Raw genomic sequence first — 61,599 nt, 5'->3', positions numbered from 1 at the left:
TGCTACCGTATAGAAAGGTTCAGACAAGGAATGAGAGATTTGCACGAGGGATATATAATCCTTATCTAAAATGATTTCCAACTTTTAATCAAACAATACCCGTATGTTCATGCATGTTCGTTTTCCTCTGGGGAAAATCGAAAATATAAAAGAGAGGCGAAAGAGACGAAAGGGCATTAAAACGTTATGGCTGCATCGTCTACTTCGGTAACTTATAACTTATATTGCCTTTCAGGGCGTTTTTATTTGACTATTTGACAAAAGTATAATATGTTTTTTATCCGGACATTGTCGCCGGGGTGATAGTCAACTGATATGCATCAAATCAAATTGAAAAGAAAAATTTTAAAACATTTCAGATCACAAATCCAATTCTCTCAAGCGTAATAGTCAAAATGTCGAAGGTCAACTGTGTATGGTTGAGTTATAACATTATGTTTATCACAATAACATAATTTCATAATTTGTGAGTTTGAATGTCCCTTTGATATATTCGCCTCTCTTCATATGTGAAGAAGGATCTGATAACTCACGAGGAGCACACTATAGCATCCCCGTCTTTAAGTTTGGTTGGTGGCGCCCAGTTTTTGATTTTCTGTGTACTATATGATATGCTGTTGTTTTCTTTTATATCGTGGTTCGTGTTTTGCATCGTGGTTTAAATAATCTGATATGTCTGTTTTTTTCTTCTGCCTTATTTTGTTACGATTTGAACATTTTCAGACAAAATGTACCAATTGAATCAAACCAATAGTTACGAAAAAGAAAATAATTAGTGTATGGTTTCCGCGTTGACCAATTGTTCACTAGAGATAGTTCGACTTAGTCATCTTAAAGAACATAACAACAAACATAATGTCTTTTCATGAATTATAACTTGAAGTAGTCCGTCTGTGTTAGTTAAATAGATATGATCAAAAAATTAATCAGGGCTTCTAGTTTCTGAACAATCATACATTGAATATAGGCATTGTCGAATGTATTTTTGCGTTTATCATGTTTATGTTAAACAACAGTGATTTTTATTTCTACCTTGTTAAAATGTTCCAATATATATATATATTTGATACCAAGTCGGACTTTAGATCTTGGCTATCATTGATAACTTCACATTCGACAACTGAAGTTTATGTTAAAGACTGAAGTGCTACTTTAACGTAAATCATTATCTAGTCAAAGTAAATCTACATATTATGACATAAGAGACTAGATAATTGTACCCGATTGACATTAAAATCGTCGTAAAACATTTGGTGAAGGTGTACAGATATCTATTGATAACTATGTAAGTTTTATCAGATATAGTTACAATTTTATCAAATTTCAGTTTGTTGACGATTTAAGTACATAATTATGCATGTCAACAATTTAATTTCTTAACAGATGTAGAGAAACTGCGCATAAGAATATGGCTATTTGGCTATAGCATGATAAATACTTATCAAAGGTACCAGGCTTATAACTTTATAATAAAGTCAGAAGCGTGTTTCGTCTACATAAGACTCATCATTGACGCTCAGATCAAATTAATCAGAGAGTAAAACAAGTTTAAAATTGTAGAGCATTAATGACCAAAAATTTTAAAATGTTCTGCCAAATACGGATAAGTTAATCTTTATCTGGGATAAGAAAATCTTAAGTATTTCGAATAACACTTTTTTGCGAAATGTTTAAATCGAAGGGCCAAAATCTCTTGAAAAAGAAATTTTAATAAAATATTGAATTCAATAGGGGTTGAAGTTAGACAATAAGCTTAACGTGACAACTTTTGGCGTACATAAAAATCAGTATCATAAAACATTTTTATTTAAAAATAAACACATTCCCGTCTTATATCAAATAACAAAAAAGCTGTAATAAATGAACACATTACGGAATTTTGTAAAGATAAAACATACAAACATTATAATCTACTATTTGAACACATTGTTGGATTCTTGGTGCAGATATTAAGAGCTCATATTGGAAAATATATGATTGTTGTAAGAAAGACAAGTAACAAAAACATAACAATAACAACTTTGATCTCCCCTCTCAATAAAACATAATCGATTTATATATAGAATTTAACCTTTATCCTCAGTGTATGACGTGAACACAGCAATAAGCCAATTGGTAGAATTCTGGTAAAATAGTGACCCCATAATTATAGTCATTATTTTTGGTACAAAGTATATATAATGTCATTAAATAAAGATAATGAAACAGTATATAGAAAGTAAACACAAATTTGAATATGTGTCTGGAAATTTGTAAAATTTACGATTTAGAATGATATTTTTTCATCTCAGAAAACCCAAATTGTTAAAATATATGGGTAATCATTGCACTGTTCGACAGAAGTCAACGACATGAACTTAAACATTTATCCCTAAAAAAGCAAAAACAAGTACAATTATTTCTTATTTTTGAAATGCATATTTACAATAAATAATCATTTTAGTGACAAGTAAAATGCCATTAGAGAGTCATACGCATGGAGATTTTTCGCCCCAAAAATCACTCTAAGATATAGCGTTTGGGAAAAAAAAACCTAAATATACATGGTTGATAAGTGTTTTTCGTTTCACGTGTTTTATATAGATGCGACCGTTGGTTTTCCTGTTTGAATTGCTGTAAACTAGTCTAATTGGGGCCTTTATAACTTGCTGTTCGGTGTGAGCCAGGGTTCTGTGTTGGAGGCCGTACTTTGACCTATAACTGTAAACTTTTTACATATTGTGACTTGCATGGATAGTTGTCTCGTTGGCATTCATACCACATCTTTTTTTTTATATGTAAACAATAGATGTACTTGAAAATATATTTCAATCTCATCAACTTATTTGTAACTGACATCTTATCGCAAAGTATCTCCGTGAGAATGGATCGCGTCTAAATATTGATAAAACGATATCTATTTATTATCATTATTTGTTTTAAAACAAAAACATCAGTTTGAAAACAACCAACAGAAAATTTGATTTTTTTTAAATATCTTGCTTGTCGTACATTCTTCCTTTCGTCTAAATGGACTTTAATGGTAGAGTTAATTTCAAAAGAAATCATGAGGACTTGTGCACTTGAGGTTTACTTTAACAAACAAGTTAATGAAAAACTGTGCATAAAAGACATCAATGTTAGACACTAAGGTCGTCGTACTGCCTTCAACATAGAATAAAACACATACCGAATAGCAACGATGAAAGGCCTGACATGAAAAAATGTACAATTAGACAAACGTGTACAAAAACAAACGACCTTATTTATGTACAAAAAAAACAACAAAACAGTTTGAACAACAAGCTTGGAACAGACACAAACGTAATGCGGATAAACATCTAGGCCGGCGAACCACTGCCAACCCCATAAAATGGTCAGTATTTTTACACCGCAACATACAATAAATCTTGTTAATAGCAGTTGATATCGACAAAAATACACAAATCAAATATCAAACACACAGTTAACATATTCTCTCCATTTAGGCAAAGGACAAAAACAATTCTACTACTAAGACATTAAACTTTAAACAATAGCTAAAGATCATTAACCATGAAATTACAAATAAAATACAAATCTGTTTATAACTTCATAAAAACATGATTGTCGTATTTATTTTAATTTGAAACAAACTATTGAAAAATCCCTCTTTCTTCTTCATATGGTTGATGAATCAGTATGTATAAATAAAACAAAATTTAATTTACCAAGCATTGTTCATATTGATACTTCTTATGAAGATAAAGTGCTACATGTTTAAAACGTATTCAAAGAAAAATATCCGACATTTTGTCTTCAATGTTCGGTTGTTGTCAATAGTGATTAATTTTTCTGCGTGGATAACATTGTAGCTCAGATTTTCGTCAAATTTCATACCTCCTGAAGAAGTCACTTTGATCTTATATTTTATGTAAATCATTTAAACAAAGGAACATTTTTCACATGCATAAGTTTTACTTAAAATCAAATTCTGATTTAAAATGAAGAGAACTATATCACTTTGACAACTAAATTGCAAATCTGTCTCTAAATTTACAGTTTTGGGCATATAACTAAACCGATTTTGTACTGGGATTGTATACCATGAATCTACCTTAAATGCTCATGACAAATATCACAATTATGGACACATCCCCACAATATCTCAGTAATTTTAGTATAAGGATCTTCCACCCAAATAATGTTTGTTTCATCAGTAGAAACAAACTGATCTAAAATTACATCTATGTTATCTAATTGTTTAAGCAAGGCTGAGGTAAATGATATCATGCAAATGTTGTCCTCACTTTCTCGCAGGAGCCCTGATACATCTTCAAACGAAATTGGAAGATTGTACTGAAGAAAACAGTTACAAAACTGTTTAAAGGTAAGCGAACATTTGATTGTCTGGTCAATGCAAATTTTAACTTCTCTAAAGAGAAGCTCGATTTCTTCTTTTGCAAATTGTGCATAATGATGTAATCTTCTGCACCCCCTTTTACAAAACAGTTTTTTGTCGGTATATTTCATTAACCAGTGCTTTGCATAACCATTCAGATCATTTTTACATTTCCGTCTTATTAGTCCAATTTGAACCTCTTGCATAACCTTTGCTTTGCTAAAATTAAAACAATGTTTAATTATATAGGTCTGAACTTTTAGAGGCATAAGTCCTTTTACGAATTCTGTTGTTCTTTTCGCAATTATATCATAGACCACTGTTGCCAAAAAATTACCATTTTTAATTTCATCATAGTTTATGTTGAAAGATAGTCTTTTGGATGTTTTTAATTCACGCTCCCGCTTAAATTGTACTGTAGAAAATTTTTCTGTAAATAAGGTTTTTAACTTGACACTATTCGCTTTGATGGATTTTTCTATCGATTCTGACTTTTCTCGATTTGTATGGCGTTTTTTAACATCCTTTCGAAATTTCTTCACAATTATTTTGGTTTGTTTATCAACATACGTTTCCATTTCTTTTTTTAAGGATGTAATTTGTGTCTGTATCTCGTCTCTGGATGAGCATTTCATGATTTTACATACAAATAACCTGTTTATTTCATTTTCGTAGAACTGATACATATCATATTGATTTATTTCAACTTCAAATAACAGATCATTTATTTCTTCGTGCATCTTAGCATTTTCCTCTGAACCTGAAAGAACAAAATAAATTTGCTATACATATGTATAATCAAACCCACTTTCGTACATATTTACAAACTGACCTCACACGCTCACTAAAAGAGGGACGAAAGATACCAAAGGGACAGTCAAACTCATAAATCTAAAATAAACTGACAACGCCATGGCTAAAAATGAAAAAGACAAACAATAGTACACATGACACAACATAGAAAACTAAAGAATAAACAACACGAACCCCACCAAAAGCTAGGGGTGATCTCAGGTGATCTGGAAGGGTAAGCAGATCCTGCTCCACATGTGGCATCCGTCGTGTTGCTTATGTGATAACAAAGCTGGTAAATAGTCTAATTCGGTAGGTCACATTCATGAAAGGGAAGGGGATTGTAGTTACGACGTAAGGAACATATCCGATATCATTTGTGAAACGGTTATTCCATAACGGTCAACCAACTCGTGATGGCGTCCGTAAAATTTACGAAGGGATGATTTCAACTTCACCATTTGGAACTCTTGGTTTAATAGCTTCCTTGTGAGCAGCAACCCTCTATCAAGAAAATCATGATAGGAAATGCAAGCACGGGAATATTGTATCAATTCACTAATCCTCAATCTGAAGAAAAAAAAGTATTATTACATTTTTTGGTTTCAGGTTGGCTTTTCGTGTAATTAAGTCATGTGCGAGATGTCCAATTAGGAGCGCTGTGATTGGATGTAAGGGTATGCTATATCATTTCTTTATTCACTTATGTGTAGTGTGTATACTTACAATATAAATTATAAAACACATTGACATATTTTCTTCCAAATTATCGAAAAGGCTTGCAAATGTTCACAAGGTTGATGTAAAAAAGACGGTGGGCATAAATACCATAACCAAGGGTATCGAGTCCGTTCGCTCCGAATGCACGTTTGCTCCTTTGAGCTCGTATTTTTATTCAAATTCTAGTTGAATCATTTAATATTTTAAAATGAATTTATCAAAATATTTAAATTTTGATTAATCGAAATTTTGGAACTTTTAAATCAAATACTGTTTTTGTCATTTGATGATTATTCATTATTACAAACTTAGAACAACACCCTTCCCTTTTCACGAATTTGACCTACCTAATTAAACTATTTACCGGTTTTTTAATAACATGATCAACACGAAGGGTGCAAACTGTGGAGTAGGATCTGCTTACCCTTCCGGAGCTTTTTTTTTGGGGTATGTGTTTTGCTAAGTCTTTATTTTTCCATGTTGTGTTTTGTGTACTATTGTTTGTCTGTTCGTCTTTTTTTTAAGCCATGGCGTTGTCAGTTCATTGTCGACTTATGAAGATGAATGTCCCTTTGTTGTCTTTTGCCTCTCTTTTTTTTTTAGTTGTTTGACGAAATGAATCATGAATAAAAGATCGTCATGAAGAATAAGGCAGACAGCATTCATCTAAAACTTGTATGGAAAGAGGCGTAATATTGATAACAAGCTAACTACACGTTATATTTACAAATCAAAGCTAGTGAGCCTATACCAAAAATCATTATTTTCGAACACAGAACAATAATACCAGATTTGGCTCTGTAAATACCAATCAACAGTACTCATACCTTATTAACACTTAATACAAGAGGGACAAAATATATAATAGGGATAGTCAAACTCATTGATCGGAAATATACTGACAACGCAATGGCTAACAAAGAAAAAGAAAACAGACAAATAATAGAACACACAACACAACGTTGAAAACAATAGACTAAGCAACACTGAAGAGAGTTCAAGTGCTACCATATGTCAAACATAATGTATTCGGAATGGGCGTGACTTTAATCAATCAATAGATGGCGCAACATTATTATTATTACAAATGTTGGCTTAATGTGCCAAGGGTGGATAGGAGGGGAGTGAATCGCAATCATTGGCTAGCGAAGATGAATTTTCCCCAAATGTTTCACTTAGGTATTTCTCAAGACAAAATCTATTACAATTGGAAATTGTCTAGATAAATATGTACTGCTTCTGAAGTAAGGCAATATTTTGGCAAAAAAAAGCACTTTCAGTGTTAAAGTTGACCATATAAGGAAAAAAAAGAGGCCCACTTTTGGCTATTTTGTCTTGTTGTTGTTGGATTATACAAGTTCCCGGCCACCTTCACTCGGTGTAGTATGTCTGTGTGTATCCATCTGATGAGTTTAACCTCTTTCACCGGATTTTTAAAGTTTATTTTTATGTTGTACTGCTACACCACTGTTCCATATTTGTTTTTTATTACATAAATTAAGCCGTTAGTTTTCTCGTTTGAATTGTTTTACATTTGTTATTTCGGGGCCTTTTATAGCTGACTATGCTGCACGGGCTTTGCTCATTGTTGAAGGCCGTACGATGACATATAATGTATAATTTCTGTGTCATTTGGTCTTTTGTGGAGAGTTTTATCTTTGGCAATCATTCCCTATCTTCTTTTTTATATATGTTTAGATAAAATTTATTCTCTTCTGTGTAAACAAATGTTAACATTCTTTGAACAAATACATTAAAAATGCTTAATTTTAAAGATCCTACCTTTAATTATATCAATCATATCAATTTTGCATTTTCTACTTCTTGAATGGACTATTTCTGGAAATGCATACTCTCAAGGGACTTAATTATTTTTTTTATACTGCTTAATGCTGTGTATTTTGCATAGTTAATGTTTTGATTGTTTAACATCTGTGTCTTTATCATCTTAAAACATATTAGTGCATTAGTACAAGGTTTGAATTTTTTAACTAAAATATGCCATACACTAAATAGTTATCAAAGGTACCAGGATTATAATTTAATACGACAGAAGCGCGTTTCGTCTACATAAGACTCATCAGTAACGCTCAGATCATAATAGTTATAATGCCAAACAAGTACAAAGTATAAAGCATGGAATGTAAATAATTATAAATAATCTTGATTATGTGTTTATGCTGTAAATTTGGGATAAAATGAATACAAATTGACTTGAATTTTTTTCAATATGTTAAAATGGTATTGTAAACTATATTTTTTTAATAAGGTGAGATTGGATACAAGTTGTGTATCTGAAAGAATTACAAAGAGAGACAAACCAGCATATAGGGGTTAGTACATAACATGATCCATTTGTCTATAAGTAATTGGGACAGAGTACTTCTTAATTAAATATTTTCACTTCAACTCAGTATGGCATTGATGGTATCAAATGGATTCATTTAATCTTTATGTCACAGTATAGAAAAACAGTAGTATTTCATTTTCTGGGTTTATGTTTGCTTTCGGTGTACCAAAGGCATGCATAGTAAGTAAAATAATTGGCACTGTGATTGAATGTAAGATATAATAGATTCTTAATTTATTTATGAAAAACTGCATTATATATATATTTACAATATAAATATTTAAACACATTGAACATTTCTTGAGAAGTATTCAAAAAGGTGTTTTTATTTCGCTGGACACACTATAAATCATTTATCATGTGTTTTTTTTTGTTCATTTGAAAACAAAATTTTATTTTTAAAATCTTAATTACCCGAAGATTGATTGCTCTCTTCTTCACTGTTTCGGTTGTATATAAGTTGAAAATGGTCATCACCTTCATTTACAATTATGTTGCCATTACCAATTTGTACCTGAATATTAACTGGTTTATTAGCATTGCTATCCTGAAATTAATAATAATCTAAATTATTCCAAGTTTATCATTATATCAATCGTAGGAAAATAACATCAGATCTACCTAAAAAATCGTAAAACAACATGTTATGAATTTCATGCGTCCGAAGTGTTTCGGGATTTCAGGAACGATCAAAACCGAAAAAGTTGCATAACTAGTTATCAAAGATACCTTGCTAATAATTTGATACGCCGATCGCGCGTTTCGTGTACATTAGACTCATCAGTGACGCTAGATCAAAACAGTTTTAAAAAAAGACAAACAAGTATAAAGTTGAAAAGCATTGAAGACCAAGAATTCTAAAAAGTTGTGCCAAGTACGGCTCAGGTAATTGATGCCTTGGATATTCGAATCAAAACATTGTTTGAGGGTGCTGAAACCTTGGTTTCTTGATGATTTCAAAATTTATAAAAGACAGAGTTAAAAATGTTTGTTATAAATCATGTCAGTACCGAAGTTCCGACTACTGAGTTGATAATATCCCCGGTGATTCAAAGTCCACCAGCAGAGGTATATTCGCTTTTAATTTCATACGTCCGAAGCGTGTTTCAGAATTTACCTTCAATAGGAACACTCAAAGTCGAACATTTAAAATACAATGTATTAAAGATAACAGGTCACCAATTAATCCACTCCAATTTAGAAAGTATGTAATAGTTCTATGCCAAAAATAGTGTTTCTGATGTCATTGTTCACTTAAACTAACAAATAAATTTGTAGAAATGAAACTTCGGGTGAAAGAAAAATATATTTAGACCATTTTGACCCAAAATTTACTTGTTCATGAGCTTCCATTGTATACTTTTTTTTTAAGATTTCTTGTTAACAGGGGGTCATTTTTAGTAAAACGTGACTTCCAAATGGTCATCCAAAACTTAAGATATTGGTTGAGAATTGTAGAAATGAATACATGTACAATTCATGATATAACTGGTTTCTATGAAGTTTAACTGATGTGAATTGGACATGCTTTGATACTATATCTGCCCTTGAATTTTTACTAGATTTACCATTTGTGTTCGCTTTGGAGATTCCGTATATCGTCAGGCTATCAGAATTCCAATGGGGAATAACTGTGCACCACTTATTGCGACCTGTTTTTGTATTACTATGAGTTACAATTTATGACAAAAATCAGCAAAGACCCATCGAAACTACATCTGATACAAAAATTTAGTAATAATTTTAGATATTTGGATGATATATTGGCTCTCAATAATGACCACTTCAGTGTGTATACTAAAGAAATTTATCCTGTTGAACTTACTTTAAATAAAGCTAATACTAACAATGACCACTGCCCTTTCCTCGATCTTGATATCTATATCATTAACGAGAAGCTTAATACTACAATTTATGATAAAAGAGATGATTTTTCATTTCCATTCGTAAATTATCCATTTTTAGATGGTGACCTTCCCTTGTCACCATCTAACGGCGTGTATGTGTCCTAACATGAACGATTCGCTCGTGTATGTAACAACGTTTTAGATTCTAACGAGAGAAATTTAAGTATTACTGAAATATTATTAGACCTGGGTTTTCGAAATCACAAACTAGTCAAAACATTTACTAAATTTTATCATCGGTACAAGGACATCATTCGTAAATATAACTCAACATGCAGACTTCTTATACGTTCAGGTATTTCACATCCAATATTTTATTGTAATATTCGTTATAAAGCACACAAATGTCAGTATTCACCTCCGAAGCTAACAAAACCTTTAAATAGACTTATTAAGAAGGGATATAGTTACGATACTGTTGCCAGGTCATTAAAGATTGCATATTTTGGCTTTAATATTAGTTCACTTATAGGGTCTTTGCATCGGAACTAAACACATTTATTTAAAAACCATTTGTTGGCATGACACGGGTTGTGATCTTCTCATATATGTTATGACGGTATGATATTAAACCCCTAACGGGAGGGATTGTGCCTTATATCCATATGATGAAGACATAACCTTTCAATCAGTGTAATTGAAGTCTGGAGCTGGTATGTCAGTGAACTGCAAGTAGTTTGTTGTTGTTTATGTATTATTGTCATTTTGTTGATTTTCTTTTGTTACATCTTCTGACATCAGACTCGGACTTCTCTTGAACTGAATTTTAATGTGCGTATTGTTATGCGTTTACTTTTCTACATTGGCTAGAGGTATAGAGGGAGTGTTGAGATCTCATAAACATGCTTAACCCCGCCTCTTTTTTTGCGCCTGTCCAAAGTTAGGAGCCTCTGGCCTTTGTTAGTCTTGTATTATTTTAAACTTTAGTTTCTTGTGTATAATATGAATTTAATATGGCTCTCATTATCACTGAACAAGTATATAAATCTATTTAGGGGCCAGCTGAAGGACGCCTCCGGTTGCGGAAATTTCTCGCTGCATTGAAGACCTATTGGTGACCTTCTGCTGTTGTCTGTTATATGGTCGGGTTGTTGTCTCCTTGACACATTCCCCCTTTCCATTCTCAATTTTATTATGGTAAAAAAATTGAAAACTCCGGAAATTGAAAACAAAATTTGGTTGAATAGATTGGGATTTGAATTGGTGGTCTGACACCAAAAGGCCTAGGTCTTGCAAAATGGTCATACCATTTGATCAACAGGTTTTTACCAAACTCGCATGCAAGTATCCCTCATAACGAGAGTATACTGTTATTTAATATATTATGAACCTGTTTACGGACGTTAACCAAGTTAGGTGTTAGATGAAATAATATACTGTAACACAAATATTGGCATATACTGCATAAAGAACAAAAGTTCACACATAATTTACTACATAAAGTGTGAACGAAGTCAATACACACTTTTAAAGTCCTTTGAGACATAGATTTATAACTATAATTGCATTAATTTTGAAATAAATATCGTATTTGAATTTTCAAATTTGTTATAAAATGGAAAATGATAAAATTAATAATACATTCATTTTCAATATGCTATACTGTTTTGTGCATTACATGGTAATTGTAATAGAATATACCGACAAATTAAACCATTCAACCTTATTTGAGAGGTTCGATATATAGATCTGCCTTAGATGCACTTTTCATTTCATCTTTAAAGGTAATATATGTAACACAATATACAGAGACTGCCAGATATTTATAATGTGACAGATACCGGTTAAAGATACTTGACTATGAGTTATAGCACCTGCACTGATGGCACACGAAAATCATTCGCAGTTGAATGGATCTCCCATATTAAATATGAGAAAAAACACACATGCTACTTTTACACTTCCAAAAAAGCCTTTCCGGATTAACGTTCACCAGGAATGCTCAAACCTAGCTGATATATTTGTTTTCGTGAGCTTTGATAATTATTTCCTATTGCTTCTTTAACGAAGTGTAGTTAGAGTAGTAAACACAAACAATTGAAGCATGAAATATGTTATTTATTTATATTCTATATATCAAAAAAAGGTATTAGTGCTCGAGAGCAGATTCTCCAGGAAAAAAATGTGCATTTTGGATCTAGAATTACCGTGCTTTTCATAGTGTATCGCCCAAAATGTTATATCGTTTATAATAGTAAACAAAAGGAGTATAGTAGATTTTCTTAGTTTACTGCTATTATCTTTATAAATCTTTCCCTTCAATTTGAATTTTGAAAGGGGATATATTAAGTTATTTTATTTATCCATTTGTATGAATAAATCTTCATACTAAAAAAAACTTTCATCTGATATCGCAGGTATTTACAATGTAAATATATCTTATAATATCGTACATAGTTACATGTTTATTAAAGAGTCGTTAATTGGAATATTATAACGTTGTTCTGTAATTTTTCTTCGCCTTATGTTTACCTTGTAACCATGCGTAATTACATTGTTTAACAATTCAATTTAGGATAGAAAATTTTGGGACCGTTTTTACATTTTTTGAATAATAATTTCATTTAATGTTAGCCTGAAGCTAATTTCAGATATTTGCAGTAAAGTTGCATGTTTTCAATTTATAATTCATAATTTATTCGGCATAGCTGGTTTCCACTTGAAGATGGTCGCATTCATTCTATGATACATTTTATTAATTAATGAACCATGAGGTTTTTATAGCGAAACAACTGAAGAAGGTTTATAACATGTAGGAAATTTAATAGCAAAATAAGAACTTTTATCTTGATATATAATCTAAATTATGTGTTTTAAATCAACTTACATCTTTACTACATGTATAATGTGTTTTCAAGTTTTTTGAAGAATCATCTCTCCTGTCCTTTTGTTCCACTGAGATATCATCTTGTGAAAAATTCACCTCAACTGATGGTAAATGACTGTAATAGTTACCAGTTGCTTCCTTGTCATTTTTATCTTCCTTGCCTAACGGTGTAAACGATGATTTTTGAAATAGGTGTTTTTTAATTGTATTCCACATGTTCCACATGTTTTCACTTGTCTGAAATATATATGAAAACGTATTCTAAAGGCACTTTGCTATAATATGGAAAAAACCTTGATATTCTTTCAACATTGGACATCTTATAAACGTTTCATACTCGACAAGTACTGAAAAAAGATGAACAAGACCTATCAAATGGATTCTGGCTTAAGAATAGATTCTTTAAAGTTATGAGCTCATTTTAGTAATTTTGACTATTTTCTGTATAGGTACATGTATCCTCTATCTATCAGGAAATGGAAAAACAACAATATGCATTAATTTACTTTCATTTGAATGCAAGATGGTAAATTCCAAGCCCAGGGTATATGAAAACTGAAACAGATGAAGATATTTATGACCGTAATAAATCATGTTACTAATGTTAATTATTCATTTTTAGATGGTTACGTTCCCTGTTCATGTATCTCAACTTTTTCGATTTGCTCGTGTTTGTCACAACGTATTAGATTTTAACGAATGAAATATATATATATCACTGAAAAATTAATAATACAAAATTCTATCATTGTTACAAGGACATCATTCATAAATATAAATTTACATGTAGACATCTTAAAATGTTTAGGTATTTCACATCCAATCTGTTATGGTAATATTCTTGACAAAGCACAAAAATGTAGACATTCACCCTTAAAGCTTAGAAAACCTTTAAACAGACTTCTCACACCACATCTTCCTATATCTAATTATTAAGAAAGGATATAGTAACGATACTGTTGTCAGGTCATTAACGATGGTATAGTTTGGCTTTAGTATTGATACACTTATAGGGTCTTTGCATCAGAAATAAACACATATTTAATCTAAAACCATTTGTTGGAATGATACAGGTTATGTGTTTTCTAACGGGAGGAATTCTGTTTGATATTCATATTTTGAAGACATAATCTTTGAATCAGTTAAATTTAGGTCTGGAACTTGCCAATCAGTAACTGCTAGTAGTCCTTTGTTAATTGATGTATCATTGTCATTTTGTTTAGTGTCTTTTGTTACCTAATCTGACATCAATCTCGGACAGATTTTAAACCGAGTTTTACTGTGCGGATTGCTGTGTGTTTTTTCTACATTGGCTAGAAGTTTAAGGGGAGGGTTGAGAGCCCACAAAACATGTTTAACCCCGACAGATTTTTCTCGCTGTGTTGATGACCCATGGGTGGCCTTCGGTTTTTGTCTTCTATTTGGTCGGGTTGCTGTCCTCTTTGACACATTCTTAGTTCTATTCTCAATTTTGCTTCAGATATTTCCGTAATTCATAAATGTAAAGTCTAAAATATTTTATCATTTATTCTTTGCATCCAAGTATATTTAACTATACTAAATATTTTAAGTATTGTTCGTTACCTTTAAAAGGGGCCAAATTGACATGATATATTTGCGGAAACGGCCCCTGTGCTGGATAGACATGGCCGAATCTACTTTCATTTAAGACTCTTATCATTGTGGAGCGAGTAAATTAAAAAAAAAATGCTTATCCATTAGGAGTTTATTGTTACCAGAAGCTATCTTTATAAAAAAAATATTGCCTTAAAAAAGTAATGCATATTTCTTTGAATTAAACGCCTATACAGAAAAAATATCATCTGTTAAAATGACTGTTAAAGGTAAAGATCGCTCTTTCTTTTAAGGACGAGAGCAAAAGGAAAATTATAGTTTAAAATTGAGCGGTTTAACATAAGACATGTTGCATTGCATTTTACCCCTGAAATCTGGACATAATATTTTCTATTAATGTGACAACTGATTGAAGGTTGCGTTTTTTAAAACCCCGTCGCCTGATACAAAATCGTAAATCTGCGCCCATCCGCAGAATTTTGTTTTATCCTATGACGCCATCTCTACTGTGTCAGTCATACAAAAAAGGTATGATACTTTTCATTTATGCACTAATAACTAAACTAAAGTATGAATGAAAAGGTGTTGATTTTAATTTTCTTTCAAAAGATATGCAATAGGATAAAACGCTAAAATAAACTCTAATTATATAATTCAGCATAATAAGCATTATATTTACATGATTAATGAGTTATTAAATCTGATAATACAGTGATAATATAAAGAATGTGATAATAATTCTAATGATTATATATCACTATGCATATAACGGAAACATCCTTACATTAACTTTGCTTGCGGTTGAATAATGTATCCCTTCTGTAATTATTTCGTAACAATAATGTTGCACATGTCAATAGAAGCATTATTCATATTTAACAGTATTAAAATCCAAAATGAGTGCAATTGTAAAGAGATGACCTTCATTTTAACATACTGTTTCCTGTGTATTATCTGTAAAATGAAATTGCCAATCCCTTTCATAATTAAGATAAAAATTGTGATACTAAAACCCGTTTTGTTATATAATGTATTTTTACAACACTGTCATTTTAAAAATAGTCAAACAGCTGTTAGTGGTACCTGTCATTACACCTGGAAGAAAGTAAATACTAGTACATCGATCGCATTGGAAAATTCATAACAGAAAGTCAAAACTAGGTTAAACCTTATTAAAATTTCGTTGCATATCAGTGGCATAAAGAACTGAAAGGAAAATTAATCAAAATAAAACTTTGGTTTTATCTTATTATTTTTAATTCAAACACCTCATTTTTTTTAAAAAGTCAAACGCTGGCGACAAATTCACACCCAGTATTTGATATTGGTTTTTTTTAAATTGCCACACGAATAAGTCAAAATTGTAATCGTGATATTGAATCAAAATGATGGATTGTCAGATTCTTTCAATTAACAGATGATAAACAGGAACGAGTACGTTAAGATAGAGATCGTTTACAATTAATTGCTCTGATTTTGAATTTGACAATGTCTGTTTTATATATCGACAAATTTGCGAATTAAAATTGTATAGAAAGGATACATTATTCCTCCACGAGCATAATTATTGTAAGATTCGTTGTGTTTTTAAAGTAACAATTTTCTTTTGAGTTCGGCATGCCGCTGGCCTTTAACGGGTCTCTATAAAATTAGGATGACCTAGATTTTATACATGTAGCACTGACAACTAAATTATAGTCATCAGGTGGTATTATTTGTCTTATATCACGGATAGGAACATAGTATTTATGTTCACATGAATAACAAAATCGGGTTCATATGTTTACATATCATTACATATCATTACATAGTAGCTATTTTTAGAAATCAGCGTTCACTGTTAGTGATCATGAGATATTCAGTGTTTGTGAACTTTGCTATAGACTGTTAGGTTACTTGTTGCTGCATCCAATCGGTTGAATAATGTATTATCGAAGCTCTCAAGGAGTGTACTTTCTTAATCTTAATCATTAACAATGGGTTCATAGAGAACGAAAAAAACATAAACATACTGTAAGTTTTCAAGATTTGTTTTCACTTAATTCTGAAACGATTTACAATAAATGTATGGTGGTAGACAAACCGGTACGTAATCAAAAAAGGGATAAATTATCCATTATAATTTAAATGCATACTCAAATATAATGCACATAACACATTAATTGTTTGCTCCTAATCAAATGATTCAGATAAGATTGAAAAAAGGGCGACGAAAACTACTTATTGAAATTATACGACACAAAATGACATGAATTTTTATGGCAGGCCCTGAAGAAGCACATTCTTTAATGAGGATTTTGTGCTATTTTGATGATAATTTAAATGAATGTCGGCAATTCAATGTTTCTTTATAAAAGAAGAGTAACTTGGAACAGTAATATGTATAGTGATAAAGTGTTCAAACGTTTGTTTACCGTTAATGGTCTGAAGTGTTTATTAAGAGTGAGGACACAAGACAAAATAATTGCGACAAAAAGCTGATTTTGCATTGCAGTTTATTTGCTGCAAAAATATAAACCTTTTGAAACTTTGTGTTAGAGAATGTTTAATAAAAATTAATAAGAAGTAAGGTTTATATTCATAGTTACATTATGCGCCCTTTTCAGTTTAAATCCTCATTTTGCTATTTTTAAACAAACCTACCAAGTGACTGACACGGTTGACGCAATCAAACATATTAAATCTCGCCAAATGTTCATGTTTCTGTCCAGAGTCAAGATCATGTGATTCAGTGGTTGTCGTTTGTTGTTGTGGATATTATTTTATTGTTTTGTTAAGTCATCAAGCAGTTTGTTTTTTATCGTTCGAATAAGTTTGAATTTATCATTAAATAGACTTTTATAGCTTTCAGGGGCAATAGCTGCCAAATTCATGGTCAACGATTTTAATCAAATTGTCAAATTTGATGCATAACAATGTAAAACATGTATCCAAACTATTAAAAGTCTAAAATAAACAATAAACAATGCACTGGCATGAAAATACGTATCTTCGTTTCGTGTGTATTTTAATCTAGACGCCATCTAATTAAGCATCGACTTGACCTCTAAAGTCATCCGATGACCATATAAGCGATGTCAACATCAATATAGTTATAAATAGATTAAGCAAACTCGTGCTGTTGGATTTTTATAGGTCTCTTTCACTTTATTTTATAGATGAAAAATAAATGTTTATCATCGTTTTTACCCTATAAGAGTGATGTTTTTTGTGGATCAAATCAGTCAATGAAATTATTTACCTTTGTTTCACTATCAAAGTTGACATTCTTTTTAACTTTACACATGCAATTCACGTGTTATCCATCTCAAGTTAAGGGGTTAAATTGAAGTTAACATGAATACGGAATCCATGAGGTCGAATTAATCACTTGCAAGTGAATAATTCATAACCAATGGTGTTTTATTTTGGCTTCTTTTAACAAAATTGAACCATACTGTCTGCTAAAAGCGAATTATTATTTCACTATTTGCATTTCCTTAATGATTGAGCAAATACAATGATATACTTGTATTAGATTTTTTATATATCTCGTAGCTAGTGCCCCTTTAATATGCGGTATGGTATTTGCTCATTATTATAGGTCATATGGTGATTGGTAGTTGTCAACATCTACATCATATAGTCTAGGGTGGAGAATTATCTCATTTAACATCAGACCACATCGTATTTTTATATAAACTTCTTGGTCGGTGACTCACTCAAGGACGAACGTAGCCCACAAGCAGTATGATAATGATTTAAATACGCAATTGACAACCGAGTTTTTTTAAGAGCTAAAATTATTTCTGCCGATTTCAAATTTGTAAATTGCTGGTAGAAAATGTCTTCAGGGATTAATAAAGTATATTCAATATACTTAATGCAACTTAAGCAGAACATCGGCTCATTAGAAAAAAAACATTAAAGATTTTGTTATGCTATTTTGTTTCCTTTTTATAGTTTCCTTTGGTTAATTTTGAGCATAACAACTGTTAGGTGGAGTCATTATACAATAAAGACTGTTTTACCCCAAGTATCACTATAAAGACATTATGTTTGTCGAAATGCGCAACTGCTGCTGGTTAATCACTAGTATCGTGTATAGGTTTGACAAAGAACGACTACAATAGATAAAAAGTAAATCAAGTTCGCAAATAGTCAAATCATTAACAATTTTCGATTAGTTTAAGATCGAGATATCTTATGCATTGAAATGAAATACTTGATAGTATCTAACATATTTCGTATAAGCATCACGACAAAGCAATATTTCTTGACATTTTAAGGCTCTAAATGTGTTTCTGCAGTCGATTCTTTGAACATTCAGTTAATGGGAAACAATTATGGGATAAATCTGTGCAAAATTTCATTCATCAATTTGATTAGCAGTAACTGTTGATGTTGCGGCCGTAGATATGTCTTGCAAAAGAGGGACGAAAGATACCAAAGGGACAGTCAAACTCATAAATCTAAAACAAACTGACAACGCCATGGCTAAAAATAAAAAAGACAAACAGAAAAACAATAGTACACACGACACAACATAGAAAACTAAAGAATAAACAACACGAACCCCACCAAAAACTAGGGGTGATCTCAGGTGCTCCGGAAGGGTAAGCAGATCCTGTTCCACATGTGGCACCCGTCGTGTTGCTTAAGTGATTACAAATCCGGTAAATAGTCTAATTCGGTAGGTCATATTCATGAAAGGGAAGGGGATTGTAGTTACGACATAAGGAACATATCCGATATCATTTGTGAAACGGTTATTCCATAACGGTCAACCAACTCGTGATGGCGTCCGTAAAATTTACGAAGGGATGATTTCAACTTCACCATTTGGAACTCTTGGTTTAATAGCTTCCTTGTGAGCAGCAAACCTCTATCAAGAAAATCATGATAGGAAATGCAAGCACGGGAATATCGTATCAATTGGGAGATATATACCCCGTATGCAGGTGCTGCTGGAATGTTGCTACTTAGAAATGGAAAGTTGACAATTGGAAAGCTGAAATCATCTCTTTTGTCGTAAAGTTTTGTTTTCAACCGACCCTCATTGTCAATTTCTAGATGTAAGTCAAGATATGAAGCCGACTTAACTGTATCTGTAGTATCCTTTATCTCTAGTTCGATTGGATAGATGCGTTCCACATAGTCACCAAATTTTGAATTGTTTAGTGAAAGAACATCATCTATATAGCGGAAAGTAGAGTTAAAGGATATTGCTAACTTCTTATCTTTCTTCCTAAGAAGTTCCTGCATGAAGTCAGCCTCATAATAATAAAGAAACAAGTCGGCGAGTAGAGGGGCACAGTTTGTTCCCATTGGAATGCCGACAGTCTGACGTTGTGTAAACAAATTCTATTGACGTTGCATTGTCACTACATGTTGATCTGGTCTTTGATGGTCTCCAACAAATCCCGTCTACCGGTATCATTGTCGGAAGGACAGTAAGACGAGTTTCTGACGTCAAATTGTCTTGTTGCAGCACGTTCACGTTTTCCTTTTTGCAGTATTGATTCAGTTTTTTTATTCCTCAGTCTTGGCAATATAGAGAATCAACATTTTTTGGCCAAGGATTGAACGAACTGTTTCACAAAGAAAAAAAAATGATACATTTTCCTTTCAGTTAGATATACCACTGACATGTAATGAAATTCTTATTGGATTTAACCTAGTTTTGACTTTCTGTTATGAATCTTTTATTGGCTCGAAATTTCGCTTTCTGAAATTCTTGCGATCTCAACAATCCGGTATGTTCAATAACCACAGGTAAGTCAGATATTGATGTTTTTAAAAGAGATAGAAGTATGATAAGCATAAATAGTAGTTGTATGAGGATCTAACATGATTTGGTAAAAAAATTCTACAAAATGAGTGTTGCGTTATTAAAGTCAGTCAGTATATATAGATACATGTACATGTATATAGCACTCATAATAACAAATATCGTTTGCAAAATCGTGTGCTCGAAATATTTAGTCATTTCATTTTACATTTTATTTGCTTTATCTTTACATTTTATACCGATATACATTTCAAATACATTTTAATATGTTATCTGTAATTCGTAATCCATTAAGCATGAAATTATGAAATTATAATTATTTGAAGAATTAGCGCAATCAAAGTTAATTTGATACTATTTTGAAGTAAAATGAAATTTATATTGACATTACAACTTTTTGTCAGCTTCTGTTTTGAAGTAAAATGAAATTTATATTGACATTACAACTTTGTATGTCATCTTCTGAAAAGCGACAAATTTGATTTAACGAGTTTGTGGCTTAAACCTACAAAAATCTGGTGAAAGCATATTTATACTTCTGGTCATAAATATTATATGACAACTGTCTGTATATTCTGTTTCTAAGAATTAATTTCTAAGACGCAAATCACAAAGACTAGACTTTAACTATTGACACGATTGTGACAACTGCTCTCAATCATTATGACTGGAGGAAGATTATATAATATATGATTGTAAACGTATAAAAGATCAGCGTCGATAAAAAATGAGGCTACATTGGCTGTGTTTCCTAGTGATAAAAAAATAATCTGAGAATAATCCTTATAAACCTAAATGATGAGTATGTGTATTATTAATTTGATTTAAAGACCAGGAAAAGAGTAAACATAGCAGCCAATGAATGAAATAGTGGTAAATTCAAATTCTTTTGCCACATTCATATCAGAGACATATTTTTTTAGAATTACCTTGTTCAAAGAGTGATTTTTAGAAGAAAACAATTGTCACAAAACCTAGAACTGAACTATATAATCTGTTGCAAGAAAAATTAAAATTATTAACTATAAATCAGATTGATAGCTGGGTGGATATAAACATTGTTTTTGTTTACACAGGAAGTAAATGTTGCGATACAGCCATGCATCCATGCAACATATCAACAAACACCTTACCTGTGGTGCTAAAATCATTACATTTCTATGTAATCCTCATATCTATTTTATATTTCTTTCATAATTCAAAGAAGCAAATAAATATGCAGCTAATTTACCCCAAAATGTAGTTACAGTCATAATATTAAATGTATCCAGTCACAACCATTTTCCCTCCAAAACTGTGTTATATACAGAACAAAGGAATATCAATATGATTAATAAAAATCCTACAGGAGAATACAAAAAAGTATTCCCACATGAGTCCCAAATACAGAAACCCACCAGGATTGGGAAATCGACAACGCACAAGTGTCACAACACATTTTGGCATAATGTCTCTCTTGTGCCAGTCGCATCTTTGGGTTCTTTGGTCCCTGGTCGTGGCATCTGCTTTCATAAGCATATATCTATCATCATCATTCCAGACATCACGATGGAGAAGCATAGTCCACAATGTTTTGTAGTGTTCCTTTCTCAAACTTGAGTTTCGTTGTTGGGCTACTTCTGACTGACCATGCCACCACATTTGTCTGTCTTGTTCATCAGTAATGCATGGCTTACAAAAGCAATATCTGCATTCTTCTTGGGACGGGTATTGCTGTATGACAAAATCCAGGCTGATCATCGACTTCATCTTCTTCAATATTGTCTGTTTGAGTACTCTGTTCTGTGGTCATCTGTGGATTTTGTGCATTCCCGCCATGTTCAATAGCAACAGTAGAGTCATCAAGAATTTTAATTTCCCAATCATTATGCCCAAACAAATGATTTATAGTTTCTAATTAAAGATCGCTTAATTCCATAGTAACTTTATTATCACTCATTTTGATGATTCTTTAGAATACACAAAAACAAACTATTTATACTGACTCCAAAGATTATTTGGTATGGATTTTATCACCAGGTTATGGGTACAGAAAGTTGCTGACTCTGCAGGTGACCTCATATATTTTTTTTCATTAGAGGTTAACAAGTCCCGAGGCAATTATGGGATTGCATGTAGTTATTCATTTAGCAAGAAATAAAAGACTTTTTTTTACAACAAATCACAGTTTTTTTTTGTTTTTTGTTTTTAATTTTTTTTAGTCTTTTTTTTTTTTAGAAAAAGCCATGTAATGGTCAAATAAATTTGCATAGATCACTTTTATTTATATAAAAATCATTTATCATGAACCCTTGAAACACATTTTTCTAAGTTGAAACTGAATATCATGAAACATCATCCCCTGATTATTTCATATCCAATTTCTGCTCATTCCTTCAATTTCTTTCATGGTCAGTCATGGCTACTGAAAAACAAGATTCTTCACGAAAACTTCCAACCAATTTTAGAACAGAAATCCTGGGTGACAAAATATCAAAAGTAGAATTTTGGAAAAACTTCAAAAAGTAAAGAGTTATTTGACTTCAACTTTGAATAAGCCAGTTAAGAATAGTTTTATTATAGAGGAACTTTAAGACTTTTGGATTAAACAACAACTTGGAAGTGACATTTCGAAAGAACTTCATCCTTTTCCTTCCTCCTATTCCCAAACAAGAATCCAGGATGTAGACCAAGGACTGTTCATTACTGCAGAAAAATCTTTGGATACATATGGAGAACTCTTTGAAGCACATACCAGTATATGAGTAATGGAAAGCTATAAGTATCGAAAGGAAATATGAAAGGACATGTAGCATCTGTAAGACTGATGTGTACCAAGAAAAAAATCACATTCTTATTTATGGTCGTCATCATCGTACCTTCCGATTGATGAATTCTTGGTCAATCACTGGATTTGTCATGCATTTCTTAGTAGTAGACTTTTGCCAGTACATTACACTAGATTTGTTAATGGGACAGGACTTGACTGCATCACTAAAGAGAGAAGATTCTCTAGAAAATACAAAGAACATGCTGAAAAATGAAAGTGTTCATAAGTTGACAATGCCATAAAATATCAAATTTCTTCATATGATGACCTCGACAGCATTAACATCATGACAGATGCTAGACACGGTTGGGGGGAAAATGCGAAAGATACTTCAGTTGTAGCATTAGGAGAAAAAACTCACAAAGTGATGAACTGTGAACATATAACAAAGTCACAGGATAAAGTTGCCCAACGACACGAAAGACTGGGGACACAAATAATTTATGAAAATTGGGAGAATAAAAATGTGTCCATAAAAATTCATGCACATGATAGAAATTTGGCTGTAAATAAATTTGTGAGGGACACTCAATTTACTTTCATTCAGAATGACTTACGGCATGCTGTCAAGGCTGTAAAAAAAGCTGTCACCGAGTTTTCAAAAGATACCAAACGTTCAGAAGGAGTGTACAGCTGGGAGATAAAGTTGAACCCATAGCAACAATCATTAACTGGGCTGTCCGTAACTGTGAGCAAAATTCTCTAAAACTGAAGGATAGTTTGGTTATCATTGTTGAACACTATTGTGATAACCATGAAAATTGTAATCATTCATCAAGGTGCAGATTATGGATTATAATTTTCTACACAAAGGTAAATTCCATATGACTTTTGTGTTTGTTTTCTTTAACCATGCTGACTTCTATAAATAATCGATAAAATAGTTAGGCTCCTCCCATTTCCTTATTGGCTTAATAGGGTGCATGTATAATTGATTTGTCAAAAATTGAATGTATATCCTATAAGCTGTACCTGCTTTTGGAATAAAGTATTATTATTATTATTAATTGCTCTCCAACCTGATTTCTATCTAGGTCAGTCCTGACCTTTAACAATTATGTTAGTCAATGCAAATGCGAAATTATGAATTGTGAGTATAGTGTTAACATTGTTAATGAAACGTGTACGTTAAAAGGTAATCTTAAAACAATTTAAAAAAATCCACATTTAATTTTTGAAGTTTTATTAACTTACATTTTATTCCTTGTAAATAGTTAATCCAAATTTTTCTAGATCACAATTATTCTGCACCATTAGCTACAAAGTTGAAAAATCCGACAAAAACGGGTCTGGTCTTTGTTAAAAAGCTGTATAAAACTATTTGACATTTATCTGTCCTGTCTAAATCTTTATTTTTAAAATAATAGTTTGATAAAAAGATCACTCTAAAAGACAACATCAATTACACCATTCATCGTCCTGTAAAATGACACCTTTTCTTTTTCCTTATAAAGAAATTTTAAAATCCTTGTGTATATCATATGGTCGATATATAAGTATACAATGGAAGTCATTCAGTTTTCTGTGGTGAGCCTTATGTAAACAAAATTTAATAAAATTGATGAAAAATTGATTGTACTGCTGTTCTATGTTATATTACGATTGATATGTTTAGTTATCAGGATAGTGGACAACCGATATGTCTATAAGCTCTTATATTTCAATTGTTCAAATTATTGTGCCATTAAAGCAGTGGCTTTTGTATATGTATGACCTTGCACTATAACTTTCAATTTGTTTTCTATTTATCGATGCGTATTTTTCGTTGTGAGACTTTGCATGACTCAGTGTTGAAATGCTATTAATGAAAATGTATCGAATGTAGCATGGGTCTTTTATTTTTGTATTACCGTTCAGAAAATATTATCATGATCAGATTAAATTTCTAGATGTTATTTGACCTTAATATATCAAAGGCAAAGTGTTCAGACACAAATAATGACCTCACAACGGTTCACATACATGTAAAAAAGGCTCTCAATTATTATAACTGGAGAAACAACATTGTAGCATATATTTAGATAATATTTGATAGTAATCGAATCAAATTGTTGTCGAGTCTGCCTATTTCTAAGGCTCAAAGCAAATGAAAAAACCTAATTGTTAATGTTTTCTATTGATCAAAATATATTCCGAGAATTATCATCAAAACAAATAATTAAGAGTATGTGTCTTGATAACAAAATTAAACACACATCTGGCGTATAAACTATAAGAAGTGTATCTTATATTAACACGAATTATATTTGTTTCTTCTATTTAACGATGTGTATCGTACATAGTGGGAATTTGCGTGACTAAGGGTTTTAATTTTATGAATAAAAATGTATCAGATGTTATCCTTGACAAGCTGATATTTCCTCAATTTAAAAAAAAGGTATATAAATAAACACAGGACTGTAGGCAGATGCACGTATAGAGACACATTTTTATTACAATCCTATACGCTTTATGTCGACCTTCAAAAAGTTCTACATTGAAAGAGGATACAAATGTCAATTTCTTATTAGCTACTTTACAAATTATGGTTTTAAAGGTTTAATTCAATTTCAATGAACGTCTTCCAAATCGATTAGTTATAAAAATGTTCTATTGTCCAGGGGCGGGTCCAGGATTTCAGGTTAGGGGGTGGGGAACGCAAAGTGTTATTTTTTCAAGTTTAAATTATTGTAATATTCTTCTAAAGGGGTTGCAATGTAAGTATCTCGAAATATTGTGTGGTAAAATTAGCGAGAAATTAAAGTTTCAAGATAAAACCAAATAAATCCACCCCTGACAACAATCTGTAATCACCATAATTAACAAGAAATCTGTGAGCTGCTATTCATTGAGACTACCCCCGTATATTTCCCAGAAACGGGACTGAAGACAACAAGGATAGAGACAGAACTCACTCCGGAGTACACAAGCTGACCCTCCATATAAAAACATTCTAGCGAATGTTATGTCAACGGTTGCTGGGAAATCTGGTGTTGCATTCATATTATTCAATCAAATATCTTCAGGGGGAAATGACATAATGACGTAATAGATTTGTATGCGTCCAATATTGGATCCTACGGACCAAATATCAAGTGACTGACTTACAGATGGACGGACAGAAGTAAAACATACTATCCCTGTTCCGCGAAAAACCTCCGAGTTATGATGGCAACGTCTCCTACAAATTGGAAAAAAATCTACAACAATCTCCTAAAACCCCTAACTTACGCACTAAGGGATTCATATTGTATATATGAGTTTATAAATCTCTAATTCTATAAAATGAAACCGGTTAACTTAAGATTTACTTTAACACTCCACAACACCAGCCCAAACTTGGTTAAGATGATGGAAATGTGAAGAGTTGACAGATAGAAAGACGCAAAGCGAGACGAGACAGATCACAATAGTTCATCTGACCAAGACTAGTATTAGATTTTGCAAACGAACATTTCTACTTTTACCACCGATGTTTAATTGTCCTGAAAGGCTTTTATAATATCTGTTTTACTTTTTTTCATTTTCAGAGATCGTGCCAGACTTTATATATACTGTGTTCACCACAAACCACCAAAATCAGAATGAGATGCATTTACAAAGTTATGTTTATTAAACATCTTGGGATCCGATGCATGTTATACGGTACGGGCCATAATGCGGCAAAGTGAAAAGTATATATATATATATATATATATATATCCTATCTTACAAACTATATATATATATATATATATATATAGTTTGTATATATATATATATATATACACTGAAATACAGATTAATAACTAACCTTTCGCTTGAAACAGTATTTCTATCTTTCATTAAGGATATTAAGAAAGAATCTCACCTGGACTGTTTTCTTGGTCGTGCCATGATGTGAAAGTGAGTTAGGGATGCTTTGGAACTTCGATTATCAAAGAAATGGGTTATAAAAACCGCAAATACAATGTAACAATTGGTTTGACTATTAATAACTGCTAAAGACTATTATATATTGTCTTCAAATGCAGGTCTGCGTTTGACATCTTCCTTTGAAGTATATAATATTTATAGAACTTAAATAAATCGTAGGTCAGTTGATTAGTAACCACGTTGATTCTGTTAAGCTGACTATTTTATAGACTTTGAATGTTAAAAAAGATGGAATGGTCTCTTCTTATACTCAAATAAATAGAAGACAACCCACGTTTTTCAAATTAAAGGGGGGGGGGCGTAGACCCACCGCGCCCCGCTTAAATTCGCCCCTGTTGTCTTAAATATTGAATGAAATATTCATTGATTGAAAAATCATCCATATATTTTCTTACACTCATCTATTATTTTTGTTATCATTATTATAGTCATTATCTATGAATAAAATTACACGAAAGATGTATATCAAGAATTTCAAGGAAGTTATAACTGAACATTACATGTTTAATCTATAAACTTTACAAACAGTTCTCGAGTTTGTTCATTCTTAATTAGGGGGTTAAAAAATAATTTCATCAGACTATACGTTTGTAAGATAGGAGTCTAACTTCTGTAATCTAATCAAGTCAGAATTGTCCATAATCCACATACTTTTTGTTATGAATGCAAATTATCTATTAACCTCTTAACCCCTGGGAACTACACATACCACTATCATTGAATTTCTACAACACGAATGTGTCCATTGTACACAGATGCCCCTGCTACGTCAAATTTGCACTATCATTTTCTATGATTAGTGAACCATGAAATTAGGGTCAAAACTCTAATTTGGCATTAAAGTTAGAAAGATCATATCATAGCGCACATGTGTACTAAGTGTCAAGTTGCTTGAACTTCAACTTCATCAAAAACTACCTTGACCAAAATCTGTAACCTGAAATGAGACAGACGGACGAACGAACGGAAGGACGGACGAACGAACGAACGAACGAAGCAACGGACACACAGACCAGAAATCATAATGCCCCTCTACTATCGTAGGTGGGGCATAATAACTGTTATGTTTATCGAAAAGAAGATTATATTTATCGTTTTATTAATTTGTTTTGAAAACGTTGACATATCATTATCCTTTCGGCAAAAAAATAATTTCGAGAAAAAAGTTTCCTTCTGTTTTTATTATATTTCCTTCGATGGAGAAAGTAAGATAATTCTATGAAAGTATGCGCAGTCTCATAATTCTGGGTATCAATTTAACAAAAAAGTTACCATCATGTTATTTGACATTAATTATTATGCAGTTTCTCGAAAGATAAGTGCCGAGACACAAATAATAATGACCTTACTTAATCGGTTTACATGAATGTGAAAAAAGGTTAGCAATCATTATGATTGTCGGAACAACATTGAAGTAAATAGATAAAGATAATTTATGATGGCAAAAGTATCAATGTGTGGTCGCTTCTCCTTATTTCAAAAGATTTAAGTCTACATGGTACACGAGAAAAGACAAGATTAGTTATGTTTTTTAATGATTAAAAAAATATCAGAGAATAATCATCCAACTAGATGATGAGAACGTGTCTTGATAATTTTATTTAAAAAAAAGGTTAGTATATGCAAATATCCATTTAATTGCTTTTAGTGGAAAAATTTGGAAAAGTAACTATTACGAAAATGTTTAAAGGTCCGTAAAATAACAATTCGGAATGCCACATTCAATTGTCACAACTTCTTGTACTAACATTTGTTTCCAAACGAATAGTTCATCCAAACACATCAAGATCAAAATAGAACTGAATCATAAGGTACAAGATCCAAAAAACAGCGGTACACTACTGTTGCCTTTATTTACCAATCTGATCTTTGTTAAAAAGCTGTATGAAATTGAAATTGTTAGACATGTACCCTGACATGATTTACTGTCAAATATTTACCTGTCAACTACAAGTAGGATAAAAATGTAACTATTTATAAGAAATATTAATGTCCCCGCCCTTCAACGCCCTAAAAACGACAACTTTTCCTTTTTCCCTCATTTTAGGAGAGACATTTTCAAATCCTTGTATATATTGTCGATATAAAAGTATACATTAGGAAGTCATTATACTTTCTCTTTTGAGTGTCGTGTAGGAAAAAGATGCAATTGATGATATATTTTCTCTATCTCAATAATTGAATCATCAAATCGGCAACAAGTGATTTATTTGTGACTAAACGTTTAAGTTTGTTTGATTTGAATATGGTAAAAACCGTTATCAAAAAGTAAAATCACAAAAATACTGAACTTAGAGGAAGATCAATTGGGAAAGTCCATAATCACATGGCAAAATCAAATAACAAAACGCATCAAAAACGAATAGACAAGAACTGTCATATTCCAGTTAATGCTTTGTATACAGAGTCATAATAAAAGAGATAAATAATTTACAATCGCATGATGTTAAATGCAATTTGAACAGGTGTGATGGACAGGTAAAAATCTACCGCCTTAAAACGATTGAATGCACTAATATATCGTACGATTTCCGGCTAACCTTAATAAATAGTTAAGACTAAAGACTTTATACACGTTACGTTCCTTTATTTATGATAAGTCTGAAACGTATCGCCTGGATAACAGATTCAAATATTGAAGATTAATGATTGCAAAAAATGCAGAAAACACATTAAAAGCTAAAAAATTGTTATTGCTGTTTTTTGTATAGACCAATGGAAGTAAATTCCATGTATTGAAGACTTGATCTCTTGGATAGGTCATTTTCTAAAAAAAAAAAATTAACTGAAAACGCCATGACTAAAAATGAAAAAAGACAAACAGACAAACAATAGGACACATGACAAAACATAGAACACTCCAGAATAAGCGACACGAACCCAAGAAAAACCTAAGGGTGAACTCAGGTGCTCCGAAAGGGTAGGCAGATCCTGTTCCACATGTGGCACCCGTCGTGTTGCTTATGTGATAACAAATCCGGTAAAAAGTCTAAATTGGTAGGTCACATTTCTGAAAGGGAAGGGGATTGTAGTTACGAGGTAAGGAACATATCCGATATCATTTGTGAAACGGTTATTCCATAACGGTCAACCAACTCGTTATGGCGTCCGTAAAATTTCCGAAGGGATGATTTCAACTTCACCATTTGAAACTCTTGGTTTAATAGCGTCCTTGTGAGCAGCAACCCTCTATCAAGAAAATTATGATATGAAATGCAAGCACGGGCATATCGTATCAATTGTGAGATATATACCTCGTATCCAGATGCTGCTGGAATGTTGCTACTTAGAAATGGAAAGTTCACAATTGGAAATTTGAAATCATCTCTTTAGTCGTAAAGTTTTTTTTTCAACCGACCCTCATTGTCAATTTCTAGATGTAAGTCAAGATATGAGGCCGATTTAACTGCTGTAGTATCCTTTATCTCTAGTTCGATGGGATAGATGCGTTCAACAACATTAGATTTTGAATTATTTGGTGAAAGAACATCATCTATATAGCGGAAAGAAGAGTTAAAGGATATTGTTAACTTCTTATCTTTCTACCTAAGAAGTTCCTGTATGAAGCCAGCCTCATAATAATAAGTAACAAGTCGGCAAGAAGAGAGGCACAATTTGTTCCCATTGGAATGCCGACAGTCTATTGAAAAATACGTTCTCCGAACGTAACAAATATGTTGTCAATCAAGAAATCAAGCATCATCCAGATAATGTTAATTTCAGAGAATTTTTAGTTTGAATCAGAGTGATCCTTTATTTGTATATATCTCCCAATTGATACGATATTCCCGTGCTTGCGTTTCCTATCATGATTTTCTTGATAGAGGGTTACTGCTCACAAGGAAGCTATTAAACCAAGAGTTCCAAATGGTGAAGTTGAAATCATCCCTTTGTAAATTTTACGGACGCCATCACGAGTTGGTTGACCGTTATGGAATAACCGTTTCACAAATGATATCGGATATGTTCCTTACGTCGTAACTACAATCCCCTTCCCTTTCATGAATGTGATCCACCGAATTAGACTATTTACCGGATTTGTAATCACATAAGCAACACGACGGGTGCCACATGTGGAGCAGGATCTGCTTACCCTTCCGGAGCACCTGAGATCACCCCTAGTTTTTGGTGGGGTTCGTGTTGTTTATTCTTTAGTTTTCTATGTTGTGTCATGTGTACTATTGTTTTTCTGTTTGTCTTTTTCATTTTTAGCCATGGCGTTGTCAGTTTGTTTTAGATTTATGAGTTTGACTGTCCCTTTGGTATCTTTCGTCCCTCTTCTTTTACAAAGTAGGATGTATCCCTCCCTAAGACAAGATTATTGTATCTACGTTGGCCATTCTTTTTTTTTTATGAAACAAAACAACACCAACTCTTTCAATTTGTCTTTTAGTTTTGAATGTGGAATATTTGTGAAAAGTGTAGAAAAGGCAAATGTTTTAATACTATTACAAGATGAAAGAGAGTTAGATTGTATGTACTCTTAAAGATCTTTGGAATTTTTAAGTATCCACATCTGATTCAAGCCACCGCTAGAATAGGCAGTTTCACAATAACTTTGAAGACCGTCTTTGATTGCTGATAAAATAGAGGTTAATAATTTAGAAAGATGTTTCGAGGAGCACTTGGAAGACCCAGCAATATACCGTTGTTTGAAATGACATTTACGTAGTTTGGGTATCCAATACAGTGATGGAAGATCCAGTTCTTCATCTTTGGTTGAAATTCCAAAGGAACATAAAACAGACCTATGCTTATCCAGGATTTCCTCTTTGGTAAGTGTCGTGATGGTATATGTTGAGTTTCCAAGTGAATTGTCAATACCTAATTCGTTTATTAAGCAGTTAATGTAATGAGTTTTAAACACAAACACGATGTTGTTTGGGTCTTAATTTGCGGGAACAACAATGGCATGGAGGTAGGATAAGTGTTTCGCAACATTTGGGTCTTTAGAGATTGACGTAGCATGGACATTGATAGACCATTATAATTTACATCGTAATAATAAATTCGTTACACTGTGTGATAGAGACCTACTACGATTTAGATAGGAGCAGCTTGCTTCTCTCACACAATATGTTATTAGAATACGACATCAAAAAGTTAACGGCATGTTGTCATTAGAAAAAAAGATGTGTATATGCTTTAAAAAAGAGAATTCGAAATACTAAGGATCTTCTTATCCCGGGCATAGAGGTTGCACTTGGTAAATACAGCTGTTTCTGAAAACACGCCTCTTTTGGGGAGAAATTGAATATTCATAGAAAATTAATTTTGTTTACATACTGGTTCCTAGTTATGCTCTCTGTGTTCCATATCGCAGAGACAGATCTTGGGAATGTTACCAGTAAATAAACACGTGCATATTGTTTACATTGAAATCTGTGGTAACCTTTCATTCGAGGTAGGGGTAGTTAAGAAAATTAGTGTAAGTTTAAACTCTTAGAAGTTCAGGGCATATAAACGTTGAAAATATGCCGCACAGCCCTATATTTTGACCTTTGAAAAAAATTGTGGTGCAAATGAACTTTCAATTCTAGGATAAGATTTTTTTCAAAACTTCATAGTAAAAGTGGTACAGTTTTAGCCGTAAAAGCAGTTCCTATGGGAAATTGCATTGTCAATATTTACAGAAATGCAACCTAGACGACCTTAGCCGTATTAACCACAACATTTTGGAAATTTTGAGTCCTCAATGCTCTTCAACTTTGTACTTTTTTGGCTTTCTAAATATTTTGATCTGAGCGTCACTGATGAGTCTTATGTAGACGAAATGCGCGTCTGACGTATTAAATTATAAACCTGGTACCTTTGATAAATATTGTTATTATATCTTATTAACAGTTATTTTAACAAACCATTTGAGAATTAAAACATTATCGTATCATTGTAAAACCACATTGTTCATTTATAAAATCCCTAGAAAGGTTTCACGTGGCGATTTTATTATCTATTCTCTACTATTGTAACCTAATTTACCTTGTAACAAATAATAAGAAGTACAAAGTAAAAGGATGGAGACCATATCAGAGTAAATGTAATCAGTTTTGCCGAGTTAAAATTACCGATGCCACGACGGCTGCAAGAAGAAATCAAAATCTTAACATATTACCAAGCAAACTCAGCAACTCTCCTAACATTTCTTCATTCGGCATTTATGGTTCTTGACAAGACTGATAATTGTCTAAGAATCTATTTCTAATGAAATATTTCCCTTTGAATAAGAATGAAAACTGCTGTTTGTATATAGGATATAATTTTTGTTTTTTTTTGTTATGGAAAGAATGGAAAACAGGTATATTTTGTTTGCCCTGATCTTTCATTTGTTAAATTAAGCCGTTGCACCGTCTTGTGTAGACAAATATCACAACGGAGTTGATTCCGGAAAAAATAAGTACTATGAAAAAGAGAAAAAGGAACCAAATACTATGTATGTGTAATCACAATAATTTATCAAATATATTTTGTGAAATGACTTATGTTATGAATACTAATACTATGAAGAAATAATATCTTGCCAAATAGTGCTTCCCTATTAGGTGAGCTAACATGAGGGATACTAAGTTAAAGCTGTAAAGTTAGTAAATTGTTACAGCAAATATGCAATAAAGATATTGTTACGTTGGAATAAAAAAGACAAATCTCACATCTGGAGTACTAAACTTTAAGTCGGTCATCATATATGAAATTTCACAAATGTTAACTCACATTTCCTTTTCATTGATGCGCACCGTACGATGTGTGACTTTACCTATTAAGTATATAAAGTGTTTAAATGTTATGAATGAAGTATATAATGTGTTATCCTTTATCATTTATCTTTTTTGTTAATGTAATATGCGGCTTAATAATTGTAATTCCATTATGAAAAACATTTTCATCAACCTGTCCTGTCAAATGTTAACTTATAAGATACTAATATGATGAAAAAATGTATCTCTTAAAAACAATATATATCTCACTATTCAACGATAGTGAAATGACAGCTTTTCTTTTTCCTTTTTATGTAAAAGAATATATCGACAATATACAAAAAGGATTTTAAAATTCTTTTTGTATATTGTCGATATATTAGTATACAGTGTGAAATCATTTACCGGCTTTCTGTTGTGAGCCTCATATAGGTAAAAGATGAAAAATTATGACAGATTAACATCTTTAATTCAAAGTGCAAAAGGAAAAAGTAAGGAGGGTAAGACCCTCTGCATAACTTTTTATATTAAATATACTGACATCGAGAACTGTCGAAGTCATTGTTCTTCAAATCGACAACATGTGACTTTTATGTGACTACACGTTTTTGTTTGCTTAATGTTAGGAAATTTTGTAAGCTCTTAAACTCTATTAGTTCAAATTAAATTGCCGTTGCAGACGTGGCTTTTGTAGATGAAACATATCTCTGTCGTGAAAAACTATAACCTGTATAAGGCGTACACGTACATCTTATATGAAATTTTTCAATAATTTTATTTTTCTTTCTTCCATTTATCGATGCGTATATTACGTTGTGACTAAGGGTTTTAAATTTATGAATGAGAATGTATCAAGTGTTATCCTTGACACGCTGATATTTCCTCAATTTATAAATAGCTTTACAAATATACAACCAGGATAAAAAGCAGATGTACTTAAAGATGATTGAGAAATATTCGTCATACATTCACACAAGAGGGGCGAAAGATACCAGGAAGACATTGAAACTCATAGATGACGAAATAGATCAAATTGCTTTTATTTCCCTTTACAAGCTTTCATGGTTCACTCTATTTTTGGGTACAAAGTAATTACATGGAAGATAATATTAATGATTACAATTTTAGATGGCATTGTACTCTAATCCAGTTATAAAGAACTATATTTGTTACTCTTTATTTAATGGAAAGAAACTTTCGATTGTCAAACACATTTTTAGATCCAAAGATTAAATAGTGGGATGTTTAAAAATTAATTTGAAAACTAATTACAAACTATTTAGTTTAATTTGGAACACAACATTTCTTTCAAAATAGCTAGTAGCAATTTTTATTTCAATACCTTGATAACGATACAATTAAATCTTACCCTTGTGGTCATTGATGCGTAGTTACTTAGTACACGGAAAAAGTATGTACTATGAAAATTAGAAGAAAAATTGAAGCAATTTGATTGGACGAAAGGTTGTAAGTGTGTGCTAATTTGTTTTAAAAACGACAGCATATCATTATCCTTTCGGCTCAAAAGAGATATCGAGGACATATTTTTCTTTGATTTTATTATATTTCCTTCAATATAAAAAGATAAGTGCCGAGACAAATGATAATGACCATACTTAAACCGTTAACATGAGTGCGAAAAAAAGCTACCAATCATAATAACTGTAGATTGCATTTCTGTTAAGATTGACATTGCAATTTCCCATAGAAACTCCTTTTACGGCTAAAACTGTACCATTTTACTAAGACGTTTTGAAAAAAAAATCCTATCCTAGAATTGAAAGTTCAAATGCACTACAATTTTTTCAAAGGTCGAAATACAGGGCTATGCGGCATATTTTCAACGTTTATATGCCCGGAACCTCTCAGAGTTTAAACTAACACTCATTTTCTTAACTACCAATACCTCGACTGTAGGGTTGCCACAAATTTAAATATAAACAATATATACATGTATATTTACTGGTAACATTCCAAAGTTATGTCTCTGTGAGATGCAACACAGAAGGCATAACTGGGAACCAGTATGTAAACACAATTAATTTTCTATGAATATTCTAGATCTCCCTAAAAGAGGCGTGGTTTGAGAAACAGCTGTATTTTCAAAGTGCAACCTGTAGGAGCAACATCGAATTAAATATATGCTTATAAAAGTGTAAGTCTGTGGTCGATTTTACCTGTTACCAAAGATCTAAGTCTACATGACACAATCTTAGCTATGTTTTCAAATAAACATTTTTTTTAGAATAATCACCTAACTAAATGAAGAGTACGTGTCTTGATAATTCGATATAAAAAAAAATGTTAGTATAATTATGCAAGTATCCATTTAATATTTTTTGGAGGAAAATTTGTGCATAGTAATTATTATTAACATGACAACTTATACGTTTAATTGTCTGCAAAATAACAATTATGAATACCACATTTACTTGCTATAATTTCGGGTACTTACATTTAATTTCAAACGAAAATACTTCCAAACACATCTAGATCACAATAATACTGAATCTTTAAGTACTAAGTTGTAAAATCCGATAAAAACAATTTGACCTTTGTTTAAATGCTATATGAACTTTTTGACATGTATTTCCTGTAAAATGTTTACCTGTAAAGTACTAGTACGATAAAAATGTTAAAGGAACATAAGTGTCTCCGCCATTCAACGCCCTGTAAATGACACCTTTTCTTTTTCCTATTTTCTTAAAATTTCCTGTACCAAGTCAGGAAAATGGACATTGTTATTATAGTTCGTTCTCTGTGTGATTCATTTTAGTGTTGTGTTTCTGTTGTGTCGTATTTCTCTTCTTATATTTGATAGGTTTCCATCAGTCAAGTTTGTAACCCGGATTTGTTGTTTTTTTTTCTCAATCGATTTATGAATTTCAAAAAGCGGTTTACTACTGTTGCCTTTATTTAGGCAACATATTTGCGTATATTGTCGATATATTAGTATACATTGGGAGGTCATTAGACCTTCTCTTGTGAGTGTCGTGTAGTAATAAGATGAAATTGATGATAAATTTGCATCTATATCAATAATTGAATGTGTAAGATGAAAAAGTAACCTTGTTCAAAGCTTCCAAAAATGATAAAACTAAATGCAGGAAATCTTCTTGATCGACAACAAACGAATAATTTGTGACCTTACTATATTCATTTGATTGTTGTATATATGTTGAAACCCGCTATCAAGTTTTGTATAAAGTCATATATATAGTAAAATAGACGAACCATTTGTAGTCGCATAATGTGAAACGCAACTTGAACAGGTGTTGTGGTAATATTAAAATCTACGTTGAATGAACTGTATTGTACGATTTCTGGCTGACCTAAATAAATCGTGTAGGAGTAAATGGGGTTATGAGCCGTGGTATATTTTTTATACATGTTACGTTCCTTTATTTAACAACACAGCATTAAGAAAAAATTTGAAACGTTTCGACTTTATCATTTTTGTAGGCAAATTTCTAAATTTACACATGTAAAGATACTAGTCGGCAAAATAAATTCGTTAAACAGTGTACTAGCGATCTAATACACTATAGATATGACCAGCTCAATATGCTTTTAAAATACAATATCAAAAAGTTAACGGCACTTAGGCAATAGATAAATCAGCTGTAAAAGAGTTTTGTTAGTATATCGATAGCTTTTGACAATTGCCACATGTGGAGCAGAACCTGCTTACCCTTTCGGAGCACCTGATATTACCCCTTAATTTTTGGTGGGGTTCGTGTTGCTTATTCTTTAGTTTTCTTTGTTTTGTCATGAGTAAAATTGTTTGTCTGTTTGTCATTTACATTTTTAGCCATGACGTTGTCAGTTTATTTTCGATTTATGAGTTTGACTGTCCCTCTGGTATCTTTCGTCCATCTTTTATCTCAACAACGTCCAATGGGTAACGATTAAAACACTATCTAGTCATAGTAAAGTCACATCGTTCATCAATAAGTGCGCAAGAAAGGTGTCATGTGTTGATCATATTATCTATTCTCTACTTTTGTAAACCATTTTTCCTAGTAACAAAAAGTAATGAGTACAAAGTAAAAGGATCGATACCATATCAGAGTAAATATAATTAGTTTTTTAGAGAGAAAATAAACGATGCCACGATTGCTAGACGAAGAGATCTTTATCTGAGCATATTATCAAACATTCAGCATCTCTTCCAGAATTTCTTCATTTGGCATTTATAATCCTTGCAAAAAATGAGTTACTGTCTAAAACGTTTGTTTTTAATAAAAATTGCAGTTAAATATATGTGATATGATTTTGGATTTGCTTTGTTGTGGAGAGAAAGGACAACGACTATCTAGCGGTTACAGCGTCTTTTGTCAGTTGATTTTCGATTCATGAGTTTGACTGTCCCTCCGGTATCTTTCGTCCCTGTTTTGTAGCCAAATCTTATATCTGGCGTACTAAACTAGTAGTGTAAGTCGGTCATCTAAATGAAATTTCACACATTTGTTCTCTATTCACTAATGCGTATCGAAAGTAGTGTGACATTGCCTTTTAAGTACATAAAAGTGTTTCAATTTTATGAATGAAAATATTATAATGCGTTATCTTTTAAAATCTATCTTCTTTATTGATGCATTATGCGGTTAAATAATTGTATTTCCGTTATAAAAGACATTGTCGTTATCATATTATATTTCTAGATAAAGACATGAACGTGAAATTCATTCTTTATGTTATAACATCCGTTGAAATAAACATGTTCTGCATCATATCACCGTTCATTTTTATTTCATATTTTGATGATGTACTTTCATTTAAATGTTTAGAAAAATTATCTCAAGGCAAACTTGTTTTATCATACAATAAAACTAAAATTGTTAAAGTGAAATAAGCAAAAGAGGGGCAAAAGATACAAGAAAGACAGTCAAACTCATAGATCGAAAATAAACTGACAACGCAATGGCTAAAAAATGATAAGAAAAAAACCGACAAGCAATAGTACACAAGGACAACATAGAATTGATTGCGAATAGAGGAATAATAAAATCAAAGTGGAGTAATGAAATTACATACTGGAATGAAAATATTCTGATAAGAATATCAATTTAGCATTATGGTTTTTAAAATCCATTATCAAACTGAAAAATGACCGGACTTTATTTTTATATGCTTAGAATATAGATTGATTATCCTTTCTAAATGCCTAGGAACAACTAGTTCGTGCATGTTCAGGACAAGATCAAATTTCGAGGTGAAAGTTAGGTACATTAAGAACATTTTTAAGCGTGCAAAGAGCGAGGCACTCTTTAGAAAAGGCATCTGATGTAATATTCTCATATAAACTGAATACGGACGCGAACGTGCACATCGCGAACAGCAAAAAAGTTGGAAGATAACCGAGGTGACAATATGATACCCTGGGAGTGTGCTTATAAAATTTGTGTTTTCAAATATGTCTGAAATTTCAGCAACATTGTTTTTCTTATAAGAATAAAAACATGCGTCTCCTGGCAGCAATGAGTTGAAACATAGGCATAACGTAATAAGTTTTATTATCGCTTTAAAAGATAAAACCATGCTCAGTACAAGCTAAGCGACGGAACATATTTTTTGTTTGCTGCCTGTTCCCTCATTTACTTTAAATAACCAATAAAAAATAGGACTTAGATAATGTATTTCAGTTCAGATAGCTTTGTTTTGATAACAGACGTAATACATTCAGGAACACTTGCTATTACTCTTTAAGAATGTTTACATGAAGCGTGGATGAAGATGACTCAATAAATTCTATCTCGCAAGTGTCAATTCAATTTTAACGACCATCTCTCTTATCAATGACTTAAAAATGTACAATTGCCCACAATATGAACGAATTATACATAACTGGATGTGAGTTCAATAAATTCTTACATTCGTTTTGTATTTTTATTATTATTCTCTTTCAATAACTGATGTATATTGAAAAGAATCAAAATCAATTAGAATTTCAAGGAAGTCATAATTGTACGTAAGTCCATAATTCTTTAAGCAGTGCGTACGTTTTTTGTTACTAATTCCCTTATAATTGTTACAAAGAAGACAATAACTTAGTAGTTACGGACTATTTTTCTGAGTTTTTAATCTTCCAACTATTTTGAATTAAGCAAACATAAACTAGATAAAAAGCACGATACTTTTTTTTTAATAAACGTTTATCAGTGTATTAACCTAAATACCACCTGGGAACTATGTCATTTTATGCATATCACTATCAATATACTTCTCAATGAAACGTGTGTTGAAAAGTTTTTATCGTTGATTTTAGGCATTATATTCATGAAATTTACTAAATGTTTTTAATATCTTGATAATAAATTTAAAAACGTCTGTATTCACTATCTTTTTTTCTAATTTTTTTTCGGATTTTCTCAAAAAAATTAAGTAAAAATTAAAGTTATCTGATGAAAGCGGCATAATAATGTTTGTCATACTTTGGAATAGAAAAATGTTACATAAATGTTATTTGACATCTATATATTCAAATTCTGAAAAGATAAGTACCGAGACACACATAAAAATGAACGTACGTAAACGGTGTAAGTGAATGTGAAAAATGGTCTTAATGAATTTAGGCTGGAGACCCAATATTGTATTCAATGTATAAAGATAATTTATGATGGTAAAAGTATTAATAGTGGTCTATAGGTGTGATGGCGAGGTATAAAACAAAATACCACAGTGACCTTGAAAGCGTGATATCGTACAATTTCAAACTTAACTTAATAAAATAGTGCATTAAAATGACTTGTCTGTTCGCTTGACTAAAACTTTCCTTGGTGACATGATACAAAAGAAAACAGGACTCCTAAAAAATACTGGAATGGATCTCATACCACAATAAGCAAAATATACGCAGTATCTGCAAGTTTATAATTTACTCTCAAGAGTATGGTTTATACTGATTTTTCTTATTCCAAGTCCGTGAGAAAAAGAAAGGCGAAAGATACCAGAGAGACATTTCAAACTCGTAAGTAAAAAATAAACGGACAATGCCATCGCAAGGTACATTTTATATTCTGTTCCCAGCCATGGCAAACGAAAGACTAAGCAACAGAACCCAACCCCCAGAAACGTGAACAGGATTGTCGTTAATACATTATAAACAAATCCGGTAGTATCCAACTGTTGATGGTGTCCGTAAAATTTACGAAGGGATGATTTCAATTTCAACATTTCGACTTATGTTTTAATAGCTTTCTCGCGAGCAGCAACCCTCTATCAAGGACTTGTCTATCCGAAATACGAGCCCGGGAATATCGTTTCAAGTGTGAGATATATTATCCATATGCAGCTGGTGCTGGATTGTTGCTTCACACAAATGGAAAGTTCACAATTTGGAAGCTGAAATCTTTTTTGTACAGTTTTATTTTCAACAGACCCTAATTGTAAATATCTAGATGTAAGTAAAGATATGAGGCAGACTTAACTATATTTATTGTATCTTATATCTCAAGTGCGATTGGATAGATGTGTTAAAAAAGTCATCAAATTTTGTTTTTCTTAGTCTTCATAGCGGTAGGCAGAGTTAAAGGATTCTGTTAATTTCTGTAAAAGTCCCAATATTAAGTCAGCCTCATATGAATAAAGGAACTAATTAGTAACTTAAGGGTCAAGGTTTTAATGGAAATGCCGATTGTTTATTAAAAAACACGTCTTCAAAAACGCTGTGTTAAAGACTGATGGTGGTCTTCTGCTGTTTTCTGTTCTTTGATCAGGTTTTTGTCGCTTTGATAAAATTCCCATTTGTATTCTCAATTTTGAATATGTAATATACTTTAAAATATAAACAGTTCATATATATATATTATTCATCGAGCGTTAATATACATATGTTAAACATACTATTAGAGATGTGATTGCATATGATACCTTGTGAGACGATTATTCATTATAGTTAACTGAACAATTGATGAACTAAATGCATGAGTGCGTGCGGCTATGGAGTTCATTGATAATAACAATACCTATGTGAAGTAAAAATTCAATAGACACCAAGTTCCTTGTGACGAATTGTTTTTGTTTCCAGGAATACATGGAATAGTTCGATATAATTGCTAGATTACTAAATATCTGCCTAATGATAAGGCTTGTTAAACCCTGAAGTAACAAAGTAAACCTTGTAGCAAACGAAACTGACGGGTAGTACTCTTAAATTTGTATCTTGTTTTTTTTTTATTGTTGTGGGGATGTATATAAGTATCCTGCCACGTCCGTTCTTTGATTTAATTACATGTTTATCTGTTTTGTATCACTCTAATGAGTTCAGCCCATTTCAACTGACTTTTTAGTTTGTTTAAAGTTGTATTTTTACAACATTTTCCGAGGTTAAGGGCAGAGTAGGCACCTTCAAACGTCTGTCACCCCACCACGTCCTGTTTGTGACTGTCCAAAGTCTGGAACCCGTATTTCTGTGATTGTCGTTAGTTGCTGTATATCATATTTATTTTCCATCCATTATTTGAATGAATATCTCGTTGAATTGTTTTAAATTTGTCACTTTAGAATCTTTTAAAGATGACTATACGGTATGGGTACAGTGACCTATATATGTAGCTGTTCAATTCTATGTAATTTGGTCCATGTTAGAGATTTGTCTCAATTGCAATTATACCATTCTTACTTTTTTTTATTAATTAATCTCTGTTATGACTTTGACGAGATATACAACTTATTCGTTGCAAAAGCGACGGGCGTATCGTGTGCTCATGGCGCAATTCCTTATTACTACTTATACTTCCATTGTGAAATAATGACCACCTCTCATCACTTCATAACAGATTCAATCGTTGGTTCTCGTCCTAAAGTTTCCACCTGCCTGCACATACAAATCGTGAACGTTTAACCGCTATTACAAGAAAATAAGAGCAATCTTTTAAGATCAATTAGAAAGTTGTTAACCATCAATTCCCACTGACAAATGACTTGATGGATGGTTGTTCAATGTCCTTGGCTATATGGAATGCATAGCAAGGATTAACAAATGTGTATGTAGTCTCAATGGAAACCCTTCTTTGGGAGATCGATGCCACTGTTGGTGAAGTTTTGACGGCAGATCTAAACTATACACATGTTATGTTGTAGTTCCCAAGAACACATAGCAATACAAAAAATATGTCCGCAATAAGCGGTGAACAGCTATTTCCAATTGGAATTTCGATAACTTGACGATATTTCCATATCGAACAAAAGTGTTTATTGTAACATTCTTCCGATTTATGACATAGTTGTGAAATCAGACTTATTAGCTCCTAAACCTTACTAGAAATATGGTTTTTTCGAAGCAATCGCGTGGCCGGAGACCGTGTATATCTCATATGGGGTTACAATGTAGTAGGTGTGGTTTATAGGATTTTACGTCCCTTCTTAAAACAACACGGTGTTGATGAAACATCTTAAAGGTTTCGACAGACGAAGAAATTGATGATATGAACGATTAAAATTAATGCGTACGTTTTTATTGTCGGAATTTGCTTTTGTATAGCCATTTGATAGAAGGTTATGTAAACACACCGTCTCCTTTATCAAGTTTGTTGGGTAGAATCACAACTTCTAGTGTGGTCTCATGTTGGTAGTGTGCAATGTTGATAAATACTGGACTGTTGTATATAACCAATATCTCGATTTTGCAAACATATATTAAATAAAAGTAAATATTTTGTAACATTAAGCTTCAGGTTTGACCGATTCAGAAGAAATGTAACATGCATAATGCAACTCTTTAACATTTCCCTGTTCATAGCCTTCTCATTTATCTATGAACGAAGTTTTTGATAGACTGTGGATATAAGGTCCGATTTCATTGCATTTACAAATTATACATAACAACAAAAATCTTTTTTAATGTTATTTTAATCAACAAAATCATCAATAACGTTCTTTTTCAACGTACAAATAAAAAACAAAAAAGCAGATATGTTTGTAAATTCTCTGAACACATATTAGGTGGTAACATATTAAACTATTGAGATATTTCTAATCAACACAACACCGATCGTTACTTCGAGACACATTGAAACATATGACAGTCTTTATCAAAATACAGATATGACAATGTCCTTTCAATAAAATTTATAAAATCGATATAAAAAGTTCTACCCTATTTGAATGATTGAACACACTATGGTTTTGGTAAATCTTCTCTCATGAATTACTTGTTTTTATAGTTATATACGGATATATGAAAAATGCTGTCTGTGTGATTAAGATAGATGGGGGCTGTCTTAATTCAGATCCATTTTTGTTTTTAAATAATTTGTCAAACTGTAGTTTTAATAATGCTTTTTTTACCAATATTTCTAAAATATGGGTCACCAGATATTTTTTTACCGCAACAGGTTGTGTGAAATTGTCAGATTTTGTATAGATTATGCACAAAAAAAATGCAATTTTATGTGATAAAAAGACAACGACATCATTTAATTTGAAAGTAAAATGTGAGAAGATAGCTCTTTTGATATGCTTTTAAAAAAGAAAAGGAAACAAATTGTCATCGGACTTCTCTTGCTACATATTGAACAAGGTAAATTCACAACACTTTCTTTAGTGAAAATAATTTTATCTGAGTTATCTCCCTTTATGCGGCATAGTTGGGTAAAAAGGAATTTAACAAAAATCAGATCTTTTGTGAAAAGAAAAAGCTGCAAATTTGATAAACACACATTATAGTATATATTTACACGACAAGTCGTATACATGAATCACATTCTACTCTCAAAATTTGCACATTTCATTAAAGATCTAGGCAGATGGTTGTCTGATATAGCTATGACGACGTTGTCAATTTCATTAGCAACGCTACGTGCCTCCTGAGTTTCTAGCGATAGTATTCCCACCTCAAGCAAGTAGCATGATACGAAAAATTATCACAAAAAAAGACCAAAGGAAAAATGAACAAAATAGCGATAATTTCTGTTAATAGAAATCCCATTCCCATCGTGTATCATCGTACAGCGGATATAGGTACTAACCAAGTGGGCGTGAGCGATTTTCACCTAACACGGTAACGAAAATCTTTGTTTTGTTCACATGGTATCAATGTGTAGTTCAATCTAAAAATAATTGTTGTTTTAAGAAATGATTTGGTCGTAGGTTGATGATTAGAGATGTATCATTATTTTCCAAAAACAAAAAACAAGAACAATTTCTAAAACATATGCAAATACTTGTCAAAGAAGTTGGCGCTCCCCTCATCCGATATAATTCTATATTCATTGCAACTCTTTTTCTGGCACTGTGTGTGTATAAGTATAGCTGTTTCAATAATTGGCATTGTAATCTTAAATACATATGTTATTTTTCGATATTTTATTGCGAAAGAAGCGTTGTTCACGATGTAGAGCTGACCGCATCAATCCTTCTGTATGGTGCATAGTTAAGTTGTTGTACACCGTACACAAAAACTTTATTTTCATACTCGGTTATTACCCAAAATGTTTCAAGGAATGAGTAATCACAGGTAGATTTATGATTGGTAACTATTACTTTTGCCCTGTATAAGGTTTCTTTCAGATGAAACATGTAAATGTCTCGACAACTGTATCGAAATAGAAAGTTTGTGTTGACATTCACAACTATTTGCGCAGGTTGAAGTTAATTGTTCTTATAAGAATATAAAACTTGTTTTATAAATAGGAAAAAAATGATGCCAAAATTATTTGGGAGCAGGAAATTCAAATATTGAGAAATGTACATTGAATATTTATAAAGCAAAACAAAGATTTTCGTTACCGTGTAAGGTCAAAATCGATCATGCACGCTTGGTTAGTACCTATATCCGCTGTACTGATGATGCACGGTGATTCCACAATGTAATGGTATTTGTGTTATGATAAGAAGGGTAACTCTTGATTTACAGTTTTGATGTGTTAAAAGAATACATGTTATATTTGAAATAAAGACGACATCAAACTGTATTTCACTATTTTATCAACAAGCAATTGATATGAAAAATGTTTATCACGAGACTTCATGATGGAATCTGTATCATCCATAATATTTTCTGAAAATGTCCGCATCAAGTTAGGAATATAAGAATGAATTTCTTCGTACGCAAATCCATATACATAACGTCTTTACTGTGAGATATAAGATTTGAATAATAGAGAATGGAAAAAGAAAACAATATAAATGAATGAAATCAAGAGATATCAACAAAGTGTACAAATACAAATCATTACAAGCGGAAAGTGGGTTTAGGAGTACACACTTTCCATTTTCAACAGATATTGCATTTATAAATGCTCTCAAATGACAAATAAATAAAGTTATTAATTATAGTATATAATAAAAAAATCAACTACAGAATATAAACAAAATATCAAAAGTAAAAAAAAACACAAAAAAAAAAATTCAAAAGTAAACGTTACCTGGTTACTATAACAATGCTTATAATCCTAAATGTAATAATTGTAATACTGTTCATTTTGTACACTGTTTCACAAATAAAATGATTCTTACTATCTATTCAAAATATAAAATATAAAAATGAAAAACACAAACAAATGTGAATAAGTGATACGTATGTTGAACATGTTGAATGTACTCGCCATGATGAGAGAAACAAACACATGATAATTGATTATTTACAGCTACGAGTAGTATTAAATATGTATGAAAAATGTATGAAACCTTAGGTATTGACATCATTTTGGCACATTAACTGTTTGATTAAAAATTCTGACCAAAAAGTAAAAGACAATGACAATTCTATGTCGAGATCTAAAACGCCGTTATTAGCCTATTGTCTCCTAAAAATCTTTAAAGCGTATAAGAGCGACATCGAATCTGACCGAGAAAATTGCGTTTACGTTAAAACACTTTTCATAGGAATTCAAAACCAATACCAATATCATGTTTTGATAAATAACTCCGGTTTGACATTTGCTTACAAGCTTTATCATATATATTAAGTATATAACCCTCAGATAATGTTTTCCCAGAAATATCAAATCGAATTTAAAGATAGACAAACAAAAACGTTGACACGATACAAAAGACGGAAAGGCACTTGTATAAAATACGAATGGACAAAGTATATTTTATTATAAGAAGAATGCTTATCGTAATGTGCAGGAAGTTTGCCAAATGATTATAACTTAACTGCAGATGTGAAGTGAGTTAATTCATAAGAAGATGTCACGAAAAAGTGACTGCAATGATAATGAAGGTCAATACCAAGTATAAACTAGCATGTATACAACCAAAACAAAATGTGAACAAATTAGCAAATCATTTTGCAGTACCTTTCATTTTGTGAACGAATTTTATTCAACTTGTAATTGCTCATGATTTTATTCACATCACTTCTTAGGTCAAAATATTTGTATTCTAATGCCTTATCCTATGCATCCGTATTAAACGATAATAATTAAGACTGTATATATTATGTGACTATGTAAATATTAGAGCTCTTTTCATTTTTGTTTAAAGTATCTAACCGTTGTAACTTTTTCATTTTGCTCCGATCAGGGATACCTGCTGTGTTCAATTTCCCAAGCAGTTGTTTTTCTAATGATTTAACCTTGGCGTCAGAATGTTTCTTTAAGTCTTCGCTATATTCGAAAATAACTTTCTTAATTTCTGCTTCACTTTTACATTGTTTCGACTTTACCATAACAATAGATCTATATCTTTCCTCCTCTGAGTCGTCGGAAGTAGTCTTATCTGATCCGGAGGTAGACGATTCAAGATCCATGGGCCTTGCTACCATTTGATTTAATTTTTCGTTGTATTCATTTTCCGAAATGTTAGATGATGATGCCGATTCATCAGTTGAATTCTATAAAATAAATATATGCCATGAAAAGGAAATACCATTTTATAAGTTTGGTGCTGTTTAAATATGTAGTAAACAATTTATTTTTATAATGCAATTATAATTGAAAAACTCAAATCACAACTTTATCAATGTTGTGCGTACGAGACATGGTGTTATATTCAAATACTGCATGTGCATACAATTTTAGAGGAATAGATATGTATAATCTGTGATGATAGTATACATATATGCTATTCGTTGATGAAGATGAGCTACTTGCAGGGGTGGATCCAGCCATTAAAAAAACAGGGGGGTCTTAACGCAGGACAAAAAGTGGGGTGTTCCAACTATATGTCCCCATACAAATGCATTGATCGTCCAAAAAAGGGGGTTCCAACCTCCGGAACCCTCCCCTGGATCTGCCAATGACTTGGATAAATCAGCCATCATGTTTTTTATATTCCGAATAATAAGGGTAAATTAGTTATTTTATCAATTGAATTAATAGAGAATTGACCTTTACTTACCCAGTGTTGCGGTTTAATTTCCGGATGTAGGCTTCCGCTACTTTTCTTTCTTTTATTTTTTCCTGCAAATATGTTTCCATTGTCTCCTAATATTACTGCTTTTGCATAGTGAACATGCACGTGGCGTTCCTGATAAAAAAAGATATACATGACATCGATTAGCTCACAATGTAATGTTGCGTCTCTTCTGATTCAAAATTGTCACAAATGTCTAAGCAGGAAGTGTTAACAGATTTAGTTTTCATGTTTTACATATTTTTAAATCTGTAAAACCTTCTAATGGGTTTCCTTATCGGGTGGTTTTTTATTCTGTATTATTAGCACAATTTTAATTTATTAATACGAATCATATGGCTATTAAAAAGGTCAGATAGTGGTGTATTGCACATCATAAGCACACGATGAATAAAGTCATGCTTGAATGTAGGATTTTATATAAATTCGACATGTGGTGGTTGATAATAGTCATTATGTTGTTCGTTTCTTACTTTTGTTACTATTCAAACGAATTTGGGATTTACATAATCATTTTGTTTATCATTCAGATATTGATAAGATGTCAGTTCTTACAAAAAGTAGAATCTGATAAAAGGGATATTCTTTCTGTTGTTTTCATGAAAACAATTTAAGTTTTACATAAACAAAAACAAGTTCACGTTGGGCTTTATGCCTTTTCTTAATTTTTAGACAATATAATGTTTCAGTGGTCTAAATTTATTATCAACAAATGAAGCAGTAGTGTATCGGTGTTCGAAAGTCATAAATCAATTGAAAGAAATCAAATTGAAGTCACAAACTAAAACCGAGGAAAACACCTCAACTACAAGAGGAAAACAACAAAACAACAGAAACACGAAAGTGCAACAAAAAACCAAACGACAATGGAGCACTAACAGAAACCGATCATTGAAAGACATAATAGTTGCCAAGTGTTACAATTTTAATATACTTGTATTTGGAATGTATATAAAAAATTTACCTTGCAAGTCAAATTGAATTGTTAATTAAATTTTGGTTGCAAAAAAAGGAAAATATGTTGAAGAATAGAGAATAGAGAAAGTGTGACATTCAAACAAAGTGAAAAATAATTTGACACGCCTGGGTTAAAAAGAAAATTAAAAACGGACAAACAACAGTTTACAAAACACAATATAAATATAGAAAACAACAGATCGAGCAATAAGATAAAAACAAAATCAGGTGTGATATCATGTTCTGCAGAAGGGTAGGCAGATTCTGTTCCACAGTTGGTATCCGTCATGTTGCTTACATCAGCACAAACTGTCGAGTTGAATAAGATAGGTCACATCGAGGAAACGGGGACGGGATTGTTGTTACGACAATTGGTACATATCCGTTGTCATCTGTAAAACATACATGAATATTCCATAACATATTTAGGACTATATACCACGTCAGTTGAAAATAATAACATTTCTTTTCAGGTGCCGCGGAATATTTCTGCTGCGACGTAGAATTTTTTTATTTAATATGAAAAATTACTTGCAACATATCGTTTTAAGGTAGATAGGGTGTCTTCCTCCATCTTGGATTTGGAAATACTAGAAAACAAGGTCTAGATCTTTAATAGAATGTGCAAATTATAGAGAAGTAGATAATTCATGTGTAAGAAATTCCACTTCTACATAGAAAATGACATGTTTTATCATATTTATGATTGTATTTTACAAAACACAGAAATTTTTTGTTTGAAAAATTTCTTTCCAACTTTACCACATAAGGGGAGGCAACTCAAATGCAAGGGCAGATAATTCAGATTAAGGTATTTTTACAATAGAATGTGTTAGGAATTTCTCTATTTTATTATGTAACAAGAAAACAGGTCTGGTGACCCCATTTTTTCTTTTTCTTAACTGAAAGCATATCATTAAAGCTATCTTCTCATATGTTATCTCAAAATTCTATGGTGTAGTTTACGCTTTATTGCAGACAATTGGGCTTTCAATGCATAATCTATACAAAATCTGTCAATTTTTAACACCGTGTAGCATGAAAAAAAGCCCGGTGACCCATTCTTTTTATTACTTTATTTTAAAAAGCATAATATAAACTTCATTTTGGCAAATTATTAAAAAATTCTATGGATTATAATTTAGACACCCCATCTACCTTAAGAAGATTTATTTTTCTCATAATGTTTTTCCTGCCTTCATTTGTCTCCTCTTAATTGTTTAAACCTTTAATGTTATGTAAATATATTGTGTTTTCGATTCGAAGCTCAATGTTTGCTTGATATGGACCATCATACAATGACCAACTCAGTAATACTACTTATAAAGGTTCTGTTACTGCTTGCCTAATCAATAATCCCGTTCTGACATATCATAATATCATTGATATTTCATCTTAATTAAAGAAAAGGTAAACTTTTGATCGAATTGTTACTGAAATCAAAAAATCTAATTTCAAACATATTTGTTTTGATAAAACATATACATTTTTCATGGGTTATACAGGCATACAATGGCAGTAAATTCAGTAAGATGGAAAAAAAATTAATATTTTTTAACGTGTTGAACAGCACTTGTAAATAAGAAGATATTGTTTCAGTGCCGATCAACCAACTCTCCGTCTAAGCCTCAATGAATAAAAGTTAAATATTTATAAAGTTCAGCCTTCAACACGGAGCCTTGACTCACATGCAACAGCAAGCTTTGAAGGGCATTATAATGACTTTTGTACAAATTTTCAAACAGAAAAACAAACTGTTCAAACTATATAATAACGAGAAACGCCTATGAACCACACCAGCAAACTACAACGAACGAACAATAGTCTCCTGACTTTTGATAAGGAGAGGTGCATGAACATGCAGCGGGGTTAAATGTTTTAACAGACGATAACATTCTCCCTAAACTAAGACAGAAGTGTAACATTACAAAATTAAAAAAAAACACATTATAAAGTATCAAATGAAATGGCTTAAATCAATCAAACAAAAATTAATGTCGGAGGAATATCCTCATGAAAACACTAACATGTCTAACCCGGAACTATTTGGCATTAAATAAAACAATATGCACAGATAAATGATTTTGTTGTAAGCAGTACGAAAGAAAACATTTTGTTACAAAATTGATAAATTTGTTGTTCAGAAATTAAAAAAAGAGAAGAAATGTCTCCCAAACATATATATAAAATATAAGATTGATGACTATGCATAAATAGACATGCATGATGTAGTATTGCTCTATTTCACTTTCATTTCATTTATAAAATCCGAAGGAAGGGAAGTCCTAACTCCATAACAGTTTGTCAAATGCAAGAGGATTTTCTTTTATCACCATTAGTTTCATATATATCGTTAACTAAACTATAATTTTCTAGAAAATATTTTGTGACGACAAGATAGTCGAGTGGTGTAGTGCGTCGGATACAGTGCAGGCGATTTGGTGTCACGATATTTAAGTAGCATGAGTTCGAATCCCGGGGAGGGATGGACAAAATTTTGAAAAAGCAATTTTACAGATAAAACATTGTTGGGTTGATGTTGAGACGAGTTATATATATCGTCTTAACACTACTGTAGACGAATTGTATTTAGTTTCGAACACATTGTATCTAATGTCGTAATATGTGAAATGTCTTCCATACCCACATTTACCTGCGTTTCTTTCTAGTATATATATCAATTCAAAATGATAGATTTAATCCAAATTTTTTGAATTATTTTGATGAACAAAAAGTATATTATAAACATCGACTTCTCAATTCCAAATAAGATTTATGTATCGCAAATGTGATTCTGAATTAATTTTACAATAGTATATTCACTAGGAAGAATTAATTAAAGGTAAAATAAAAGGGTATCACATGAACTCTAAAATGAGTGGAGCAGACTGCGTCGAGTCGACAGGATGACCGTTATTGCTATGAATGCATCTCCTATAAAGCACGTCTAGTTACAATCTAATGACACACGTGGTCTGTCAGGAGCACAACCTAAAAAAAAAAAGTTCGGGCAGCTTGTTCATGGTTGATAGTATACGTAACATATTAAATGAGTTATTTATGCGCAATACAATAAAATAAGGAAAAGATAACGGCTATATTTATGAATACTACACCTTTTCCATGTCGCAATGGGAAATGAAAGAGAGAAACAAGTACGCACGATGAAAAGCATAATAACAAAAACTAATATTATTAACGAAAGCTGTAATGGAAAACCAACTATTAGAAGTATAAATATCATCACAATTATGTTAAAACTGCAAAATTGCGGAAGCAAATTTATATTCCTCACTCGCGGGGATGCAAACTCCTGCTATTTGGATATCAAGACAACACCGCCCGTATTATGTCCACCATTCTAGAAACTCGAACATCTAGGATAATCTAACAATTCAGCTTTCGGTGAGGTAGTGCCATCTTGATTTGTTACACAGAACCTAATAGAATTTATTTGGTAGTTACAGAAAATTGCTCTGAATCCTTTAGTTTCAGATATACAAACAAAAAACTGCATTTTACCCCTATGTTCTATGTTTAGCCTTGTCTGCCATGTTGGTTGTAAAGCAGGGTCATCGAACACATTTTTGAAATTAGATACCCTTATGATAGTTATGGCCAAGTTTGGTAAAATTTTTCTCAGTAGTTGCAGAGGAGAAGATTTTTGTAAAAGATTACAAAAATTTATGAAAATTGTTAAAAATTGACTATAAGGGGCAATAACTCCTTAGGGGGCCAATTAACAATTTTGGTCATTTGAATTATTTGTAAATCTTGCTTTGTGAACATATTTGCTGTTTACAGTTTATCTCTACCCATTATCATATTCAAAATAATAACAAAAAACTGCAAAATTTCCTAAAATTAGGCGGGTTCATCGGACAAATTTTTAAAACTAAATACTCTACTGATAATTGCGGCCAAGTTTGGTTTAAGGAGTAGGTCCTGTACGGGCCGAATTTTGCATCAATTTTAAAGTTAATCTGCCGAAGGATTTTGGACACTTAAGTTTCTATTTCGATTGATTTAAGTAGTTTATGTGAAAGATTATAACTGCTTTACTCATTAGAAACGCTCCGATTCAAGCTTAAATATGAAAAATCTATCAAATAGGCCAAATATGTCACTTTTCATATGGTTTTGGTAAAAAATGAAAGTGGCCGCATCAATGTTAATCCTAAACTTTTATATATGTTATGTCTTATCATCATCAAATACAACTTACATTTCAATATTAAGAATGAACACACACGTGGTCACTTTCATTTAAGACGGTAACCGTCTAAAATTTAACTAAAATGCTTAAATTCTGAAGATTTCAGTTATTTAACATGACTTAATGACTCTAGCACCCGATATATATTTGTGCATTGTACTGTCAAAAAACAGTCCATATATATGTAGCAGAAGAAGTCTACTTTCCAATAAATAGCTAAAAGTTTACATTTTAACAATTTTGTAATACTGCCACATTTTGGGGTCAAAAAGGGGTCTTACTGGACCTGCTCCTTTGTCTCACTAGTTTCAGAGAAAAAGATTTTTGTAAAAAAAAGACAATAAAGGGTAATTACCTCTTCAGGGCTCAACTGACAATTTTGGTCATGTTGACTTATTTGTAAATCTTACTTTGCTGAACATTATTGCTGTTTACAGTTTATTTCTATAATGATACTCAAGATAATAACCAAAAACTGCAAAAATCCCCCAAAATCACAAATTCAGGGGCAACAACCCAACAACGGGTATTTGTATCCATGGCGGCCATCGTGGTTGGCAGGCTGGATCATCGTAAACGATTTTTTTTAAACCAAATACCCTAGTGATGATTGTGGCCAAGTTTGGTTAAATTTGGTCAAGTTGCTTTAGAGGAAAATATTTTTGTAGAAGTTAAAAGACAACGACGACGGACGACGCACGACGGACGCCAAGTGATGCGAATAATGCTCACTTGACATTTTAGGTCAGAGGGACAATCAAACTCATAAATCAAAAATAAAATGACAACGTCTGGCTAAAAATGAAAAAAAGACAAACAGACAAACAAAAGAACTCAAGACACAACATAGAAAACTAAAGAATAAGCAACACGAACACCACTAAAAAATAGGGGCGATCTCGGGTGCTTCGTTTAATATGCACATAGAGCAACGTGAGCGACAAAGGCTCTTTAGAGCCTCTAGTTTGAACGGCTATTAAGGATTGTTATGAAATTTCTAGTATCATGTTTATATTAATGTCTTATTTTAACAAAACATAGGTTTCATAATTTTTTATAACATTTTCAAATCAGCTTAGATTTTCATCAAACTTTTCAGCTATTTATCATGTTTATATTATGTATTTATCGTACAAAAACCATTTTGTTTCGTATTTTGATGTACTGCTGACAAATTTAAGGACTTAGGTAATAGGTAAAAAGGCTTAAATTTTCAGTTTTGACAAAATTCAGAGAAAGTTATATCTTAAATATCTAAATTTGACAGCAATACACCAAATGACCAAATAACCTGTTTTTGTAAGGTCAATATATACTGACAATAGTTATAGAATTTTATGAAAATCCAGGCTGGTTTGAAAGAGATTAAAGATTAAAGTGTACTCTCTGAATTTAGTCCGAACTGAAAATTCAAGCTTTTTTAACCTTGAGTAATTAAACCCTTAAATTTGACAGCAATATGCAAAACAACATCACAACCTGGGTACGATCAATGTATAACTGAGATAGCTGTATGCATGGTATAGTCTGACAAAAATTCAAGTTAATTTGAAAGAGTAATAAACAAAATTAAAGTTCAGAAAATTCTAGCTGTCTTACCGTGGGATTAAATACTCAAATTTTGACAGCTATTACTCAAACTACCAAACAACCTGGCATTCTGTAATATCAAAGTATTATTGAGGTAGTTGAAGAGTTTTAAAAAAATCCAAGTTGATTTGAAAATGTTATAGAATTAATTAAAGATGACTATCTGAATTTAATCAAATAGTGTTTACCTATTAATTAAATGCTTTGATTGCACAGCAATGAACAAAACTACCAAATAAACCGGATTTTTCTTTAGATCTATCTTTAATTTAGTTAGATGGGCTGATTAACACCAGTCAAAACTAAATATCAATCGTAAAGGATCGTATGAAACAGTCATAGAAGTGATTATTTACACCAGAGAAGACTAAATATCCATCGTAAAGGATCGTATGATAAAATCGTGTAAGTGATTATTTACGTAAGTACGTCTAAATAAGTGCAAACTCTACGACTGATGCATCCATTAAAACACATGTGACGGTGATACACGACTAATAACTACTCTATTTATCAGCACAACAATGTCAGGTCTAAAAATTAAGGGATGCAAATGTTTGTTCTTCCCTCGTAGAATCTAGAGTTGTAACACAATACATGATATATTAGGCATTTAGATGGAAATGTTTGCAAATTAGCTAAATCACCTATCGTAAATAATCGTATTAAAGATGCAGTCACATAAGTAATTATTAAGTACGTCTAAACAAATGAAACTATTAATTATGTTCTGTGAAGTGAAAGGTTCTGGTTCAAGACCTGGTCGGGGAGAAAATTAAGAATCACATCTACTCAGATGATGGTCTTTCTGGATATCATCTAAAACAACAACAACGAACGGACAGAAGTAACATTAAACACCAAAATAGTAGAAGTGGAAAAGATTTTAAGTTAGAAGAATATTGGGAACATAGCAATTAAATAAAGGAAACAGTAGTATACTGCTGTTCGAAAAAGCGAAAAGAACTATGTTTGCAAAAGCATATATATGTATGATACATTTACCTCAATGTGCTGATACTATTTGACAATTATCTTTACTCACTTTCTCAGCCTTTTTATCGCTTTCATCATCATTGTACTTGTCAGTTTGGGTACCTTTACATACAAGTGATGCCTCTAGCTTATGAAGTCCGTCTCGTCTGTTTGTGTTAGCACTTAGACAATTTCCCATGATACTGCAAAATTAATTAAATAGAATAAGAGAGTTTACAGCTTAATCAATTTAATTTTCTTGCGTCTCGCTTTTCATTTAAACTTTATTTTTCAAAATTTGAAGGATTGTCAACCCCTTGAAGAAATCAGCTGCATTTAGCTTAACCTTTCATATTATGGGATATTTAGTGCTCTCCAACTTTGTGTTTGTACCAATTTGTCAAAATGTTTCACAAAGTTACAGTTTGATTTCACCTCTTTATCACCTTGATTATTTTGTTATAGAAATATGTAATACATGAAAAGGGAAAACCAAGTTTTTAAACGTATACGTGTGTCACATAACTATAACCTTACGAAAAATTTAGACCAAGGTCGTAGGCGGATACGGGTGATCTTTAAATATGAATTAATAATCAATACACAGCTACTTTTGCATAGGTACTATTTCTGTACTAAAAATTTAATAGTCAGTACTATTTTGTTACTCTAAAATTATTGTAATATTGAGATACCTGTATTTTACAGCACTTTATTTGTACTTGAAATTTAGGTACTACAGATTTTTGGTTACTACCGTTACATTTTCAGCATTTTGAAAGTTTTTCTATTTCAAATCTCTTAAAGTTATGATTTTCAAACATGGAATATTGTATTATTTCTGTACCAAAATATTTTGTACAATCAAGGACTGTAATATACAAGTACCTAAATATTACAATAGTTTTAAAGTAAAGAAATAGTACTAAATATTAAAAGTAAATTTCCAGTACTGCATTTTTTTAGTACAGAAATAGTACCTATGTAAAAGTAGCTGTGTAGAATATATATGTTTTCATTTTTTTTTATATGATATCTACATATGTGTGCGTATAACTGCCCGAATTGTGGTTTTAGTCATATATACTGGTTGTAAATGTTAATTTTAAACGACATTAGTGACGAAAACACTAAAACAGTATTGACACAAGATAACAGTACACAAGGTCCATGTTTAATACAAATACAACATCAGGTTAATATCAAGAGCAAAATCACACTGTTTGAATATTCAAATTACAATTTAATAGATTAGCCCCTCACCTTTACCGATGAAAATGTGCTAGCTAGGATGTCCATACAAAATGATAAAAAAATGTTTGCAAACATTTGTAGAAAATATTTCCGTTTTTAATGCTTAATCATTTCAAATCACTTTGATGTATTTTTTCCATTGCATTGATATTTTGAAAAGTGAATTACTTTACTCACCATACTTTTTCAAGTGACCATGAATGAAGTTACGAAAACAATGTTATAAATTTTTGTAATATGCACACCAAATAGAAAATATATTACCTGAGTTGTTAACGGATAGAGCTATTTTTAGACATTATCAATTGAGAGGATGTACTGTGACAAATAAATGAGGAGAAGAATATCTAAATGTTATGTACCAGAATTTTAATTTGAAAAAAGCGAATTTTTAGGCATGCTTTAATAAATAACGAAGAAAATTAAAATGGATAGAAAGACACTTTTAAAATGCTAGTGTACTATTAAACTATTTCTTTTGACTATTTACACCTTTACATTTAGCCTAGAGTGAAATGTTAGTTTCGTAATAAGATAAATATTCTTATATACAAAATACAGTCCAATATAATATAAAAACTCAAGTAAAAATCAAAAGCCACGAAAGAACTAAATGATGTCTAGGAAATATACGTGTATACTTTTAACACGTGTATGTCCAATTGGTATCGCTAGTCCAGTGATCACAGCACTTGGTGTGTTGACAAGAAAAAAAATTGATATGTTCCTTTTTTGTCTTCTGCTTTTTATATGTTGAAATAGTACGAACTCTAAGAGTATTTATATAACTTTCAAGCACATATAGTCTTACCTATATTTGGCTAAACTTTTCTAAATTTTGGTTTTTTATGTTCTTCATCTTCGTATTTCACGTTCCCTATATTAACAAGTAAACTATGTACGAACGCGCGTCAAGCATTAAGAAATCAAAATTAAAGTGAGAATGTAACTGTGGAATGTGTCAACAGACAACAAAACTCGTCCAAAGAGCAGAAAAAAACAGAAAACCACCAATGGATCTTCAACACAGTTAGTCAAGAAATGGGGCCGACTTAACTGTATCTGTAGTATCCTTTATCTCTAGTTCGATGAGATAGATGCGTTCCACATTTTGAATTATTTGGTGAAAGAACATCATCTATATAGCGGAAAGTAGAGTTAAAGGATATCGCTTATTTCTTATCTTTCTTCCTTATATGTTTCTGTATGAAGTCAGCCTCATAATAATAAAGAAATAAGTCGGCAAGAAAAGGGGCACCATTTTTTCCCATTGGAATGCCGACAGTCAGTTGAAAAACACGTCCTCCGAACGTAACAAATATGTTGTCAAGCATGAAATCAAGCATCTTGATAATGTCAGTTATTAAGGTGATTATCAACGTCAGCATCTAGAATCTTATCGTCAAGATCATCAGGTATTATCTGTGAAGTTGATATGGGATATTTATCAACGATGGCTTGTAATAGGTATCTGCCAATAAAACTTTTTAGAAAAAAGGACGAAACATTCTTTCAAACTACCTTTGCCATAAATGTCTGCACTGACAATCGTGACGTTTTATAAAGTCTGGGTAGCAGCTGCAAGCTCTTGAATACCGAATGAGTTGGGGAATTTGTATCCCACATACAGGTGAAGTTGGTACATGTATTTTGCTAGTAGGTTGGGGAATTGATAATTTAAAAAATAATGTCGTCTGTTTGTCAAAGATTCTGGTTCTGAAATCTCTGTTCATGTCAAATTCGATGTGTTTGTCTAATAAAATGAGACGGAGGAAGCCTTGTATGTCTTTTAATTTCTAGTTCTTGAAGATGTATTGATGGAATCCAATCAGAAAAGTTTGGATTGTTAATGGATATTTCATCAATATACCTATATTTGATAAGATAGTTGACACCATCTTCAATCCTGTCATTGGCACCAGGTGAACATCAGATACTTTTCACTTCTAACCTGGACGTAGCCATTATGTTTACCAATGTCAGTGAGATAATTTTGATGAGAGATATAAAATTATATTATAATCAAGAGGCACAAAGGGTTGTCTACTGGTGAATAAAAGGATAATTCATCAAACATTCTATTATGCAATTAGTTTGTAACAATTATATTTCATTGGACATTGACAAATATTTTGAATGGTTAGATTCCACGTTCTACCAGACCTTACCACGAAAGCCACCATTTTTAATTCATTTTTTTTTGGTTTGTAATTTCTCAAAACACAAACAAGAATGTCACATTTTGTGCCTAAAACCTTCTTTTTTTCATGTTGAAACAATTAAGAAGCGAACAAATAGTATAAATACGTCTAGTATTAGAAGATATTGATTTAAATTTGGTATATATTTTTATCACGAGTTTTTTGTTCCAATACACTGAATTCTTAACCAGTAGGGGACTAAGTAATGCAATGTAATATTTACAGAATGCTTGTTTCAAAATGTGAAACCATTCAAAAGAGAAAACCAATGGTCTGATTTAACTCATTCGACCCCAAGAAATTTCTGGAAAATCAGGCATTTTCGAAAATTTGCAATCATATGCAAATTATATGCAAATTAGCAGACTCTTGATGCTGTAACTGATGCTCATCTAATAAACTATGAATTGAGATTTGGGGGTGGATGGCATCGGTGGGTGTGGGGTGGAATCTGGAATATTTTCTCGTGGATTTTTACCCTCCCCCCCCACCCCCACTGAAAAATGGTCATTTTCAGTCTATTTTACAATTTTAAAACGACCTTGAGAGGTGAACATTGACCAGACTCTGTTTCTTTGTCATTCACGTATTACCCTATAATTACAGCAGTCCATTCATGCTAACTTGGAGTATATGGGACTTAAGTGTCTAGCTGGGGAATTATTATTGTGAAGTCACGTCTGCCTAAATATCCGTTTTTGTCGAGCCTGAGACTTTTATAAGTGTGAAATCAATTTATCTGGCTTATTTTATCGTCTTGTTTATGACTAGTGTCTGAAGGAACTCCAACTCACATGAAAATAAGAAGAAATCAGCTTTTACAAAACTGGCGTATGGCATGCCAAAAATTATAGATTAATAGCGTATGTTGTTTTTATATTAAACAGCATTTTGGATTATTTCTTTTAGGCGATTTTTCATTATTACATGAGGAAAATTGGTAGACAGGGCTAAAAAATCAAAAGTTTTATTAGCATTAGTTTCAGAGAAGGATCGAAATTGAAAATGTTAAAGTTCTTCAAATTATTAAGAATCTACATAAGGTTAATACCACCACGAGAGTTATAAATTTGTCAAACATGAAGCTAAAATCTGAAATTAATTAATTTGCCATTTTACTAAATGTAAGAAGTTTGAAACTCTAATGTCAATATATTAAGACAAATTAAAAACAATATTAGAAGACAGCTATATTTTATCAAATATGAATAACGTAAGTTTATATCTAAATTTGATTAGATTAATATTATACAAAAATGAAGTTTATCGATAATTTTTACTTTTTTAACATGTTTAAGGTACAGTGTATCTTCTTACTTGCTGGTGGACTGTCAGTCCCCGAGGGTATAATCAGCTCAGTAGTCAGTGCTTCGGTACGGACATGATTAAACAAATTTTCCAAAAAATGTCCGTTTAAAACTTTACAAACTATTAAGAAACTAGGGTTTCAAGTCCCTCAGACAAAGTTGGCTTTAGATGAATTTGGCTATTTATTTTAGGTATTTTTGACATATATCTCTTCAACGGTTTCGATACTTATACATCTTCGGATTTCAAATGTTTGGCTTTAAGCGTTCCTGATGAAGATAAATCCAGAAAAGCTCTTCGGACTCAATAAATTATTAAACGTGCTGTTTTCAATTTTTTACATCACTGGGTTGATACCTCTGCTGGTGGAATATCAGTCCCCGAGGGTATCATCAGCTCAGTAGTCAGTGCTTCGGTACTGACATGATTTTAAAAAAATTGCAAAAATTGTTCGTTTATAAATTTAGAAACTATTATGAAACTAACCCGAATAATTCAGTCCCTCTCCGTAAGCGATCTCTCCTACTTACGAGGGCCTGAATTTCCTAACAAGATAAAAAAATCGTGGATTTTGATTGATGCCCTGTAGAAGAGGTGACCAATCAGCAATTAGCTCAATTTTATCGAGATAGATAAAGCCCGAGCTAATTCCGAATGGTTGATTGCAGATTTGTCATTGTCTGTGCATTCAGGCGTTAGTGTAGGAAGCGGAATATAACGACTGAATTATTCGAGTTATTAGGAAACAAGGGTGTCAACTCTCTCAGGCAAAGTTGGCTTTACATGAATTTGGCGAATTTGTATTAGGAATTTTGGACATATAGCTCTTCAACGGTTTCGGTACTTATACATCTTCGGATTTCAAATGTTTGATTTTGACCGTTTCGGATGAAGGTAAATCCAGAAAGCGCTTGGGACAATGTGGGACGCAAGAAATTATTAAGCATGTTGTTTTCAATTTTTTCAATTCTTTGTATTTTTTAAATCCCCTTATTTTTAATTCATTGCATTTATTTTATATGTGTGTAAATAGGAAATAAAAAAATGACAAACATGGTCGTGCCAAACCCCAAACTTTTGCACCCATGCTTAATGGCTTTA

General features: G+C 31.8%; 2 protein-coding genes across 2 annotated transcripts; both read right to left on the bottom strand.

Moving 5' to 3' along the window:
- Positions 1-3,492: 3,492 nt before the first annotated feature.
- On the bottom strand, positions 3,493-36,217 carry LOC139485660 (uncharacterized). The gene is made up of 4 exons (XM_071270288.1): positions 36,152-36,217; positions 12,957-13,193; positions 8,637-8,769; positions 3,493-5,120 (listed from the first exon to the last, which is right to left on the bottom strand). Exons 2-4 carry the CDS (start codon positions 13,179-13,181, stop codon positions 4,072-4,074), a joined length of 1,407 nt encoding a protein of 468 aa, XP_071126389.1. The 5' UTR covers positions 13,182-13,193; positions 36,152-36,217; the 3' UTR covers positions 3,493-4,071.
- A 9,748-nt stretch (positions 36,218-45,965) lies between these two features.
- Positions 45,966-57,233, bottom strand: LOC139485659 (uncharacterized). The gene is made up of 4 exons (XM_071270287.1): positions 57,167-57,233; positions 55,806-55,938; positions 47,983-48,111; positions 45,966-47,476 (listed from the first exon to the last, which is right to left on the bottom strand). Exons 2-4 carry the CDS (start codon positions 55,932-55,934, stop codon positions 47,081-47,083), a joined length of 654 nt encoding a protein of 217 aa, XP_071126388.1. The 5' UTR covers positions 55,935-55,938; positions 57,167-57,233; the 3' UTR covers positions 45,966-47,080.
- Between the last annotated feature and the right edge of the window lie 4,366 nt (positions 57,234-61,599).

Source organism: Mytilus edulis, chromosome 8, assembly GCF_963676685.1.
Source record: "Mytilus edulis chromosome 8, xbMytEdul2.2, whole genome shotgun sequence".
In the NCBI taxonomy this organism is placed as follows: domain Eukaryota; kingdom Metazoa; phylum Mollusca; class Bivalvia; order Mytilida; family Mytilidae; genus Mytilus; species Mytilus edulis.
This window is presented reverse-complemented; position numbering and strand designations above follow the sequence as displayed.

Coding starts and splice junctions, on each gene's coding strand:
- LOC139485660 (XM_071270288.1), bottom strand. CDS start 13,181: ATGTGGAACATGTGGAATACAATTAAAAAACACCTATTTCAAAAATCA. Junction 8,770..12,956: donor ATTATACATGTAGTAAAGAT/GTAAGTTGATTT, acceptor TATTAATTTCAG/GATAGCAATGCTAATAAACC. Junction 5,121..8,636: donor AGAGAGCAATCAATCTTCGG/GTAATTAAGATT, acceptor TTGTTCTTTCAG/GTTCAGAGGAAAATGCTAAG.
- LOC139485659 (XM_071270287.1), bottom strand. CDS start 55,934: ATGGGAAATTGTCTAAGTGCTAACACAAACAGACGAGACGGACTTCAT. Junction 48,112..55,805: donor GCGATAAAAAGGCTGAGAAA/GTGAGTAAAGAT, acceptor TTTTTTTATCAG/GAACGCCACGTGCATGTTCA. Junction 47,477..47,982: donor AAATTAAACCGCAACACTGG/GTAAGTAAAGGT, acceptor TTTATTTTATAG/AATTCAACTGATGAATCGGC.